The following is a 72,089-nucleotide window of genomic DNA, read 5'->3' as shown; positions in this document are numbered from 1 at the left end:
TGTTATAATATTTACAGTGGTTTCCAAATCAAAAGTGAAGAAAAGAACAAAATGGAATAAAAAATCTCTTCCACCTCCTTTGTCCAGCTACAAAAGGGCAGGCCAAAAATAAAATAATCAAAACAAAATGAATAAACTAAGCACCTACTATATACACGAAAAACAGTAAGTATCTTCACTACTCAATTAAATAAATCAGTAGCACAGGTCTACATTAAAGCTTGAAGACCTGGTCAAAAGATGAACTCTGCCTTTCAGACGCTGGTTTTATATCGCAAGCCCTTTTGACCATCCAATCCGCCTTTATGTTTCCCGCGGACTTCCAATAATCAGACACCTGCTCAGGTACATTCCACCCTATTCAAATGGTCCTGTTCTCTCTCTCGTGCACACGCCAGCATGTGTCTGTCTTGGTGACTTGCGGGCTCCACGTTCAGCCTCAGTTAAGTAAGTACAGTTCTATTTTAATTTCTACATCTTTCACTTCTATACTTTGCCACACGTGTGAATTCCCTTTGTGTCAGCTACTATAAAACCGAGCTTTCTCTCCTTCAGACCTGTTCCTCTGATATTAAATATACTGTACCACTTTCACCCTCTCTTCTCCAGTGGTTACAGAAGCGTGCCTCCAAACTTGGCCATCAGATACTGAGAGTGTGCTCAAAAAACGGCCTCAGATGTTTGTCTCAGCGTCGGCAAGTTTGAGCCCCACGGCTTGCTCTCGGAGCACCTGTAGGCTTCCAGGCAGCCCATCGAATATCCCAGTGCTCAAACTGCCGCCAAAACTTTGTACTGCAGCATGTTAATCTGTATAGGTGCGCTAAAACAGGTAAATGAAAACTGTATTTCTTTTACATTTTTTTCCCAAATGTCCATGATAAGCCAAGCAGCTGTCTCTTTATTTGCATTATTTACGGCCTCCGATCTTATCACAGTCCTGGACTCCCAAACCCCACCACCCTTTTTATGCCTACTGGTCCACAGTCCAACCAATTAATTCCTTTAACTCCTCTATAAATTAGTTATTTCCCAGTGTCTGTGTTTTTCTGTGTTACAGCAGAAGTTATAAAGTGAGTATTCATATGTTTTAGAAAAGGATGAATTCATTTTTTGAAAATAGCTGTTTAATATTTTGATAGTTATTAATGTTCAGATTATTTAACATATTTGCTGATAAGTACATAAGTGTATAATTATGAAGTAGCTGCTACCCTTTAACTTTCACTGTCATTTGCTGTTGACTCCTCTCCACAGATCATTAATTGCCACTATTTGCAAATAATTAAGACCGCAAATCCCACAGATAAAAGTAAATCAAGAAGTAAATGAGAAAACAGTTAAGTATTTAAAAGTGATAGCATAAAAGTCTTAATCTCTTATATTTGTACATTAAACCTCACATAAATACACTTTTCTGTATGCAAAATAAGAAAAGGAAAATTGGTTAACTAATTAAAGGACTCAGTCATTGTGAATGGCTGGGAAAAACCTGCAAGCACATGGATTCCCCAGGACTTGAAAACTCCTGCCTTAGGTGGCATAATTATTTTTGTATTATAATACATGTTTTACTATTATAAATTGTTTTGAGTTCTCCTTGCTGAATCCGTCCAGGGATTTTGTTTATGTCTTGCGCCCGATGCTTGCTGGAATGAGTGCATCCCCGGATTGATGAATGTAATCATAAAACATCCTTTTCACAGATATTGTGGCAAGGTGTCCTCGTTAATGTATGTTTCGGGCACTTGCATTGCGTGAAGTATAAACCCGACCTTAGGTACTTTACTTTTCAGCTGAAGATCTTGACTAGGGCTTATTTTTAGATAGATAGATAGATAGATAGATAGATAGATAGATAGATAGATAGATAGATACTTTATTAATCCCAGGGGGAAATTCACATATTCCAGCAGCAAAAATATTAAATTAAAGAGTAATAAAAAAAAAAAAAAAATTTTTTTTTTTTTTGGGGTAGGGCTTATATTACAGAGCATCCTGAAAATCATGCTAGGGCTTATTTTCAGGGAAATACGGTATCCTACCCAAGCTGCAAAATCTTATACTGTATATATATTCTGTATATATATATATATATATATATATATATATATATATATATATATATATATATATGTATATACAGTTAGGTATAAATATTTGGACAGAGACAACTTTTTTTCTAATTTTGGTTCTGTACATTACCACAATGAATTTTAAATGAAACAACTCAGATGCAGTTGAAGTGCAGACTTTCAGCTTTAATTCAGTGGGGTGAACAAAACGATTGCATAAAAATGTGAGGCAACTAAAGCATTTTTTTACACAATCCCTTCATTTCAGGGGCTCAAAAGTAATTGGACAAATTAAATAACTGGAAATAAAATGTTCATTTCTAATACTTGGTTGAAAACCCTTTGCTGGCAATGACAGCCTGAAGTCTTGAACTCATGGACATCACCAGATGCTGGGTTTCCTCCTTTTTAATGCTCTGCCAGGCCTTTACTGCAGTGGCTTTCAGTTGCTGTTTGTTTGTGGGCCTTTCTGTCTGAAGTTTAGTCTTCAACAAGTGAAATGCATGCTCAATTGGGTTAAGATCAGGTGACTGACTTGGCCATTCAAGAATTTTCCACTTTGCTTTAATAAACTCCTGGGTTGCTTTGGCTGTATGTGTTGGGTCATTGTCCATCTGTATCATGAAACGCCGCCCAATCAATTTGACTGCATTTAGCTGGATTTGAGCAGACAGTATGTCTCTGAACACCTCAGAATTAATTCGGCTGCTTCTATCCTTGTGTCACATCATCAATAAACACTAGTGTCCCAGTGCCACTGGCGGCCATGCACGCCCAATCCATCACACTGCCTCCACCGTGTTTTACAGATGATGTGGTATGCTTTGGATAATGAGCTGTTCCACGCCTTCTCCATACTTTTTTCTTGCCATCATTCTGGTAGAGGTTGATCTTGGTTTCATCTGTCCAAAGAATGTTTTTCCAGAACTGTGCTGGCTTTTTTAGATGTTCTTTAGCAAAGTCCAATCTAGCCTTTCTATTCTTGAGGCTTATGAGTGGCTTGCACCTTGCAGTGCACCCTCTGTATTTACTTTCATGCAGTCTTCTCTTTATGGTAGACTTGGATATCGATACGCCTACCCCCTGGAGAGTGTTGTTCACTTGGTTGGCTGTTGTGAAGGGGTTTCTCTTCACCATGGAAATGATTCTGCAATCATCCACCACTGTTGTCTTCTGTGGACGTCCAGGTCTTTTTGTGTTGCCCAGTTCACCAGTGCTTGCTTTCTTTCTCAGGATGTACCAAACTGTAGATTTTGCCACTCGTAATATTGCAGCAATTTCTTGGATGGGTTTTTTCTGTTTTCGCAGCTTAAGGATGGCTTCTTTCACCTGCATGGAGAGCTCCTTTGACTGCATGTTGTCTGTTCACAGCAAAATCTTCCACATGCAAGCACCACACCTCAGATCAACTCCAGGCCTTTTATCTGCTTAATTGATAATGACATAACGACGGATTTGCCCACACCTGCCCATGAAATAGCCTTTGAGTCAATTGTCCAATTACAGTGGTGTGAAAAACTATTTGCCCCCTTCCTGATTTCTTATTCTTTTGCATGTTTGTCACACAAAATGTTTCTGATCATCAAACACATTTAACCATTAGTCAAATATAACACAAGTAAACACAAAATGCAGTTTTTAAATGATGGTTTTTATTATTTAGGGAGAAAAAAAATCCAAACCTACATGGCCCTGTGTGAAAAAGTAATTGCCCCCTTGTTAAAAAATAACCTGTGGTGTATCACACCTGAGTTCAATTTCCGTAGCCACCCCCAGGCCTGATTACTGCCACACCTGTTTCAATCAAGAAATCACTTAAATAGGAGCTGCCTGACACAGAGAAGTAGACCAAAAGCACCTCAAAAGCTAGACATCATGCCAAGATCCAAAGAAATTCAGGAACAAATGAGAACAGAAGTAATTGAGATCTATCAGTCTGGTAAAGGTTATAAAGCCATTTCTAAAGCTTTGGGACTCCAGCGAACCACAGTGAGAGCCATTATCCACAAATGGCAAATACATGGAACAGTGGTGAACCTTCCCAGGAGTGGCCGGCCGACCAAAATTACCCCAAGAGCGCAGAGACGACTCATCCGAGAGGTCACAAAAGACCCCAGGACAACGTCTAAAGAACTGCAGGCCTCACTTGCCTCAATTAAGGTCAGTGTTCACGACTCCACCATAAGAAAGAGACTGGGCAAAAACGGCCTGCATGGCAGATTTCCAAGACGCAAACCACTGTTAAGCAAAAAGAACATTAGGGCTCGTCTCAATTTTGCTAAGAAACATCTCAATGATTGCCAAGACTTTTGGGAAAATACCTTGTGGACTGATGAGACAAAAGTTGAACTTTTTGGAAGGCAAATGTCCCGTTACATCTGGCGTAAAAGGAACACAGCATTTCAGAAAAAGAACATCATACCAACAGTAAAATATGGTGGTGGTAGTGTGATGGTCTGGGGTTTTTTTGCTGCTTCAGGACCTGGAAGGCTTGCTGTGATAGATGGAACCATGAATTCTACTGTCTACCAAAAAATCCTGAAGGAGAATGTCCGGCCATCTGTTCGTCAACTCAAGCTGAAGCGATCTTGGGTGCTGCAACAGGACAATGACCCAAAATACACCAGCAAATCCACCTCTGAATGGCTGAAGAAAAACAAAATGAAGACTTTGGAGTGGCCTAGTCAAAGTCCTGACCTGAATCCAATTGAGATGCTATGGCATGACCTTAAAAAGGCGGTTCATGCTAGAAAACCCTCAAATAAAGCTGAATTACAACAATTTTGCAAAGATGAGTGGGCCAAAATTCCTCCAGAGCGCTGTAAAAGACTCATTGCAAGTTATCGCAAACGCTTGATTGCAGTTATTGCTGCTAAGGGTGGCCCAACCAGTTATTAGGTTCAGGGGGCAATTACTTTTTCACACAGGGCCATGTAGGTTTGGATTTTTTTTTCTCCCTAAATAATAAAAACCACCATTTACAAACTGCATTTTGTGTTTACTTGTGTTATATTTGACTAATGGTTAAATGTGTTTGATGATCAGAAACATTTTGTGTGACAAACATGCAAAAGAATAAGAAATCAGGAAGGGGGCAAATAGTTTTTCACACCACTGTACTTTTGAGCCCCTGAAATGAAGGGATTGTGTTAAAAAAATGCTTTAGTTGCCTCACATTTTTATGCAATCATTTTGTTCACCCCACTGAATTAAAGCTGAAAGTCTGCATTTCAACTGCATTGGAGTTGTTTCATTTAAAATTCATTGTGGTAATGTACAGAACCAAAATTAGAAAAAAGTTGTCTCTGTCCAAATATTTATGGACCTATATATATATTGTGGCACGCGGCTGGGGGTGGTACCCAGCCAGAACGCCCAAGAGGACCAGAGGAGGGCTTGCGCCTCCTCCAGACCATGAGGGGGCGACTGCCCCAGTGGCTGTGGGGTCCACGGGTACAGAGCTTTGAAGCTCAACCCTGTAGGGCACTGGGGAGTGCTGGCGGAAGATTGTCGGGAGGCACCTGGAGCACATCCGGGTGGTTATAAAAGGGGCCACCTCCCTCCATTCGATGGCTGGAGTCGGGTGGAAGAGTATAGAGCTCGGAGGAGAGGAGTGGAGGCGGACCAGAAGAGAGACGAGGCATTGTATTGAGGGCCTGGACTTTGGGGTGATTGGTGCTGTGGTATTGGGTTGTGCGTGGTCACTGTTGTAAATAGAACTGTAAATAAACATGTGTTGGGTGACAAAACGATGTCTGCCTGTCTGTGTCCAGCCTGTATCCCACAATATATATATATATATATATATACAGTGGAACCTCGGTTTGCGAGTAACTTGGTTTACGAGTGTTTTGCAAGACGAGCAAAAATTTTTAATAAATTTTGACTTGATAAACGAGCGAGGTCTTGCAGTATGAGTAGTATGTATATGCTTTGTCTGCTGAGCGTCATGTGATCACAACTGAGCTGATGGTTCTTCTTTCTCTCTTGCTGCGGGATTGTGGGCAATCGTCTCCTATTCTCTGTCTGAGTCGGCGTGCCTCACTCATATAGTCAACATCCGTACGAGCGTATACTGTTTACTGCAGCATTAGCATTGTGACTGTGTGTGCATGTGTATGTGTATGTGTGTGTGTGCTCGCTCGCTCACTCGCGTGTGTGTGTGCTGTGACGTGCGAGTCCCCATCTTGCACCATAAAACACAACGCTGAGTCTCAGTACTTTAGCAACACCAGCTTTATTCAGCTTGAAACAGCAACAGCGTGGTTATTTATTGTAGCGGGATCTGCCGCTCTCCTATACACAGACACAGCAGTCAGGCAGGGCCCTGAGCATTAATAATGTTCCTTGTTCCTTGTATCACCCATCGATGGCAGGCGCTTATAGCATGTCCGCAATCTTTTCGGATTCGCTTTTATGGCGAACTGCTACAGCGCTGGGAGACTGCGATTGCTTTGGGACACTCTTCCTCGTGTCTTCCCATTGAGTGCAATCCCACAAGAGTTTAGAAACTCACTCACACCAGCCATGATTCGTGTCAAAGGTAAAGTGCAGGTTAATTTGTTTTATGTATTTTTACTTTATATTTTGTATTAATCATTTTTATATGAATAGTTTTGGGTTGTGGAACAAATCATCTGAGTTTCCATTACTTCTTATGGGGAAATTCACTTTGATATACGAGTGCTTTGGACTACGAGCACGTTTCAGGAACGAATTATGCTCACAAACCGAGGTTCCACTGTATACATATTCGGCTCCACTGTTATCTTATTTATATTGAATTAAAAACACATTATTACAGTGACTCTAAAGAGATCTGAAGCTAAAGGCAGCATTACACTACACAACTTTCTATTACTGGGTTATATATATTAGTGCAATTAAACATTGGAAACAGGTTTAAACAGGTCCACCACACCACAACTGCTTGGTTATCGAAGGTCATAAATCTCATTCGCAATCTACTCTGTATGTTTTGCGGGTAGGGCTTTGGATTTCAAACCCTAAGGTTGTGGGTTTAAATTCTGCTACTGACACTGTGTGACCATGAGCAAGTCACTTGACCTGCCTGTGTTCCAACTGGAAAACCAAAAGAAATGTAACCAATTGTATCAGAAATGTTGTAAGTCACGTTGGGTAAAGGCATCAGCCAAATAAATAAATGTAAATGTAAATACTGCTAATTTACCAGCAATCCAGTGGTTCACACTTTATGAAAGATATACAGTAGAATCAATGAACATTAGGACATATTATTAGGCAGAGAAGCTCATGTCAATGCAATATTTCATCTGTGGTACATATTCTAATACAATATGTGCCAGTCATACATTGATTCAAGTACAAATTGTTACTCATCCTCTTTAATAAAATCCCTTTGTGTGTCCAGGTGTCCGTGTGTGGGTGTCTTCTGGTGAAGTGCGCATGAGCGGGGCACGGTGCAATGTGCGATATTACTGTCAGAGAAAGTTAGAGGCGTTTTACGGATGTACAAACAAGTATTACTGCAAGAAGAAATTAAAGGTACACAATACAGTGACGCATATTACAGCCACATACAAGCTAGTATTACTGTCAGAGGAGATTAAAGGCATATTACCGACGCTGGAGAAAATTAAAGGTATATTACGGACGTACAAGCCAGCGGACGTACAAGACGGTATCCTTCAATATGGGCGCGCACAAAAAGGCGAGCCTCAAAAGGGCGACCTCAATTGGGCGCAGCGAATAAAGGCGCTTGTAAATAAAGATCTGCACCTTTGTTGCTCTTCACATATTCCAGAGCCATTTGAACTAAATTATCTACGAACGCCTTTATTCGCCGTGCTCAATTGAGGTCGCCCTTTTGAAGCTCGCCTTTTTGTGCGCGCCCTTATTGAATAGAGCCGTACAAGACAGTGTTACTGTCACAGAAAATTAAAGACACACAATACACAGTGGCAGCCCACGAAGAACAGTCAGCTCAACAAGTAAACATCAACAAAAGAGAGGCTGAAAGAGATAAAAATACGACCAACAAAAAGAATGAGGTCAAAGTCCCTTGCCATTTAATATAGACTGTTCCTACTAATGTTTATGCACTACTGTTCTAGCGCCCGTTATTGTAACGGGCTAAATGATGAGTTCTTATATATTTCACCTAAATTGTCTAAAATGTATCCAGGCCAAGACCCTGTAAATGATATCAAGTGCCTATATGACTACATCACATGTTTTAGGAATGTTCTACACTCTACCCATTTAGTCAAATGTTTTGTACATTGTTTGGATAGCCTGGTATATAAAATCAATACTGACATTTTACATACATATTTGGAGTAATACCAGTGTGATATAAAAATACAGGTCAAATTCAATTACAATGAATATCTGTACAATGAAATTTTCATTACAATGAAGTTTTTTACGGTCCCAACAGTTTCCCCATAAGACGGAGTCTATTTATTACGAAATACATTCAGCAGATACTTTCATTACAACGAAGTGCCCAAAACACCATTATAATTTTTTCTTTCTTCGAACTTTCCTCGTACTGTTTTTTGCTGTGTTTGTTTTCTGTGGTTTTCAGTGATACCTTTTACTTACCATTTGAAAAACATCCATTGGAATCTAACTCATTATCACCCTCCTATAGAAATGACAGACATGAAAAAGCACAAGAGTTCACATTAGAAAAAATACTTGAAATTTTTGCAGCTGTCAATTCTGGCAGAAAGAAAAAAGTCGTTGCCAGTGAATTCGGAATTTTGCCATTGTCATTGTCAACTTTCTTGAAAGACTGAGCAAAAATAGAAGAAAACTCTTAGGTTGCAAACCTTGGGCCTCATTGCAAATGTATGCAAACTACTGCATTTGAAGATGTCGAAAAAGCAGTTATTCCTCTCATCATTGGCAAGTCGACTAGTCCTTGGTGTTTTAAGTGCATTACATTCCTTCCCTGTGAGTATAAAGCAAACCAGCAAGCTTGGATGTCTCAGGACATTTAGGGAAACTGGCTGCAACAACTTGACAAGGATATTGTGACACGAGTCACTGCCTTGAACCCGAAAACATGAGGATGACTCTCAGTACTTTAGCAAAACCAGCTTTATTCAGCTTGAAACGGGAACAGCATGGTTATTTATTGTAGCGGGATTTACCACTCCCCTGTACAAATACAAAGCAGTCAGGCAGGGTTGTGGCTAGGTTATTGGCCAAGTAATACTGTTCCCTGCATTATAACGTTCCCTGCATCACCCATCAATGACAGGTGCTCGACTGCTAACGGCTTGGATTTGCTTCTCCGGTGCTCTGCTGCAGCACTGTGACAAGCAATCTTTCACTTTGGCAAGTCATCACATTGGGTATGGTCCCAAAAGAGTTCAGAAACCTCACAATATGAAGAAAAGGAATTCCGCTTCTGATTGATAACTGTGCTGTTCACAGCATGCTTCTACATTTAGATAATGTTCGAGCTGAATTCCTCCCACCCAATTACACATCAGTGCTTCAGCCATTGGATTTGGGCATAATTCGCACCCTGAAAATGTATTATCACAAAGGAAATGCTGAGAAAAATTCTCATCAGCATAACTTGCAGACAGGAGGAGATGAAAATTAACTTGAAAGAAGCTATTGAAATGATTGCAAACGCCTGGACGCAAGTTAAAGAAAGCAATATAGTGACAAATACAGATTCTCATTACTACGAAATTTTCACTACAACAAAATGTTTTTTAGGTCCTTGGCACTTCGTTTTGATGGAATTTGACCTGTATAGGTTGTAATTTCTTATGCCAGATTATTTGATGTAGACTTATTTTGCTTAGGTGGAAGGATACAACTAAGGAATTCACTAAATCAGTGGAAAAACAGTGCCTAGCTCAAATAAGAAAATAAATCAAGTAAGTATCCAAACATTGAACCTTTGTATTTTATTTGCTCTTTTATTCAACATGAAAAAACACTTTACATGGGACTCTCTTGCTTTATAGCTCCCTAAATCTTGTAGGTGTTAAATGCTGCAGTGCTTGTTTTACAACATACTATTGTACTTGCTTTGCTCTTTCTTTTTTGTGATTGGTTTTACTTTTTGTTAGGATTGAATTATTTTAATGTAATAAAACACAATCCAGTGTGTCTTTTGCTACGTTTATTTTGAACTTCTTAGAGGACTAGTTTCTCTACAAGGTCTATCCTTTAATATGCAATATTAATATGAGCTGGCCATTTTACATATCATAGTAGCCATGATGTCACAGGTCACTTGCATCACATGCCAGGCAACAATGCAGCAACATAGGAATCTTAAATAATATTAATTATAAACAAGTGAAAATGAAAACTAGTAACATGCCTCTGAGAAAATATAAGGATAGATCTTTACATTACTTCTGGAATAAACTTGTCACCTTTCTAAGCTGCTGTTAATTTCTGCATGTCAGTCACTTAAAGTGAGGAATCTGAATTATAGACATATCGCAAAGTGACAAGTAATGCAGATTAAGAGAAACACTAGACATACACTTTGTTAAAGTATCGTCATTTGAGGAGTAATGGGATTTCACCATTCATCTTGTGGATTATCGGCAGGTTAATTTAGTTTTTGCATTAAAGAGTTGAGTTTGTATCTATCTCTTCTTGGACTTGCCGGTGTATGACCTTGTTTAGGAAAAAGTGTGGTTTACAGCAAAGTCTGATGATAGTAAAATAAGAAATTCCAGTACATAAAAACAGAAAACAGATATTTCATCAGCAGATGTTGGGAGGCGGTGTGTTTGTGTGGGGTTCTACTGTCACATGTGGAAGAGTTTGAGTAATTCAGTGTAGGTTTATAACTGAAGGTAGAGAGAAATAAGATTGATCGGTTGATTGGTGTGCCAGTAGCATTAGTGCTTTTGTCATACTGGAGTGCTCTAATGAACTAAGAGTTAAGTCATTATAGAGTTAAGTCCCCCTCTCCAGTTTTGATCTGTTTAGATTGGTGTTTCAAGTGGCTAAAAAGATTAGCAGATTTGTTGGGAATATTGTCTCTAATGGAGTGAAAAGCTCAGCAATCATGGAAAATTTAAGAGTAGAAAGTTGTGGTGGCTTAGATATTTAGTGACTTGCTGGCTAGGGAGTGCCTAGTAATTGTCAAAAGTACTTGGAGGCTGTTAAGGATAAGGTCACACAGTCTGTGTACTTACTGAAACGCACACTTGTTTTTTGTTGGGTCACGTTCAAATCTGTTTCAAGAAGTTAGTGGAGACTAGGTAAAATCCCAGAAAAAGAGATATTTAATTTTTCCAGATGGCAAAAGAAAAGAACATGGATGAGGTGTTTTATCTCAATATATTGAGAGGGTTATATTGTGATTGCATACAGTTTTCCTGACTTTCTAAATAACTAAGCTTACTCCTTCTTATGGTAGCCAGAAGTACTGTAGATAATGAATTAAACACAACATATATAATCATCCAGTACATATTTCTTATCCTATTTTAAAAGATTAATTTTAGTATTTCGCACTTTGACTTTTATTAGTCTAACTTTTAATTAGTAAGCACTTTTTTCAAAGTACTGATTAGCGGTTACCATAAAACATTTTACAGCAGGAAATTAAAATTGCCAGGATTTATGTTTTTGAGGAAATTATTGAGTTCTGAGATAAATGTACAAGTACCTGAATACTTGTTTTTTTAACCACACTCTCTATATATAACTACTCTCTGCTGCTTATGAAAAAAGGTATGTATGATAAAAAATATAACTCTGTAACAAATACATTGGGTGGAACACATATTGCCACACTGCTACAATTTGATGATTGAGGCAGTTTTACTTCAAACAGACCTCCATATGTGCTCCCTATTTTTTTTTTTTTTGCTCATTCTAATAGAATCATATCCCATAATAAGTTATTTTACATGACATATTTTGAAATAAGGATGTTGACTAAATTGAAGTAAATAAAAATGCTCTTAATTAAAGAGACACTATTATCCATGCAGTTTTCATAGTCGAAACTAAAGTATGTTTATGTAATATGGGAAATAAATAAAAAGTGCAGTTTTACTTTGTATTGAAAATTAATATTGTCATATCTTTCACTACAGTTAATAAGTGGGCTATTTGCTCATGAACAATTTAGTGAGCATTTCCTATAGACTTAACATATGGTCTGTTTGTTCAAAATAATGTGCATGATGAAACTACTCAAAATTAATCTGTCTTTAAAAATACATAAAAAATTCTCCATGGATTATAGCCATTTTTCTTTAATTATCATTCTAAATTTATAACTCTTGATTTTGCAAAAATAAGGCAAACTATGCTGACCATTTGTGTTGGAAAATGTGTTCTATATATTATGTTTGAAGAAAACATTAACACCTTCCCACACTTGCACTTTTTTATCTTTGCAGGCTAGTGTTTTCATTTCCATCAGGGTCCTAATTATGAAGGACAATTAGAACAAGAAATGGATCATTAAATACAAATCATTTATATTCTATAGCAAAATACTAATCATATTGCTAAAATAACAAATATTAATGTCTTAGAAAATTATGTCCTATAATAAAACTTAGCATAGCATATATAAACATAAATTATCGAATTTAAAACTAACGATAAAATACTGTGAAAAAATTTTAAAATATAAACCATTGAAATATATTAAAGGGTAGAGTTTTCATCAGCTTATCTGCTCAAATATCTGATATCATGAAATAAGGTAGCACTTATTTAGAACCTGGGACCTGTGCAGCATTAAAGTGAAATTTACCATGAAGCACACAGAATAAGAAGTTTTTTTCATTGACAGAGGTGGCTTTTCTCATATTGTGGACAGTGTCCAGTCAGACGTTAGAAACAGGCTGTGCAACATTCACTCAAAGACCAACACCAGAAATATGTTTCTACTGGTCTCTAAGAACTATCATTGGAAAATATAACATTAATTTTCTCTTGTATGCAGCTGATACCCAGCTCGTTCTTTTAGACTAAATGACATTTTCAGTATGATAAAGGCCACAACAATATTTTGTCACTTTTTTAACCCATTTGGTATTAAACTTTTTTAAACACACATTGCAAAACTATCTAAAAGACTAGGTTAAAATATTGGAAAATGAAGATTGTTTCTAAATATGTAGTATTTTTTGTTTTCTCGGTATACTGAGAAATTAATACATTCATTTCTAGCATGATTTAAAACCATTTTATATGTAGCTTTAAGTAAGTTTAAAATGCTGGTTCAAGAATCACTACAAGTAGAAAATACAACCATACAACCGTACAACTTCAGATCTTAAGTATTTATATTGGTGTCCAATGAGAAGTCAAGCCAAATGACACCTTTTATTGAAAGCTTGCATATTGTAATCTTTTTAGTTAGCCAATAAAAGGTGTCATTTTGCTTGACTTCTCTCTACATCCATAATTGCTAACACGGTACAACACCCTAGTACTACTGGTGTCCAGTTAAGATTAGGGTGATGTCAAAATCCTCCTTCTTACATATAAAGCCTTAAATGTAAAAGGCCCTGCTTACTTATATGAACTTAATATGATCTCAAGATGCCAATCTACTAAACATTCCAAGGTTTAACAAAATAACTGAGAGTTTAAGCTTTTATCTACAGGGACCCAAAGCTATAGAATGTTCTCCCTGCATATACAGTATAAGAATTGCTTCAGTGTCAGCTGTTAAATGCAGGTTGAAAAGCCACATCCCTAGTCTAACATACCATAATTAGTGCTCCTGATTAGCTATGCATATTGAATCTCTTTTGTACATTATTTATGAACTGTTCCTAACCATCCGCTATTCATTTCTTTTTCTTCTCTGTGTCTACTTTTAAGCTCTTTTCCTGCCCATAGAAAGACATCTGAGACACTGGGCACCTTTAAATTAATAGATTCTGTCATCATATTAGATGACCCAGCATAGATTGTACTGTAGAATGCCAAGGAGGAGGTGGGCAGCCAGTTGACCTGTGTCCCTGACACTGTGACTGCACCTGACTTTGCCTGTGGCTTTGTAGTATAACTGAACAGGAACACAGGGATGCTGCTAACTGGAGTTTTTGTTTTCCTTTCCTCTGTTGTCAACTGGCCATAGTTCAACGCTAATATTAATGTATGGATATTGTTAGGTTCCATCAGTTTCGAACATCTTTACTTTACTGTGTGTTTAAACAAATCTATATCCTTATATGCAGAAATTATTTAATTAATACTTTGTGAAGTTTGCAATTGCATTCTACCTATGAACCTGATATAGCACTCTGAGCCTGTACTCAGTGAAAACACTTGAAATGAATGCCATCGGTGAAGGATCACCTTCTACACTTCACAAACCTGTAATTAGAATGGGGTAAATGTCCAGAAAGAAGGCCAGTACCCCCACCATATTTTATTATTAACTTTTTCCACTACTTAACAAGAATCCTCCTGGCTATTCCCAACAAGAAGAAAAAAATCTGATTACAGTCTAAAGAGTTATAACAGTTATAATCTATAATGAATGGAAAATTTACAACTTAATATATAGACAATACACATTCAACAAACTTCTGTACCCTAAGTCACTCCACAAATTTATACCAGCTTAAATGACTATGAATCCTGTTACTTTGACAATTTAAATATAACATATAAGGACAGTCCAGACAAAAAACAAAAAGTCAAGTTCAAATACAATAGCATTAATATTTGAATGTGTACAGTACATCTACAACCAACACATAAAATTAATTCAGTCTCATCAGGTTTATTGTTGGGGAGCTCCTGTTTACCACCACTTGAAGTGGTCCTTCTCCACCTTCTCCACACACTGCTTGAGGTTTCCACTTCCCTTAGTGTGAACCTCCTCCACTGGTGATCTTCCAGTCTTTTGTCCTCCAAAAGTATTTCTATTAGATACACCTGCCACTGCTTTATATAAATATTCCTGAAGTTTGGTTTATAATATTTTTCTATCATTTTACTTTTAAAAGGCTTCCAGTAGAACCAACACCAGTGTCCTAGCAACTTCTAACATCCACCCAGGAACAGTCATCCTGAAGGGCAGTCCATCAGTACAATGAAACTAAACAACAGCATAGGTAATGAATAAAAAATTGAATGCACTATGTGGTAGTGCTACACTCTACAAAAGTAAACTGGATTTAATTGAGTTGAATCATCTGAGAATGACAGAGGTCAAATAATTGAAATTATGCTTTATACTCCACAGTGTAATGGTACACAGTGTCATGCAATGTAATTCTGTAATAAGAAAAAATATTTACATCAGCAGGTTATTTTTGAGTTAACGTATTGTAAGTAAAGAATGTGCAACCAATGCTGTTTGAATACGCCACACATTGTAATAACACATCTGTTTAATGGCAGAAAGGAATTTCCAATACATTAATTACCAGCCATTGTATACAACCAATTCAATGACCTGAAAATGCCTAAAACCCTTGATAGTGTTAATGTTTTGCATGACCTGAAAATACGATAAACCCATTAGGAACACATTAAGAAATCTCTGTTCTCAGTATCCCCTATTGTGTAAAATGTGCAATTAGCAAGACATATAATACAGTCCAATGAAAAGAGTATGTTACTCTGTTAATATGGGAATATGTGTTAAGTTTCTACAGCGCTAGCAGATACTAAAGAATAAAATGTTTACCAGCTGAATTTATACCAGTTACAGAACAAGATGACTGCAAAATTCATAGCATTCTGCGTTAAAATACTTTCTCAATGAAATACTAATTTTATAATTATTTCTCCTCTGAAATAAATTGTAATTTTATTTACAATATAAAGTTATTTTCCCTGATTTGAAATATGAAGCTTTATAAATAAACCCAGATACTACATACATTATACTTGCTAGCTTACCGCTTTTTGGTCTGTAATACTTACGTTACCATACCATACCATACCATATTTATTTGTTGAGCGCTTAAAAACACAGCATTACAACCGACCAAAGCGCTGTACAGTTAAAACAAACAGGACTAAAAACAAAATATTAAAGCAAACATTAAGATAGAATTTGAACTAAAAACTAAAAACAGGTCAGAGGATCCAATAAAATAGAGAAAATAGCGAAAAACAAGTAGAAAATGAAACAAGTTAAGAATTAAAAGCCAATGTGAAGAAGTGCGTTTTTAAGCGTAATTTGAATGTGGCAACTGAAGTGGCTTGCCTAACCACTAAGGGTAGGGAGTTCCAGAGCCTGGGTGCACCGATGGAAAAAGCCCTTTCACCGCGAGCTTTGAAACGTGCCTTGGGAACGGTTAGAAGGAGCTGATCTGCGGATCTAAGAGCGCGAGGGGGATTGTATTGATGGAGCAAAACACTCAAATAGGCGGGGGCTAGACCATTTAATGCCTTATAAGTTAAGAGGAGTATCTTAAAATCGATTCTTGATCTAACCGGCAGCCAATGTAAGGTTTTTAAAATTGGAGTAATATGTTGGCCTCTGCCACTCCCTGTTAGAAGCCTTGCAGCCGCATTTTGAACCAGTTGTAGTCTAGAAAGAGTGGCTTTGCTGATACCATAAAGGCAGGAATTAGAGTAATCAAGCCGGGACGTAATAAATGCATGGATTACTGATTGCAGGAGATGGTTAGACAGAATAGGCTTGAGTTTGGCGATACGCCTGAGCTGGAAAAAACAGGATTTTACTGTGCTGTTGACTTGAGCATCCAATTTCAGGAATGAATCCATTTTGATTCCGAGATTAAAGACAGATGAAGTTACTGGAGTGGGAAGAGAGTTGAGGCCAAAAGATGGAATCTGTTTGTAGTCGGGACTAAAAACAATGACCTCGGTTTTTGAATCATTCAGGTGAAGGAAATTTACACCAGCCAATCCTTAATGTCAGATAGGCAGTCGAGGAGAGGTTTGGTGGAATCAGTTGGCTTAAGGGAAAAATAAATTTGGCAGTTGTCAGCATATAGATGATATGAAATTGCATGTTTTCTAAAAATTGCACCTAAAGGTAGAATGTAGATTGAAAAAAGTAGTGGCCCTAAAATGGAACCCTGGGGGACCCTACATGGGAGTAGGACTGATTCAGATGAAAAATCGTCCAACATGACTCTAAGAGTCCTGTTGCAGAAATATGATCTGAACCAGTCGAGGGCTGAGCCAGATACACCAGCCCAGGATTCGAGTCGGGAGATCATGATGCCATGATCGATTGTGTCAAACGCAGCAGATAGGTCGAGAAGAACCATAATCACATGAAGTCCTGAGTCCAATGCCAAAAGGACGTCATTTAGGACACGTAAATGCACGGTTTCTGTGCTATGTTGGGGCCTAAAGCCTGACTGAAAAAGGTCCATTACCTGATGGTCCTGTAAGTGATGAGTTAATTGCTCATAAACTACTTTTTCTAGTATTTTTGACAAGAAAGGTAGTTTGGAAATTGGACGAAGATTGGAAAGAACGGCAGGGTCTAAATCAGGTTTTTTCAGAATTGGATGTACAACTGCATGTTTGAAAGCACGAGGAACTATAGCCGAAGATAGACTACTAGTTATGATCTTTAGGACGTCATATCGAATCACAGGAAACACATCTTTCAGGAGTCTGGGCGGCACCACATCGTCCGGAGAGCCCGAAGGCTTCAATAAGTGGACGATTTTTTCCAGATGGAAGAGCGAAATGGGTTCAAAGCTGGTGAAAGAGCCGTGTGCAGGAACGGCTAAGTCAACAGAGCCAGAAGAAGAAATGGAGATCTGGGATCTAATGTTCGTGACCTTATCCAGAAAAAACGTAAGGATCTGATCACAAAGAGCAGTGGAAGCAGAAGAAAAAACAGTTGCAACTGGAGAAAGGACAGCATTTAGTGTTTTATATAAGACACGTTGATTGCCAGAGTTTTTTAAAATGATATCCGCAAAAAAACGGTTCCTTGCACCTCTGACTGCTCTCTGGTATTGGGACCACGCGTCTCTCATGCGGTCGAAGGTAACAATAAGACCATCTTTCCTCCATTTGCGTTCTAGACGCCTACAGTTTTGCCTGATGAAACGAGTTTGTTCGTTTAGCCATGGGTCAACCTTGACTTTAGATTGTCTCTGTTTGAGTGGGGCTATGTCATCCATCACAGAACAGCAGGAAGTATGGAAGGTTTGCAATAAAACATCAACATCCGTGGATTCACATGATGTGGAAATTGATGAAAAAGCAGCTGCAAAATCTTTAGCAGCAGAGGGGGGAATGACACGGGAGAGACGGGTGGTGGTGGATTTACTATGCTTAACAGAGACCAAATCCAAATTAAACAAAACGGGCGAGTGATCGGAAAAGCTGGGAGGCAGAAAGTCCAAGTCACTGATTCTGAGACCGCGAGAAAGAACCAGGTCCAATATGTGAACCTGTCCATGTGTTGGCCCATTTACAAGTTGAGAGAGACCAAAGGAGTCAGTAATGTCCAGAAAATCTTTTGCTAGAGGTTTAGCGGGACAGCAAACATACCTCAACATATGTATTTAAGTACAGTGAGCTCTGTAAGAACAAATGTATTATACCAGTGCATGCATTGAAATGAACATCACTGCGCAAAAATTCATTTGAGTTAAGTCATCTTACCTGCTACCAGCAAGGAGTACAGCTCGCAACAGTCAGTCAGTCTGCGTTTCTGTGGGCCTCACCAACACCTCTTTTAGCAATCACACCACAACAATTCATTCTGATCATTCTGATACACTACCTGATACACTAAAAGTGTCAGTCATTAAATCATTACTTAAAAAGTCAGACCTAGACCCACACATACTAAATAATTATAGGCCTATTTCAAATTTACTGTTTCCCTCTAAAATACTAGAAAAAGTAGTCGCCAGTCAGCTTCATAGATAGATAGATAGATAGATAGATAGATAGATAGATAGATAGATAGATAGATAGATACTTTATTAATCCCAATGGGAAATTCACATTCTTCAGCAGAAGCATACTGATACAATAAATAATATTAAATTAAAGAATGATAATAATGCAGGTGAAAAAACAGACAATAATTATGTATAATGTTAAATATTAACGTTTACCCCCCCGGGTAGAATTAAAGAGTCGCATAGTTTGGGGGAGGAACGATCTCCTCAATCTGTCTGTGGAGCAGGACAGTGACAGCAGTCTGTCGCTGAAGCTGCTCTTCTGTCTGGGGATGATACTATTTAGTGGATGCAGTGGATTCTCCATAATTGATAGGAGCCTGCTGAGTGCCCTTCACTCTGCCACAGATGTTAAACTGTCCAGCTCCATGCCAACAATAGAGCCTGCCTTCCTCACCAGTTTGTCCAGGCGTGAGGCGTCTTTCCTCTTAATGCTGCCTCCCCAGCACACCACTGCGTAGAAGAGGTCGCTCGCCACAACTGTTTGATAGAACATCTGCAGCATTTTATTGCAGATGTTGAAGGAAGCCAGCCTTCTAAGGAAGTATAACCGGCTCTGTCCTTTCTTGCACAGCGCATCAGTATTGGCAGTCCAGTCTAATTTATCATCCAGCTGCACTCCCAGATATTTATAGGTCTGCACCATCTGCACACAGTCACCTTTGATGATCACTGGGTCTATGAGGGGTCTGGGCCTCCTAAAATCCACCACCAGCTCCTTGGTTTTGCTGGTGTTCAGGTGTAGGTGGTTTGAGTTGCACCATTTAACAAAGTCATTGATTAGGTCCCTATACTCCTCCTCCAGCCCATTCCTGATACAGCCCATGATAGCAGTGTCATCAGCGAACTTTTGCACATGGCAGGACTCCGAGTTGTATTGGAAGTCCGATGTATATAGGCTGAACAGGACCGGAGAAAGTACAGTCCCTTGTGGCGCTCCTGTGTTGCTGACCACAATGTCAGACGTGCAGTTCCCAAGACGTACATACTGAGGTCTGTCTTTAAGATAGTCCACGATCCATGCCACTAGGTATGAATCTAATCCCATCTCTGTCAGCTTGTCCCTAAGGAGCAGAGGTTGGATTGTGTTGAAGGCGCTAGAGAAGTCTAGAAACATAATTCTTACAGCACCACTGCCTCTGTCCAAGTGAGAAAGGGATCGGTGTAGCATATAGATGATGGCATCCTCTGCTCCCACCTTCTCCTGATATGCAAACTGCAGAGGGTCAAGGGCGTCTTGAACCTGTGGCCTAAGGTGGTGAAGCAGCAGCCTCTCCATGGTCTTCATCACATGTGATGTCAGAGCAACAGGCCGAAAGTCATTCAGCTCACTAGGACGTGATACCTTTGGGACTGGGGTGATACAAGATGTTTTCCAAAGCCTCGGGACTCTCCCCTGTTCCAGGCTCAGGTTGAAGATGTGCTGTAGAGGACCCCCCAGCTCCGATGCACAGACCTTCAGCAGTCGTGGCGATACTCCATCTGGACCTGCTGCTTTGCTGACACGAAGTCTCCTCAGCTGTCTGCTCACTTGCGCTGTTGTAATTATGGGTGGGGATGTCTTTCCTATGCTGGTATCAGCAGAAGGATGGGTGGAGGGTGCAATACTCTGAGGTGAGAGTGAGAGTGGGTTAGGGTGGTCAAACCTGTTAAAAAAGTTGTTCATTTGGTTTGCTCTCTTCACGTCTCTCTCAATGGTGGTACCCCGCTTCGAGCTGCAGCCAGTGATGATCTTCATCCCATCCCACACTTACTTCATGCTGTTATTCTGCAACTTCTGCTCCAGCTTTCTCCTGTACTGCTCCTTCGCCGCCCTGAGCTGGACTCGGAGTTCCTTCTGCACGTGCTTGAGCTCATGCTGATCACCGTTTTTAACAGCCCTTTTCTTCTGATTCAAAAGGCCCTTGATGTCACTTGTAATCCATGGCTTGTTGTTAGCATAGCAGCGTACTGTTCTTACTGGAACTACAATGTCCATACAGAAGTTGATTTAGTCAGTAGTGCAGTCAACAACTTCCTCAATGTTCTCACTATGAGATCCCTGCAGGATATCCCAGTCTGTAGTTCCAAAACATTCTCTCAGAGTATTCTCAGCCTCCGGGGTCCACTTCCTGAATGATCGTGTGGTTACAGGTATGACTCTAACTTTTGGTTTATAGTGAGGCTGAAGCAGAACCAGGTTATGATCTGCTTTCCCAAGCGCAGGCAGCGGGGTGGCGCTGTATGCGTCTTTAACGTTTGCATACAATAAATCAATAGTCTTATTTCCCCGGGTGTTACAGTCCACACACTGGGAGAATGCAGGTAATGTTTTGTCCAGCGTCACATGGTTAAAGTCTCCAGCGATTAGCACATGCGCCTCAGGGTGCTGCGTTTGTAACTTAGCAACAGCGGAATGGATGATGTCACTCGCTGTCTCCACATCGGCCCGAGGAGGGATGTAAACGATAACAGCAATGACGTGTCCAAACTCTCTGGGCAAGTAGTAGGGACGTAAACTTACGGCCAACAGTTCGATATCCCTGCAGCAAGTGGAGATTTTGACGTTAATGTGTCCAGAGTTACACCACCGTGTATTAACATAGAGAGCGAGTCCTCCTCCTTTGTGCTTCCCACAGGTACTTGCATCTCTGTCCGCTCTAACTGTGCTAAACCCGGGTAGCTCCACGTTGGCATCTGGGATGGTGTTATTTAGCCAGGTTTCGCAAAAACACAACAAACTGCATTCTCTGTAGGTCCTGACATTTTTCACCAGCGCAGCCAGTTCGTCGAGAATCACAGAAGGCACCGAAGGCTTGAAACGCCACTTTCTCGCAAGCCGCTTCTTTTTTAGCTTAGTGCCGGCTCTGCTGCCACGATACCGCCTTCTTACCTCGTCGGGTAAATATGGAACCACACCGGCACTGGCATTTGTTCTCAGCGCCCGAAGTTGAGTACTTGAATAGGCGAGTCTCGGCGTGTAAAAATCCATGCCCACGTTGTAAAAGTAAGTGTGTCCAGGGAACGAATCCACATAAAATAAAGTAATAGGAGTGATCAATAAATAAAAATAGAAAAATAAAAGTAGAAAAGTACACATACATATACAGTCATACACGGAGCTGCTGAAAAGGCTGCCACTCACGGCGGCGCTGGATGTTACACACATTACACATTACAATTTATTTGAGAAATTCCAGTCTGGCTTCTGCACTGGTCATAGTACAGAAACGGCACTAACGCGGGTTGTAAATGACATTCTGATATCCTCTGATGAACGAAACTCCACTGTAATTATGTTGTTGGACTTAAGTGCAGCATTTGACACCATAGACCATTCTATTTTACTGCACAGACTAGAAAATGATGTTGGGCTTACAGGCACCATGCTCACTTGGTTTAGTTCTTATTTATCAAATCGATTCCAATATGTACAGAAATGTGCTGACAGTACTCCATCATTATGCACAGAAGTTCAATATGGTGTCCCGCAGGGCTCAGTACTAGGACCTTTACTGTTTTCACTTTACATGCTTCCAGTGGGATCTATCATTAGGAAACATAATGTTAATTTTTACTCGTATGCAGATGGCACCCAGTTAAACCTTTCATTTAAATCAAATGAAGTTTCTCCGATGTTGTCTTTAATTAGTAGTGTTAGCGAATTAAAGGAGTGGATGAATGAGAACTACTTGTCTTTAAATACAGATAAAACAGAGATGTTAATTGTTGGAGGGAATGACACTGATCACAACAATATTTTGTCATCATTTAACTCAGTTGGAATCCCAATTAATTTTACTGAGTCAGCCCGCAATCTAGGAGTTATCTTTGACTCTAGCATGTCATTTAAAGCGCATATTACAAAGTTGTCCAAAACATGTTTCTTCCATCTTAAAAATGTTAGGAAATTAAGGTGCTTTCTAAATAAACAGGATTCTGAAAAATTAATTCATGCATTTATCTCTAGTAGGATTGACTACTGCATTGTGGTGTTCACTGGATGTTCAAACTGTTCTCTATACAGCCTCCAGTTAATCCAAAATGTGGCTGCAAGAATTATTACAAGAACAAGAAAATACGAACACATAACTCCATTTCTTAAATCCTTACACTGACTCCCGGTTAAGTTTAGGGCAGATTTCAAAATCCTCCTTTTAACATATAATGCATTAAATTGACAAGGTCCGGCTTACTTGTCTGAACTTATCATGACTTACAAACCTGAGCGCACATTACGATCTCAAGATGCCGGTCTGCTTATGATTCCAAGGATTAATAAAATAACAGTGGGAGATCGAGCTTTTAGTTACAGGGCCCCTAAACTGTGGAATTGTCTGCCTGCTTCTATAAGAGATGTCCCTTCAGTCTCAGCTTTTAAATCCCGGCTGAAGACTCACTACTTCAGTTTAGCATATCCTGACTAGAGCTGCTGATTAACTGTACATACTGCATCTCTGTTGTTAGTCATTAGCACTAAAACATAAGTAACACGATAGTTATAATTGGATTCTAACCTTCACCTATTCTGTTTCTCTTCTCTGTACTCAAATGTGGCACTTGGTGCCACAGCCCACCTGCCAAGTTGTTTTGCCTGCCTAAGGTAAAGTCATCACTGATGGAGAATTGCAGGAGTCGTGGGAAAGAGGGGTCCTTTCATTGGATTGGCTGGCCCAGCACTGGTTCAGCCGTGTAATGGCCAAATGGGGGAGGCAGCTTGATGGATGAGGTCTCCAGGACTCTAAACATATCCAAATCTTATTATGGGATATCATCTATTGTTAAATTTTGCTCTGTACTTCTAAAATTTTTATTTTTATACTGTATTGAGGATTTGTTCTGTTCTGTGTATTGTATTGTATTGTACTGACCCCCTTCTTTTGACACCCACTGCACACCCAACCTACCTGGAAAGAGGTCTCTCTTTCAACTGCCTTTCCCAAGGTTTCAAGGTTTCTTCCATTTTTTCCCTACAAGGTTTTTTTTTGGGAGTTTTTCCTTGTCTTCATAGAGTGTCAAGGCTGGGGGGCTGTCAAGAGGCAGGGCCTGTTAAAGCCCATTGCGGCACTTCCTGTGTGATTTTGGGCTATACAAAAATAAATTGTATTGTATTGTATTGTATTGTATTCTGGAGAAAGCAATAGTTTTTCCAAAATAACACAATCACTATTTCTCAGCCTGAAATAAGGACTTCATTGTGAATGATTGATTAATCATTTGCAGTTACATTTAATTTTCTACTTTCATTTATTTAAAAATGCATATAGTACAGTATATTCAGTTGCTTGCTTTGTACACAAGTCATTTTTTTATTTCAGTATTTTTAACAAATTCATTTACAGTAGTTAGGTGACAGTGTATAATGTGATTGTTTTTGTTGGCATTTTTGCATAAAAGTATATACAATTTTAATTTAGTCAGACACCATTGCAAGGGAAATTAGCAGAAAACTCAGGTAAAGTTTTTACTCAGAACCTAGATATATCTGGAAGTATATTCTTAATCCTGTAAATGAAAGCCAGCTACAACATACAAGGCCTATTGTGCATGAGGCAGAGGAAGGTCCATGCCTTGTGCACTTGCCAATTCTTTGGAATTAGCTAATGCCTCTACAATAAATAGTAATAATAATAATTTTTTTACATTTATATATCAGTTTTCTCATTACTCAAATCGCTTTACATAGTGAGTGGTGAGGGGCACTTCAACCATCACTAATGTGCAGCATCCGCATGGATAATACAATGGCATCCGTTTTTGCACCAGTACGCTCACCACATGTTAGCTATTAGGTGGTGAAGGGGTGAGAGAGATAGTATTCAGTTAGGGATAGGGGATGTTTAGAGGGCCAGAATTATTAGGCCAAGGTGGACAATTTAGCCTGGACATTGGGATACACCCTACTCTTTATGAAGGATGGTTTTACATCTCATGCAAAGAACGGTGACAATTTTTATAGCACAGTGTCCCCATCACTGTAGTGAGCATTGGGTTTCACACACAGACCTCAGGATAAGCACCCCTGCTGGCCTACCAACACCTCTTTCAGTAATAAACTCAGCTTTTCCTTCCAAGTACTGGTAAGGCCCAAACATAACTAGCTTCACGTTGATTACCTGTTCTGAAATGAATATGGTATGGCTGCCAGATATGCCTGTGTAATCCACACTCATCATGCATCCTATGGATTTAACTAGTATTAATCCTACTAGTCAGCAAGGTAGGAGAAAATTGATGATAACAGATTTCCAACTACCTAAAGTTATTTTACTGCAAACTCTTACCTGAAATAGTTAGATAAAAAAAATCTACTTTTTATTTTCTTATGGTGATTTTGGCTTCATTTGAAAAAATGTTAATGCTGCCGGTCCTTTATAAATATTATTATTATTATTATAGGATGCAGATGTAGCACAAAGGCCTTTCAACTTCTGATCCTTGGGTTCAAATCATGGCCAGGTCATTTACTGTGAGGAGTTTGAGCTTTCCACCCATGTGTGTTAGCTTATTAAGAGAGTTTAAACTGGCTTTATGTGAATGATTGTGGGTGTGTGACTGAATGCGTCCTGTAATTAATTGGCTGGATTCCCCATTTCATTTCTGCCTTTTAATTGGGTCTGCCAAGATAATTTTCATCTCCCTGTGTACAGGAATAACGCAGATGGGAGTTTTAATGTTGTACAAACAGCACCATTCTTTAATTTATTCAGATCATGGGCCTCAATAATAAAACTGTAGAGAAGCATTCTTCTTGATGCACTGAGACCCCATCACCTGCATTTAAGAGTATTTGGTTGTACTCTACAGCTGACATCACAAGATCAAGCATGGCATTCTAGCAGCTCTCCTTTGCGTTATGGGGATCCAAGAAAGGCATAAGTCACCAGCATCTGAGTGGGTAGCCATTCTCACCTGGCACATATAACGACATGATTGCTTTTTCAGTGAATAGTACAGGCCTTATGAATCCCCTGAGTGTTCAGCCAGATAGCTATTCACCACATACAGTACCATTGTGCCTGCCAAAGCTACTTTGCTTCAAAATAAATGAATCCTAGGTTGACCCAGGCCACTGAGACTTGATGTTTGTAAGCCACATTTTGGCATCACAGATGACTTGTGCATTAATGAAATGTAAAATGCTCACAGTTAATAAAAGCATCTTTATTCTTGTTAGGTGTCCTTTTTGCTCTAGTTACATTAGGAGATCCAGACACTGCTGCAAAATGCCTTTTTATATTGGCAGAAACATGTTTTTCATATGTGTACCCACTCCATACAAAAACTGGATGTAGTGCCTTGCTGCTCGGTTAATGGCTTCCAACACAACAGATCTAATGGAGTGAATCTTGGATGAGAAATTCCTGACTTGTCAGCTGCTTCCTTGAGAACTGACAACAAGTAGAATTAACTGACAAAAAAAAGTTCTTCAGCTCAAATACACAGCATTAGTCACCTTAAAAGTGAACTACATAATATTCATCACTTTTTGTGGTGTAATATATTTGTCACGTCAATGCACATTATAATAATGGCTCAATGATATGAATTATGTGTGTGAGTCGTCATTTAGCTGGTTTGCATGTATATCCTGATTTTTTTTCCAAGGGTGTCATCATTTTCCAAAATGTTGCATAAGTATGGTTCAATGTTGCTGTAATATGTGCATGTTTCCCTGTCAAGTCCCAACATCATGTGGGAAGTTATGTACACACATTTTGAGCCTCTTTTTGTGCATATGCAAGCTTTAATTGCAGCTCCAAGTCTGTACTATGCTCCCATAATAGTTTCCTACTAAAGGCAGGCAGTGTCTGTGGAGGACAGTAGGTGTCGATCTTCCCTTTAGAAAACCACAGCACTAATCTCACTGATGGAAGACCATGGCTCCCTTCAGGAACACACTGGAACTTAAAAGGTTGTACCCATGCTTCCTTATTGATCTTAAAAGGCTCTTGCCACAAGCTGGGATCCTTGGTTTGCATTTGGGCCTTCCAGTTCACAAATTGCAGAATTTTAGCCACACTCATTGCATAAGACATTCCTTATCTGTTGTTTTCCAAATATTACTTTGTTTTTCTATGGTAACAACATGCCATAAAGTTTTCATTTTGGTAATATTAAAAAGGCAAGTTTGCCAGGGGGTATTATAGTCATGGGGGACTCGAACTACCCAAATATTAACTGGGATAACCTTGCAAATAGCAGAGCATGAGAGCATGAGTTTTTAGATGTAACCAGTAACCATTTTTTTAACACAGTATGTTTAAGCACCAACGCTGGGTGAATCCTGTCTACATTTAGTATTTTGTAATAATCAGGATACAATTGAGGTTGTAGCGGTGATTGAACGACTACAGTCAAGTGACCATGCAGTTCTTCTTTTGGAAGAGTGTGGCTGCTAAGACTAAAACTGGTAATTTTAACTTTGTTAAACAGATGCAGCAAAGTCTAAGGAGCTTAGACTGGGGTAAGTACTTTTAAGTGTGGAGACAGTTGAGGAGCAATGGAACAGGTTTAGAAACATTTTACATATAATGCAGAACAGGTACATACCTAAATTTGGAATTAGCAGGAAACTTAAAGAAACTTTGCAGCTTCTTTTTTTAACTATTCTTTAACCCAATGCAAAGGACAAAACAGCTGTATAACAGAGGAATAAAACAGATAAGGAAAAATGTGACCCAAAGACATTCTTTCAGTATTTTCATAGTAAAAGAAAGTATATCCAGAATAGTACAGGGGAATTAATAAATGCAGACAAAGAAATAGCAGATGCTCTAAACTTGCATTTCCTCATGTGAGGAAGTGGATAACCTCCCACTGGACTACTAAGCAGGTACTGAGTGATTTGGAAATTGTACAGGGAGAAGTACTGCTCAGATTCAATAGGCTGAAATTAATCCAATCAGGAGGACCAGAAAATATTTACCCTTGAGTTCTCAAGGAGGTTAGCAAGCACATATATAAACCCTTGACGAATATCTTTATAAGTCACTGCGCACTGAGGAATTTCTGAAGGACTGGAAAATGGAACATATTATCTTGTTACATAAAATGGGTGACTGGGCAGGTCCAAACAACTATAGGCCAGTAAGCTTAACAAGCATCATGGGTAAAGTAATGGATGGAATTATTAAGGATGATTTTGAGCAGCACATGGCAAGAACAGAGTGAGGTCATATTTTACCAACATGCTGGAATTCATGAGGAAGCAACTAAAGGTTATCTGGACTTTCAGAAATCATTTGGTAAGGTGCCACATGAGAGGATGGGCATCCAACTAAAAAAAGTAGAAGTTCAGGGTGTGGTGTGTAGATGGGTGCAGAATTTGCTTAGACACAGGAAGAAAAGGGTTATGGTGCAAGGAACCCTATCAGAATTGGCTGATGTTAAGAGTGGTGTCCCTCAGGGTCAGTACTAGGGTCACTGCTATTTTTAATATACTGTATATATATAAATGATTTGGATAGGAATATTAGTAACAACCTGGTTTAAGTTTGCAGATGATACCAAGGTAGATGGATTGGCAGATAATCTAGAATCCGTTGAGAATCATTACAGAGGGCCATGGACAGAATACACACTTGGCCAGATTTGAGGCAGATGAAATTTAATGTGAGTAAACTTAAAGTATTTCATGTAGGAAGTAAATATGTTAGGTTTGAATACACAATGAGAGGTCTGAAAATCGAAAGTACACCTTATTAGAAGGTTTTAGGAGTCATAGTGAACTCAAACCTATCAACTTCCAGACAGTGTTCAGAAGTCATTAAGAAGGCTAACAGAATGTTAGGTTCTATAGCACAGGCTTTATAACGCACTGGTGAGGCTTCATCTGAAGTACGGCATACAGTTTTGGTCTTCAGGTTACAAAATGGACACAACAATGCTTGAAAAAGTCCAGCGAGAGCGACTAGGATGATTCTGGGGCTACAGGAGATGATTTATGAGGAAAGATTAAAAGAGCTGAACATTTTCAGTATAAGCAAAAGAAGATTAAGAAGAGACATGATTGAAGTGTTTAAAATTATTAAAGGAATAAGTGCGGTAGATCAACTAGACTCGATGTTATTTTAGAAGAATTAAGTGGATAGGACTGCAAGTTTTGTTGGGGAATGGCCTGTTCTTGCCTAGATTGTTCTAATGTTCTGTTTTTGTCTAGACTGTTGTAATATTCTAATGTTAAAGTTATTGTATTTTTGTACCATCACTAGCGTTAGAGCAGATAGGTATTTTAATTCAGTTTCTAGATTCAAGATTTCAAGGTTCAAGATTCAAGAGTTTATTCATCACACACACAATTATACAGGTACAACGTGCAGTGAAATGAAGAGCTAGTCTACTCCAAGATTGTGCAAAACAAAAAGAAACACACAACAGAATAAGTAATAAAATTAAGAAAAATAAAAATTAAATAAATTAAATTACTTAAGTTAAACTAGTCTAAAATTAAGTTAAAATCCAGAATCTGAAACAGCAAAAAGTATAAAGTGAAGTTCAGTAAATTACAGTGAGTGTGCAATAAGTTTTAGGTTCAAACATTTGTTGGCATGTCAGAGTTCAGGATCCTGATTCCCTGAGGGTGAAAGCTCCTTTTGAATCTTTTAAGTCTTTGCCATTAAGCTGCACAGCCACTTGCCTGAGTTGAGTTGGCTGAACAGTCTGTTGCTGGGGTGGGTAGAGTCCAAAATTATTTTAATTGCCCTGGTCCTGCAGCACTTGGTGTAGATATTCTGCAGAGATAGCAGTGCTGACCTTAAGATGTGCTCTGCTGAACACACCACTCCCTGCAGGGCTTTGCGAGCTGGGACTGAGCCATTCCCAAACCATAATGTCCAGGTCTGCATTAGAATGCACTCTGTGTTGCAGATATAAAAAGTTTTCAAAATATATGAGGAGACCTTGAAGTTCCTCAGCCATCTCAGATGATGAAGGGGCTGTCTTGCCTTCCTGACCTGCGTTTGTGTGCACTGGGTCAATGTCAGGTCCTTGGTGATGTGCACGCCCAGGTATTTGAAGCCGCTCACCCTCTCAACAGGACCTCCATTTATGCTGAGGGGGCAGTAGATCTGCTGCTGGTTCCACCTGAAATCCACCATTAGCTCCTTGGTCTTGCTGACATTCAGTGAGAGGTTATGAGGCTATGCTGCCAGGTTCTCTGCCTCGTCCAGATAGGCCTTCTTGTCATTGTTGGAAATGAGGCCTAAGACCCACTGTGTCATCAGCAAACTTAACAATGGTGTTGGAGCAGTGCCTGGCCACACAAATGAGTGTGTAAAGGGTGTACAGCAAAGGACTCGGTACACTACCTTATGTAACTCTTTTGCTGACAGTGATAGTGTTGGAGTAGCAGCTCTTTTCTCAGCACCTGAGACTTGCCTGTTAGAAAATCCAGCACCCAGTCACACTGGGGTATATTCAGTCCCATTTCTTTAACACTAGAATTCCTGAAGTCTACGAAAAAAAGTCGTAATCCTGGGCCACTTTAAATTCCTTGTACACCTCTCCATCAGCATCTTTTGTTTGAAATCAGTGCTGTTTGAAATCAGTCGCAAAATTCTCAGAGCGCAAGTGTGTTTATCTGGGTGTGAGGTGCCTGGAGTTGGATAGGGTAAATAATATATTGTTATTTGGAATACATACATTTCATGTGTGTTCCGTGTCTACAACGATCTGTGTAAATGTAGGATCGCAGGAAATGCAAGGCAAGAAATGTTGAACACATAATCAAAACAGTAACATTTTCCATGTTATACTAATAATGACATAAAGTGTATAATGTGTGAAGACTTTCGTCCAAATATCAAATAAACAAGTGCACTTTTATTCAAGAAGATAACAAAAAAAAATCATTCAATTTCTATGTTGCTGTCAACGACTTAAAAACCCAATCTCAAATGTCAATCAACAGAAAGTTACTATTAAGTTACTATTTATTATTATTTTGAGATCAATGGTTTTTACCTTTTGAAGCACTGACACTCGTCCCAATCTTTCTTTGGTCTTCCATGTTTCTCACAACATTTTACTGCTGTATTGTCACCTGCAGGATGTTACCACCTGGTCAAGGGCTTGTCCTGTGGGAAGGCCTGTAATACTGAATGCATAGGAAAGGACTGAAAAGTTATTTGTACTACATCAGCTAGATTTGGTCCTTTCTCAAACTTATGGGGATTCCAAGATACTTCTTTTTTCTTTAATTAGGCACCTTAAAAACCTGCAAGATAATGTGCAAATTTTATACAGATGGTGAGTGGGCCAGCTTTTAAACCTAGAGTAGCAGCACTTTGTTGAAGCAGTGCTAACAATCTGTTTACTTTGCCAATGGTGAAAGTGCTGCTGTAATTAAAGTATGTTCAACAGCTAAACCAGCTTAACTGAATAATAAATCCATTAAAGAAAAAATGGTTGTGAGGTGCCTCCAGCACAACAGCACATTTGCCAATTTATTTAATTTTATATAGTATGATCAGACCAATTTATAATACTGAACTATTTGTTTCCTTGAGCTTATTTTCAATTTAGGTTGCTCACAGTGAAGCTATTAATCCAGTTTCTATGAAGAGCACTTTCATTTTATTTTAAAAAAATTTCTTGTGTGTGTTGTGGGTTATGGTAAATTATGCCTAATTACATCCCAGTCCTAAATACAAATAACCACTGACCTGGAGAAAAACTCTAGTCTGGTCACTGTTTGAAATTTAAAAAGCCTCCCATTGTCCTGTATAAGCATATGCCAGATTGATTGGGAAAATCTTTATCTGGTCAGTATAAATATGGATATACAGCCTGCAATACCCTGTTGTTTTGTCCTAGGTTGTTTTTGACCTGGATTGATTCACTCAAACCCTATTGTGGAATAAATAGGTGCAGAAAAATGTACATTTACATTTACTTGCTTAGCAGATGTTTTATCCAAAGTGACTTACAAAAGAGGTCAACAGAATCAAGTAAACATCAGCTTAGGGGACTGTTTGGGAACGAGTGATACAGGACAAGATTACAGAACTGATCATCACAAATGGACAGGTCAGAACAAAAATAAAGTACAAGTGACTTAAAATTCCTAAATAATAAAAACCTAACAGCTAATATCAGTTAGACATAAATTTACTGATCAAGAGTGCCATCAAACTCTTATTAAACACATTGAGGGAGACAGAATTCCCAGAGGAGGGTGGCAGCTCATTCCACCAGTGAGGAGCTACAAAAAATAAAAGTCTGGACTGAGATTTAATATCATGCAGAGGTGGCATCACCAGACACCATTCATCCACATACCTGAGTGGTCAAGCAGGAGAATAGGACCACACAAGTGTCTCCTGTGACAGATTGAGGGCGCTGTCGCTCCCTTGAACCCTCGGATCAAACGCCAAACACCAGGTAAAAATCCAATAGTTTACTTTATTATTAATTAACAGTGCACAAAGCACCCTCCTCTCCACAATACTCATAAACACAATAATCAATAATCAATCAATCAATCCTCCACTCTCCCAGACACGTTGCCACCCTTCCACCCAGCTCAGCTCAACGTCTAGGATCTCCCACAGTCCTTTTATAGTCCTTGACCCGGAAGTGTTTCTGCTCCACTGACAGACTGAGGAGATCGTTCCTCCCCCACACTATGCGACTCTTCAATTCCACCCGGGGGAGTAAATGTTAACATTTGTGGCACGCAGCTGGGGGTGGTACCTAGCCGGGACGCCCAAGAGGACCGGAGGAGGGCTCATGCCTCCTCCAGACCATGAGGGGGCGACCGCCCTGGTTGCTTTGGGGGCCACGGGTGCAGAGCTTTGAAGCTCAACCCTGTAGGGGCCCGTGATCACCACCAGGGGGAACCCAGATGCCCCGGAGTGCATCTGGGGATACAGCCGGCACTTCCGCTATACTGGGGCGTGTCGGGGGAAGATTGCCGGAGAACACCTGGAGCACATCCGGGGGTTAATAAAAGGGGCCATCTCCTTTCATTCAGGGCTGGAGTCGGGTGGAAGAGGACGAGGTCTGGGAGAGGAAAGAGGTGGCCTGAAGAGAGGAAAGGCAGTGTGGAAAGAGGACTGGACTTTGGGGGTGATTGGTGCTGCGGCACTGGGCACTGACTCCCAATCAAGAGCTTCTGGGTTCAATGCTGGCAGCTTCTCAAGTTTGCTGTTTTGAGAAGAGAGCTGCTATTATTGTTAATATTGTACAATAAAAACATTCATTTGATTTACATCTGTAACAACCGCTGTAAATTTATAGGGCTTGTCAAAGTTAGCGTTCAAGCTCTCCCCGATCTGACACTGCTGTTTTCAAATAAAGACGCGCTATAACAGAGGTGAACTCAGATCGGAGAAAACAGAAGCCCTCCCCGCAAGAAACGTCCACTCACATATAAGAACAATGCAGCTGCACCAGCCGTAAAGGCGAAAGTCCGGCATCATTCTTCCTGCCAATCATCTGTCCTTCAAAGAAACAGCACGGCTTACAGAGCTCGCCAACGCTACACTGTCCAGATCTAAACACTAGTGTGGTGTATGTGCCCAAAAACAGTCTAACTGCATTCTCATACCATTGCTCGCATACTAAAGTGTCAGCAGGTATTTTTCGTGGCATTACATGTGTAATTTATGAGCATGCCCTTGACGATCAAACAGAGGAAGCTCTGCAGTATACTTGTGACTTTATGCTGTAGGAAGATAAGTAAATAAAGTAAAACTAGTAAAACCAAAAAAAAAGACGCTAACTTTGACAAGTACTATACATTTACAGCGGCTGTTACAGTCGCAAATCAAATGTATGCTTTTATTGTATAATAGATAGATAGATAGATAGATAGATAGATAGATAGATAGATAGATAGATAGATAGATAGATAGATATTAACAATAAGAACAGCTTACTACTCAAAACGTTTATTTTGGAAGACGTTAAGACTCAAACCCAGAACCTTATGAGTTGGAGTCGGCATCTCTAACCAGTATACTACCCAAGAAGAGCAGGACAGCAAGCAGCACTAACCTGGTTTCTTATTCTTCAGTTATAGCCTTAGAAAAAAGCACATTTGTTCTGTTATACTTTTATCTTTTGTGAAAGTGTATAAAGATATTTGGAATTCAGGCTTCACACATTATACACTTCATGCCTACATTTTGTCAATTATTACTAAAACATGAAAAAGTTTCTGTTTTAATGATGTGTTTACTGTGCATAGATCGTTGTAGACGCGGAACACACATGAAATGCAAGTGTTCCAAATAACGATATAGTATTTATAAAAGGTGTCATTTTGCATGACTTCTCACTCCATACAGCTCTAAGCAACTGACAAGTAGGTAAGCAGACTTGAGCTGAGAAAACTGTGTGCCGGTGGGGGGATGTGATAGCAGACTGCTTGCTGTTTGCTGCTTATCAACACATTTAAAGGACAAAAGACGCTGACAGAGAAGTGCGAAGCGTTTTAAGGTGGGACGGATCTACGAGTTTTTTCGTAGGCTCTGGTAATTCTAGTGTTAATTTAATATTGTTTTTTTTATCAGTATACTGCTGCTGGAGTATGGGAATTTCCCCTTAGGATTAATAAAGTATGTATCCATCTATCTATGAACTGTATAATGTGTGAAGTCTGATGGCCAAATATCAAATAAACACTTTCACAAAGGTGCAAGTAAAATACGACAGCTTCCGTGGTGCTGTGGTTAGAACTGCCAGCTTATAATCCAGAGGTTGTGAGTTTGAAACCAGCTCCCCAACAAATTTACCGTTTTGAGTAATGTTTTGTTAAAAAAATTAATTGGTGAACTCTGGACAGTGTTGGGTACCCCTGCTAGTCTACTACAAACATAGGTGACAACTCCAATTTACAATAAACAAAAAAAAAAAGAACAATGGATAATAATGCATAAAAAATCCAGTATACAATTATAAGTATCTACCACCAGCACCCATTTGATACAATTTAATTAAGAAATGCTCAATCTAAAATGCATCATATCTGTCATCTATATCTAGAATAAAATGCCACTTCTAGCTACTTTTCTGAAAAAACATTCCCTTATATCATATGCTACACATACTAATGCATTAAACGTTGACCTACCATATCAAAATTTATACTGGCAAGAACTCATTTTTTCCAAAAACATATTGTAGTCAATTTAAAAATATGTAAGTGCAATCTAGCTATAATTACCCAAAAAGAAGGTTCACAATAGGGAGCATTATTGCCTTTCCAGTCTAAAATAAATTCCTTGCCTCCAGATCTCATTATACATTTCTAGTAAAATAAATAAGGTTACATCTTGAAAATGCTTAATCATTTGATAAGAAATCATATCCAGTCCACTGAAGAACTTGTAGCATTATTTATCTGTACTTTAAGATCAAATAGTGTGAATTTGTCTTCTAACACTTTTTAAAATAAACTTTTCTTTTCTTCAGATAATTCTATCTCATACTCATGTATTGATGCCTCCTCGTCACCATCATAATCTACAGTATGTATTTTTGCAAAAGTGTTCCTTAAATAGCCTGCCTTTTCCTTATCAGTAACCACCAAAACATAATTTTATAAAAGCCAGAAGTATTTTAAAATTGTAAATCGATGAATTCACCTTTGCATTCTCCAAACTACTCAATAACTACCTCTCACCCAAGTGAACTGCAAAAATCCCTCCAAACTACTTCTTACTTATTTCTCTTACTCTGAAAAATTGAAAGGCATGTCTCCTTCTAATTGTACCTCTGCATTCCCTTGTCCATCAAGTATCACACTTCCTTCAATTTCTACCTGACTTTAATGAAATAGTTAGATTTTTTTTGCCTCAAGCAATAACCTAATTACCATACAATAAATTGCCTCAATAGTCCCCTAAAGACATACCTGAGTAAACAATTCATAACAAATACTTTAAGACATTACCCAATCCACCTCTTAAAATACCAAATCTCCATTTCATATTTATACAGTACTGGGAAACGATCACTCCATATACAATCATTTATAACATCTACTTTCATGGACTTCAGCTAGGGATGTTGATGGCATAAGTTACACACATTAACATGTGTGATTAATGCATTTAAAAAGGTTTGTGATTAAAATTTTTAACACAATCTGTAAATGTTTTAATTTAATCTGGTTAATTCACAGGTATTTAACACTAGAATTACTGAAGCCTACGAAAAAACTTGTAATCTAGGCCCACCTTAAATTCCTTTACACCTCTCCGTCAGAGTCTTTTGTGTTGTAAATGTGCCGATCAGCACAAGCAACCTGCTATCCCATCCCCCCTTCCACCGCTGCAGCTCAATTCGCAAAGTAGGTTCTCAGTGTTTATCTTGGAGTGAAGTGCTGGAGTTGTAGAGGGTAAATAATATATTGTCATTTTGAATACATACATTTCATGGGTGTTCCATGGGGGGTATTTTTCGTACGTCGCTTAAATCATCCGAGATCAGGTGCCTCATCTTGGATAAGTTAATGCCGGTGACACTCATCCAGGATAGGTCGGTTTTTCAAACGCAGCCGTGTATTAGATTAGTCTAGCTGGATCTAATTATCCGAGATGAATGCGTGCGCCCGCACTGATTGAAAAGCCCATATATATTGAGTCTAGAAAACATGATCAGCAAGTCTTTGATAGGCTGTAACAAAATGACGAAAGAACGGGTGCATTTATTTTTTCACACACGCGGCTCAAGACCTTTTATTCGAAGGACATGAAGAATTTCAAGATTTAATATGCACAAGGGGTAACACTGCAAAAGCAGCCCAGACCAGACCAGAAAAGACGGCTGGCAAAAAATGGCCGACAAATTAAACGCTAAGTAGTGTGCATTATACTTACTGAATGCAGCGTTTCATTTCCTATGTGTCAGATTAATTATTATTTAATATGTCATAATTCCAGATCAAACGTGAGCACAAGGAGAACACGGGAACAGGTTAAAGTGAAGTTCAAGAATATACTTCAAACTGGTAAATATTGGTATATAACTATTTAAAGAGTTGTTGACATAAAGAATCATATATAATGTAAAGAATATTAATTTTAAAGCTAATAAGAAGGCAGATAAGCAAAAAACAGGTGGAGGTCCACGCGGTCCAGACCTAACCCCTGCAGAAGAGTTGGCTCTCCAGAAAAATGCCCATCACCCTGTTTCTGAGGGCATTCCAGGGGGAAGCTCCTCCTCAGAACCAGTGGCAGGATGCAGTGGTCACTTCATTTCAGGTAAAGGATGGTCATTGCATATATTTGTCCTCCATGTGTGCCATAGGTATGTTCCATATAGCCCTCTTTTTTGTTGGGTCAGTTGCAGGGAATGTCATATCCCTTGAACCTGTGTCTGACCAACGAGATATTGACGAAGGTCAAATATTTGATGAAGACACTGTGTCTGATTATTCATCAGGAGGAGAGGTACATTTTCCAAATATTGTTTGATCAAACTCCACTCTGATCAGTCCCATGTGCCCCAATCACATTTGGAAATCCTGGTAATGAGAATGTTAGGCTGATTGAGATTCTTCATGGAACTGTGGGTGTTTTAGCCTGTATATTATTTACCTGCAATGGCATGAAACACCTCTTTTATTGTCTGCACACGCAGGTGTCCAGGAAACACTATGAAAACCCGAAGGAAATATTTCAGAGCCAAACAGACTTTACGAATTGCCTGGCAAACTGCACTTTTAGTTAGATTTTCCGCATCGCCTACAGTATATAAAAAAGTGCTGCTTGTAAAAAACCTCAAAGCAATGCATACTGTCTGTGTGGTTGTGAGAGCCCAACTTCGCCTAGTTTGACTTCGAATATAAGGTGCTAATAAATCTTTGAGGTACAATATTCCCCCTCGGCTAAAGCGGTATCTTTCGAAAAGAATTTCCTCCAGGAGCAATAAAGGATCTTGCCAATCGCGCAAAACCCTCTCTATATGAAATTCTCTTTGTATAATTTGCGCATCAATATCAATTGGTCGCTCATTCATGAACGGCGAAGCCATGACTGGATGACTTCCATGCACCGTCACCGATTACGTGTGTAAACTAATCCTTGTTTACGTAGAACAAACCTGCTCCGAGCAGGTTTGAGGATTAGGATGTGTTGCTATGACAACACTTGCAGCAAGAGTTTCGAAAAACCGACAGATCCAGGATCACGCCAAATCGTCAACAATTACAGTACATCCGGCTAAACGACTAATCCACGTATGAAAAATACCCCCCCATGTCTACAACAATCGATGTAAACACATCATTAAAACAGAAATGTTTTTTATGTTTTGGTAATAATTGACAAAATGTAGACATGAAGTGTATAATGTGTGAAGCCTGAAGTCTAAATATCAAATAAACACTTTCACAAAAGGTACAAGTATAACAAAACAAGTTCGCTTTTTTTCAAGAATATAACTGAAGAAAAAGAAAGCAAGTTAGGGTAGGCTATTAATACAACAGCTTGGATGGTGCAGCAGTAAGAACTGCTGACTCCTAATCAAGAGGTCGCTGGTTTGATATAATAATAATAATAATAATAATAATTCATTACATTTATATAGCGCTTTTCTCAGTACTCAAGCTACTTCCCAAATTTACCATTTTGAGTAGTGAGTTGCTCTTATTGTTAATATTATACAATTAAAACATACATTTGATTTGTGTCTGTAACAGCCGGTGTAAATTTATAGTGCTTGTAAAAGTGTGTTTTATTTCAGTTTTATTCTCTCAGTCACATTCACACTCCCACAAATGTGGTCCCTATTACACTGAAGGAGCACTTGACACTGAACTTTCTTTCCTGGGGGAGGCAGAGGTCTTGGAACAGAAGCTTGTCCATGTTGCATCCTCTTTTCTTTTTCCATCACCTTTTCTTGTAAGAAGCAATGACGGAGTTCCTCTGCAAAGTGAGCCATGAACACTCTTTTTCTCAGTGGACCCCATGCATGCCTTGTACAGCACATGTGTGTTCAAACCCACGTTTGTGTGTCAGCTTTTATCCCACCATCTGTAATTTCCAGATGAGAAAAGAAGAGTGTTAATGGAGCAGCATCAAATGAGTCAAAGACTATCAATAGTAGTAGCAGGTTGCCAGTGCTTGATTGTTTCCTGTGTTGTTTTCTGATAATCTTCATCCATTGACATCAGTAGTGTGGCCAACCGTTAGTTATAATATGGAATCATCCTGTACTGGAACATAAAATACTGAGTACCATATTGAATCAATAAGGAGTGTGATCTGTCCTGTATTTTCATACACATTGTTTTATAAAAACAGTTTACGTCAAATCAGTTATACAAACAGAGTGAATGAGTTTCATTTCTGTGGTGCACTAATGTTACAGACAGACAAACTCTGCATGCTCCATAAGATTGTGCGTCTGTGGTGCTGCTCTCACATATTGACAGTAAAAATAAAGTCACATCTCACAGTATAGTGGAACATCCAGAGCAAGATGATACACGCACTGAAAACATTACCATGGTGATGACTGATAATCCAAGTCTGCCCTTTAAAGGAGACTGTCGAGGTATTGGTCTGAATGGGTAACAGAGTGTCAGTCAGTTAGCCCTGTCCTTGACGACAAATATGCTTTTTGTCCACCATGGAGGGATGTCTCACCTGAAACAGGATGGTGCAGGTGCTACCTATGTCCGAGCAGCTATAGAGCAGTTTGAGAGTGGGAACTGCTTGATTACTTATACTGTACTTCATTCAGACTTACCCCAAAGCTGATATGGTATGTTGTTATTGCTTAATTAATTGTATGTTATCCACTGTGGCCTAAATTATAAGCTACATTATCCTTCATTATCTTTAACCAATAAGACAAGGCAATAATCAGTGGAAATTGATCACACTCATATTTCCATCACTCATCACTGAACGTTAAGATAGTTAGATTTATTTTCTGTTTCATGAATGATACATTCTATGACAATGTGCATTTTAAAACATCTAAGTAAATATCCCTATTAGGCTATACTGTATGATCCATTACTGTGGTACATATTGAAAAGTTTTTAGTTCAATCTGTCCTGCTTTATGTTATCATCTTTCTTGATCTGGAATTGAGTAGTAATGAATGTTGCAATAGTCTATTTCTCTTTGTTCAACGAAATAGATTTATTTTGATTACAGCTATGGGTTTCATATCTCCACTAGAAACAAAAGTAAAGTAGAGTTTGCATTGCATTATATTTTGTATTACATTTTATATATTATTGGTCCTTTGTGAACCTTTGTTTTCTATATTTTGATATCATCACTTGAACAACCAATGCAAATAAACTGCTGTGTTTAACACTAGAATTACCAGAGCCTACAAAAAAACTAGTAGATCCGGCCCACCTTAAATCCATTAGCACCTCTCTGTCAGCATCTTTTGTCCCGTAAATGTGCCGATAAAGACAAGCAGCAAGCAGCCTACTATTCCATCCCCCCACAGCTGCAGAATGTGCACAAAGTTCTCCCAGCTCATGCCTTGATTGATTATCTGGAAGTAAAGTGCTGGAGTTTTAGAGTGGAAATAATAGATCATTATTTGGAACACATGCATTTCATGTGTGTTCTGTTTCTACAATACTCTGTGTAAACACATTGTTAAAACAGAAACATTTTTTATATTTTAGTAGTAAATGACAAAATGTTGGTATAAACTATATAATGTGTGAAGTCTGAAGTCCAAAGATCAAATAAACACTTTCACAAAAGGTTCAAGGATAAAACAACAGCTTCCGTGGTGTAGTGGTAAGATTTGCTGACTTGTAATCAAGAGTCCCTGGGTCGATCCTGACTGCCTCCTATATTTGCCATTTTCAGTAGTGAGCTGCTCTTATTGTTAATATTACACAGTACACACATACATTTGGTTTGTGTACGTAACAGACGGTGTACATTTATAGTACTTGTGAAAGTTACTGTTTTATTTTCACTTTTATTCTCTCAGTCACAATCACGATACATACTAACTCCCCCCCACCCCCCCAAAGGGATCTGACGCTGATAGTTTTTATTTGAAAGTGGGAATAACTTTAGATGTGAGTGGTGTTTTGAGGCAATAGAACTGGACATTTTCTGATCTGGAGGGATAAAAGCTGACACACAAACGCTGGTGAATCTGCCTTCTTCGTATCTCACCATCACTTGATTATTTTTTATTCAAAAAAAAAACAAAAAAAAACAGAGGCATAAGTATATATGATATTTGGAATTATTCATTTTATGACCTGTATAGTACATTTCAGAAACATTGTGGCACGGATGCAACATTATTCATATTATTCATATTCATTCGCATAACATCTTGCGCTTGTAATCAGTGACCACATGTTTTTGTTTTTTTTTCCGATCTTGCCCGTTGCCACATGTTGCTGTATGCTGTTTCTTTTGTAATCCAGGACATGCAGAGGAAAGAATAGTACAGAGCGGTAAGTTCAGTGCTATATGCAATCATCAAATTCAAATGTTAACAGTTCACACACACGCAAGGAGTGTCCTTCCTACATTTATGACATGTGTACCTGTTGCAATGCAAAAGTGTTTATTTGATATTTGGACTTCAGTCTTCACACATTATGCACTTCATGTCTATATTTTGCCAACTATTACTAAAATATGAAAACCGTTTCTTTTTTAGTTGTGTTTAACATTTCTTTCATTTCTCGCATTTCCTGTCATCCTAAATTTACATAGATCGTTGTAGACAAGGAACACATATGAAATGCATGTGTGCCAAATAACAATATATTGTTTACCCTATACAACTCCAGGCACCTCACAACCAGATAAATAAAACTTGAGCTGGGAGAATTTTTGCCCGAGTTGAGCTGCGGCGGTGGAGGAATGAGAGATGTGAACGCTGAAGTCGAAAAAACAATGGGATAAACACCAATTTAAAATAAAAAGCAATTTCTTTAATATTTATTCTTGGTGAGTTAGAAAGACTGCAAGACTGAGGCTCAGATCAACTGATTTTTGTCCAGGCAGTCTGCTCTAAAAGAAAAAATGTTCTCTCCTTTATCACCTAGCTTGTTCATTATCCGAAGAGAGAACAGAAAAAAAACATAACAGTTCATTTTGAGGTCATACATAGATTAGGGTTACATCTTAATTTATGATATACAGAAGTATACCAAAAACAAAGCACTATCAGGCACTTGCATTCCTAAGGAATATGCTCTTCTCATTATACACGCACAAGACCAATTTTTAGCAGTTTTTTATAAGTTCATTGCATTAGTTATAAAGAGATTACATTCTTATAGCTTTAATATCTTCATTGGATTATATTTGTTTGGTTAGATTAATAATCCTTATTTATTAATTCATAAGTGATATGTTTTCTTATAATATTAAACGATCACATTGATTTATAATATCACAGGGTGTTCTGTTAGTATCAAGAGGTCAGCATTTTCTCATAGAAGAATGTAAGTTAATCATATAATTCTGTGCACAAGCTTAATTCTTTTCTACCTATATGAAGAACAAATTCATATAGAGGTTATAAATCATATAGCTCTCTGCTGCATCATTAATACAAAATACGGTCATTGGTATTTGTGAATTAAATACTTATAATCATCTGTGGTGGGCTAGCACCCTGCCCGGGGTCAGCCTCCCGCCCTGTGCCGGCTGGGACTGGCTCCAGCAGACCCCCACAACCCTGTAGTGAGGATATAGCAGGTTGGATAATGGATGGAAGGATGGATACTTATAATCATTACAGTTAATAATGTTTTTTCTGCTTTCTCGAGAGAGCAGGCTGCTTGTTGCTTGTGCTGATCAACACATTTACAAAACAAAAGACGCTGATGGAGAGGTGCAAAGGAATTTAAGCTGGGCTGGAATTTTTTGTAGGCTTCTGGGATTCTAGTGTTAAAGCCAAGTTTGTATATTTATTCAATAATTTTTATTTGAGCATGGCAGTAAGTTCTCACCAAATCTAACAATAGTGACATGTGTTTACACTTTCTGAAATGCTGCAAAGCCAAATTCTGTGGCAAATAAAATGTTCAAATGAAATACTTTTAATAGAAAGTTGAAACTCTAAGCTGACTTTATTAAGTAACAAATTAAAAGATTTTTAATACTTGCTGTACTATATGAAATGCATTCTTATTTGAAAGATTACTGTAAGTGTTAAGTGTTTCATTGTAAACTAGCAAATATGAATTTAAAATTATAATTTATTATTCTATTTTACTCCTTTTCTATCTTTCTACCCAATTATATTTTGAAATTGCGTTTTCCAGTACATGGTAATGACAGAGCATACGCTTGTAGTATATAGCATAAACAGGAAATAATCCTTGACAGGATGCTAGTCCATTACATTGTAAAGGTTTCAGTTACCTAAAATGTGGATACACTATTTGGGATGACACTTATTGTTGCTATGTGGTATTTTATATGCATTCAACTAAAATAGCCTTCACTGTTATTCGATTCTGCAGTTATTTCTGTATAATATTAGTTTCTCAGTCATGCTTGAGTCCCACAGTTTCTGTAAATTACAATGTGTTTGCCTGAAGCTGTACACAACAGTGAATTTTACGAAAAAGGATAAGCAGATGGATCATAGATCTTAAACACTGAGAAAGTCAAAACCAGAACATGAGGAAAATGAGACATCAAAACCAAAATGCTAGGCAAACTCACAGTAGAATAATGCATGCTATTTTTCTTAAACCATAAATGACTGAGAAAACTTAAACACACTTTTATTTATTAACCTACAATTTCAAATAGTACCAATAAGCATGTGGCACAGTCTTTTAAGACTTCTGGAACCACACTCCTTGCAACCACGCACTGTGTGTCATGGCAAAAGGACCATGAAATGGCAGTGCCCACAAACAAACAAAATGGCATTGCGGTAAAATAAAAACATAAGGATAAAATTATTAACATATGTCCAGAGACAATCACTTACAAAAATGACCATACACTGAGAATCCCTGATATCCAAAAATTTCAAAATATCAAATAAATCTGACACAAAAATGTATTCAAACCAGGAAAAATGTATTTTCTTCTAAACTGTAACATAGTGAAGCTTTCTCATATAATCTTTTAGCTACTACTAAAAACCAGAGTACTTTGAGAAAAAAACGAATATTCTTTTCAGCATTCCTTCTGAACTAAATCAATGTCGCAATTTTTGTCTGCTTAAAGAAAAAAAGAGTGGACTGTGTCAAAAAAAAGGAGTTATGATCTATCTATCTATCTATCTATCTATCTATCTATCTATCTATCTATCTATCTATTCCCAGTTGTTTCCAAGCCAGCCAAAAAAAATTATCCCTCCAGTGTGATCTACGTTTGCCTCAGAGTCTCTTCCCAGTGTTTCATGTCCAGGGGGAGCCATCCAGGGTAATCCTTATGACATTACCAAACCACTTCAACTGATACCTCTTGATCTGGAGGAGTGGAAACTTTACTCTGACGCTCTCCCGAATCAAAGAGCTTCTGAACCTGTCACATAGTATCAGTCCAGTGGCCTGCAAAGAAATCTCATTTCTGCCCCTGTACTCTCAAACTCATCCTTTCAGTCATTACTCACAGATCATAACCATAGGTCAGGACAGGAATATAGACCAATAGGTAAACCTGGCATTTTGCCTTTAGACTCATTCACAGTAACAGGTACCAGTAATCCAATCTACAGTACATGTTAATGTCACATTCCCTCCTCCAATCACTTGAGAACAAGATCCTGAACTACTTGAACTCCTCCAATAAGGCAGTTGTTCCCCCCTCACCTGTAGAGGGCAATTCACTCTTTTCCAAGAAAGAATCATGACCTTAAATTTACAGGTGCTAATCCTTATTCCTCCAAAGAAGGGGTTCCCAAGCAGGGAATGTGAGAAGGCATTTCAGGGGCAGCAACAAAGAAGAAGGCTGAGTCGCGATATGTGAAGGAACAAACAATAGTGTAAAAATAAAAATGTATAGTAATGTAATAAGGTTTCTCTTCTAAGTTTGATGGAATCCTTTTTGGGAACAAAAAGAACTGGATGGAGACAGATTTCTGTTTAAAAAAAACTGTATTTCTCTGCAGCTGCTGGCACCAGGTTAGGCCAAAGCAAAACAATAACAATCTACTTCTTCTTACATATCCTCCCAGATCTTGAACGCTTAACTTTATAAACACTAATTTCTAACACATTACAACTAAACAGGAAAATGATCATTGCAAATCTAAATGTAGGTATATTCCTATTCCCATTCTAATATAATGAACATTTACTTCTCTAATTTAATGCTTAAGTGACAACACAACTTTACATTAATGTAAAGTCTAACTCAACATTTAAATGTAAATGTAAAAAAAGTAATGCTAGAAACATCAAAACTTTAACCACCCAAATATTAACTGATATACCCTTGCAAATGTTTGAGCACAAGAGCTGGATATGTTAGAAGTAATCAGTGACTGTTTTTTAACAAAGTACATTAAATAACCAACACTGGGTGAACCTGTCTAGGTTTATGCACTATTTTGTAATAATCAGGATAAAATTAAAGGTGTTTTTAACAAATAGGGTCAAGTGACCATAATATAATACAGTAAAGTTTCGAAATCTGCAGATGCTAAGACTAAAACTGTTAAGTTTAACTTTGGTGAGGCAAATCTTGAGCAAATGCAGCAAAGTCTAAGGAGGATAAACTGGGATAAGCTTTTAAGTGTGGAGACAGTCGAGGAGCAGTGGAACAAGTTTTAAAATATTTAACATATAATGCAGGACAGGTACATACCTACATTTGTAATTAGTAGGAAATTTTAAAAAACTTTGCAGTAGGTTAATATAGATGTATCTTTTCAAGATTACCACAATCAAGCAGCTACTGAGTTTGAAGGTAAGATCAAGCATGAGTCAAAGGCGTAACAAAAGAAATTTCTCAATCCACTTCTGGGTCCAGACCTATACAGCAGGGGTTCCCAACCCCCAGTCTGCGGCCCACTACCGGGCTGCATCTGTCAGACAGCCGGGCCGCGAGAGAACTGCCGGCAATGGAGACTCACTTAGACTTTTCAGAACGCTTGCCGGGCGGGGCTTTGCAGCAGCACAGAGAGAGGAGAGAGATCGAGGTGAGAGAGTATTACAACAAAGTATTTTTATGGTCCTGACAGTTTCCCCATATGACACGAGTCTATAGAAATCTCGTTACTATGAAGTACATTCAGCAGATGCTTTCATTACAACGAAGAGACCTTGAAATGCTTGAATGAATCATCCACAGAGCAGTTAGATCTGTGGTCGCAGATCAGTTGTACACATTTGCACAACGATCCCCAAACAGAAACAATATAAAAAAAAATTCTTTCTTCGAACTTTCCTCGTACTGTTTTTTATGATGTTTTTGTTTTCTGTGGTTTTCAGTGATACCTTTTGCTTATTGCTTGTCAACATTTGAAAAACATCCATTGGAATTTAATTCATTGTCACACTCCTATGGAAACAGCAGACACGAAAAAATGATAACAATGTTAATGTTTGTGATGTGCAATCTTTTGGAATGACAAATGCAATGGACATGTCTTTGTTATATGCAAAAAAAGAAGAAAAATCTCGGGATGCAAACGTATGCGAACTGCTTAATAACTTAATAATAATAGAAATGTAATGCAAATTGTGTATAAAACTGCCTTACAAACCCGCCCCGAATCCTCAACCCCCCCCCCATCCAACCCCCTCCCACCGTCCCTGGAAAAATTTGCTTCCAGTAAAGTGGTCCTTGCTGTCAAAAAGGTTGGGGACCACTGCTATAGAGGATGGCCTTGCCGGCTCCGACCCCCTTGATGTCATGTCCAAGGACTGAGTCTATGGCTGAAGACCCTTCCAATCCTGGCCCCTTTGATGTCACTTCCTGTCCTGACCTTTAAAAGCCTCCACATTTCCACTATTCTCTCAGTTCTGTTTTGGACTCCAGTTTGTGCACATCAGTGCTGTCAGGAAATTAATATACTGGTGGATTCCCCAAACCTTGCTATGGCTCTTTGTGGAGTTATATATTAGATTTGTGGTGGATAAGTTTAATGTAGGTAAATGTAAAGAATTGCACGCAGAAAGTAAAAATGTTAGGTTTGAATACACAATGGGAGGTCTAAAAATTGAAAGCACACATTATGAGAAGGATTTAGGAGTCGTTTTGGACTAGACACTATCAACTTTCAGTGTTCAGAACCCATTATGTCATGCACAAGCGCATAGGGAGCTGCTTAAAGACGGGCACTGCAACATCTCATGCCAGGGGACAACAACAGGGTACTAACCTTTCTTTCTTTGTTCCCTCAGGAAAAACGAAGCAACACGGCCGTGAATTCACCAAGACTCGATAGACACACAAACCACTTCCGGGTTCCTTCCTTCCCTCTGGTCCCCACCTGATGACGTCATTACCACCCATCTACCACCACGGATCCTTCCCAGCATTCCGTCTGTCCACTTCCGTTCCCACCCCATAAATCGTCCGCCTGTCGTTATACCAGTTGTCTTGTGTTCTATGTGTGAACTGACCCATTTTGAAAGAAGTACCTTACAGTATACAGGGACAGATACCCCAAAACTTTATGATTTATTTTTGTCTTTATTACAAGACTAACAGAATGTTAGATCTAAAAAGGATAAGCTGGAGCTTTATAACACACTGGTGAGGCCTCATCTGGAGTACTGTGTACAGTTTTCGTGCCCAGGTTACAAAAAGCTCTTGACAACACTAGAAAAAGTCCAGAGAAGAGAGACTATGCTGATTCCAGGGCTACAGGAGATGAATTATGAAGAAGGTTTGAAAGAGCTGAGCCTTTTCAGATTAAGGAAGATTAAGAGAACACAAGATTAAAGTATTTAAAATTATATAAGACATTAGTACAGTGCATTTAGAATGTTATTTTAAAATGAGTACATCAAGAACATGGGGACACAGTTGGAAGTTGTTAAAGGTAAATTTCACACAGACATTAAGAAGTTTTTTTTTTTTACACAGAGCACTATAGATTTATGGAATAAGTTACCAAGAAGTGTGGTAGACAGTAGGACTTTAGGGACTTTCAAAACTAGATGATGTTATTTTAGTTGAATCAAGTGGATAGGAACCGTGAGCTTTGTTGGGTTGAATGGCCTGTTCTTGTCTGATTGTTCCAGTGTTCTAATATCAAAATTGAGTGAGGTTCGTTGTCTGACTTTATCATGGTGCAATTGTTGTCTTGCTGTGTGCCATCATTTGTAGGTCATTCATTAGTCAGCGGTCCTGTTCTATGATATGAAAAGAATCAAACAAACATTGTGTGTGCAATTGTCACCTGTGAATGAGACACAGAAATGTGCATTCTCACAGGTTCCTTACTGCAGATGGAGAGTTCATAAAGGCAAAAAACTTTTTTTAAGAGAATGGAATTTGGTCCTTGCAATGATCCATAGAGAAGGGCAAGGGGTACTATTAATTTAATTAATTCACTTTTACTTTTATAACATGGACATGGATTTTTACACGCAGAGGCTCGTCTATTCAAGTAGTCAACTTCAAGCGCTGAGAACAAATGCCAGTGTCGGCGTGGTTCCCTACTAACCCGACGAGGTAAGAAGGCGGTATTGTGGAAGCAGAGCTGGCATTAAGCTAAAAATGAAGAGGCTTGCGAGAAAGTGGCGTTTTAAGCCTTCGGTGCCTTCTGTGATCCTGGGAAATGTGAACTCAATATCAAATAAGATTGACGAACTGGCTGCACTGATGAAAAATGTCAGGACCTACAGAGAATGCAGTTTGTTGTGTTTTTGTAAAATGTGGCTAACTACCACCATCCCAGATGCTAACGTGGAGCTACCCGGGTTTAGCACAGATAGAGCGGACAGAGACGCAAGTACCTGTGGGAAGCACAAAGGAGGAGGTTTAGCTCTCTGTGTCAATACAAGATGGTGCAACTCTGGACATGTTAACGTCAAAATCTCCACTTGCTGCAGGGACATCGAACTGTTGGGTGTAAGTTTGCGTCCCTTTTACTTGCCCAGAGAGTTTGGACACGTCATTGTTGTTATTATTTACATCCCTCCTTGGGCGGATGTGGAGATAGCGAGTGACATCATCCATTCTGCTGTTGCTAAGTTACAAACGCAGCACCCTGAGGCACTTGTGCTAATCGCTGGAGATTTTAACCATGTGACGCTGGACAAAACATTACCTGCCTTCTCCCAGTATGTGGACTGTAATACCCGGGGAAATAAGACTATTGATTTACTGTATGCAAACTTTAAAGACGCATACAGCGCCATCCCGCTGCCTGCGCTTGGGACAGCAGATCATAACCTGCTTTTGCTTCAGCCTCACTACAAACCAAGAATGAGGGAGCTGCCTACAACCACACACTCATTCAGGAAGTGATCCCCTCAGGCAGAGCAGGCTCTGAGAGACTGCTTTGAAACTACGGACTGGGATATCCTGCAGGGATCTCATAGTGAGAACATTGAGGAGGTTGTTGACTGCACTACTGACTACATCAACTTCTGTATGGACATTGTAGTTCCAGTAAGAACAGTACGCTGCTATGCTAACAACAAGCCATGGATTACAAGTGACATCAAGGGCCTTTTGAACCAGAAGAAAAGGGCCTTTAAAAGCGGTGATCAGCATGAGCTCAAGCGCGTGCAGAATGAACTCCGAGTCCAGCTCAGGGCAGCGAAGGAGCAGTACAGAAGAAAGCTGGAGCAGTATAACAGCATGAAGGAAGTGTGGGATGGAATGAAGATCATCACTGGCTGCAGCTCGACGCAGGGTGCCACTGTCGAGAGAGACATGAAGAGAGCAAACCAAATGAACAACTTCTTTAACAGGTTTGACCACCCTAACCCACTCTCACTCTCACCTCGGAGTATTGCACCCTCCACCCATCCTTCTGCTGATACCAGCATAGGAAAGACATCCCCACCCATAATTACAACAGCGCAAGTGAGCAGACAGCTGAGGAGACTTCGTGTCAGCAAAGCAGCAGGTCCAGATGGAGTATCGCCACGACTGCTGAAGGTCTGTGCATCGGAGCTGGGGGGTCCTCTACAGCACATCTTCAACCTGAGCCTGGAACAGGGGAGAGTCCAGAGGCTTTAGAAAACATATAGTATCACCCCAGTCCCAAAGGTATCACGTCCTCGTGAGTTGAACAACTTCCGGTCTGTCGCTCTGACGTCACATGTGATGAAGACCATGGAGCGGCTGCTGCTTCACCACCTGAGGCCACAGGCACGCCACACCCTAGACCCTCTGCAGTTCGCATACCAGGAGAAGGTGGGAGCAGAGGATGCCATCATCTATATGCTACACCGATCCCTCTCCCACTTGGACAGAGGCAGTGGTGCTGTAAGAATTATGTTTCTGGACTTCTCTAGCACCTTCAACACCATTCAGCCTCTGCTCCTTAGGGACAAGCTGACAGAGATGGGAATAGATTCATACCTGGTGGCATGGATCGTGGACTATCTTACAAACAGACCTCAGTATGTGCGTCTTGGGAACTGCAGGTCTGATATTGTGGTCAGCAACACAGGAGCGTCGCAGGGGACTGTACTTTCTCCAGTCCTGTTCAGCGTATATACATCGAACTTCCAATACAACTCAGAGTCCTGCCACGTGCAAAGGTTCGCTAATGACACTGCTATCGTGGGCTGTATCAGGAGTGGGCAGGAGGAGGAGTATAGGAACCTCATCAAGGACTTTGTTAAATGGTGCGACTCAAACCACCTACACTTGAACACCAGCAACAACAAGGAGCTGGTGGTGGATTTTAGGAGGCCCAGACCCCTCATGGACCATCCTGATCATCAGAGGTGACTGAGTGCAGAGGGAACAGACCTATAAATACCTGGGAGTGCAGCTGGATGATAAATTGGACTGGACTGCCAATACTGATTCTCTGTGCAAGAGAGGACAGAGCCGGCTATACTTCCTTAGAAGACTGGCGTCCTTCAACATCTGCATTAAGATGCTGCAGATGTTCTATCAGACGGTTGTGGCGAGTGCCCTCTTCTACACCGTGGTGTGCTGGGGAGACAGCATTAAGAAGAAGGACGCCTCACGCCTGGACAAACTGGTGAGGAAAGCAGGCTGTATTGTAAGCATGGAGCTGGACAGTTTGACATCCGTGGCAGAGCGACGGGCGCTCAAAAGGCTCCTATCAATTATGGAGAATTCAATGCATCCAATAAACAGTGTCATCTCCAGACAGAGGAGCAGCTTCAGCAACAGACTGCTGTCACTGTCCTGCTCCACTGACAGACTGAGGAGATCGTTCCTCCCCCAAACTATGCAACTCTTCAATTCCACCCTTTGTAAACGTTAACATTATTCAAAGTTATTGTCTGTTATACCTATCTATCTATCTAATTTATGTGCAAGCTCTGATTGTAAAATATAACTGATTTCAAGGTTTGATTAATATTTTTCTTAAGGGGGTACAAAGGGGACTGAATTGGAGGCAACATTTGCTACTCACATAACCAATCTCTCTTACTGACTGTCCTGACAGTAGTGCAGAAATTTTAACAGTGTGGCACATCTGTTTTTGAACTGCAGTGTAGGTGTTATCAGGGGGCAAAGCTTGGTGACTGTGTTTCATTGCTTAGCAGCACGCTAGCACCAGTTACTACATGGTGGTCTCCGATACTCCAAACCCTATAGTCATTGATCATGTACAATTTCCTTATGGCACTAGATGCTTAGCAGGATACCCCAACACCGTGAATCAAGTGTCTAAGCTTCACAGGTGACATATTTACAAGATTATTGAAATATATGAAGGTAAATTGCTCAATTTATATTTAATTTGTATGCATTGATTTCAAAATTTATTTTTTTAAATTCAGTTTGTTCACCCACAGTACTGTATGTGGTTCAGTTTGTGGTTCAAGAATTAGAAATTTGACTTCTCCATCCTCAAATGTGATATTGCTTTTGTAGGGTTGCGAAGCATAAATCAAACATTTTCTAGGGTTGCTGGACATTGTAAAACAAAGCTCTAAAGCATCACAGCAGCATACGTAGCTTAATGTCCCAAATGTAAGAATCCCCTAATGTATCCCAAGTGATCTCCTGAGGTCTGATCTGATAACTACGGAGATTTAAAGGCTGTTTTGGGATCAATGCAATGTAGGCCTCTCAAGCAGCAAGCTATAAGTGCATGAGTGGCAATGGGCAGATGCAATGTGCTTTGCTATTCCACTGAATACTGTAGAAAGCTGGTACAGCTAACTCCCTTGGAAAATTACACAATTAATTTTATGAGAATTTTCAAAGGCGAATCATTCCTCTTTTCTTTTTTTCAACCGGTCGATACCATGACACACATTTTGACAATGTTATGGTTATGGGTAATTGTATCATTTAAAACATGGATCTACCTTTACTGAGGGATGGGTTGGTCATTTTCAGCACTTTATTTTAGAATATGCATGCTGGCCTTGTGATTGACTCTCTTATACTATTCATTATCTATTATATTTAAAACTCAGCTGGGTTTTTGCTCATATCTCTCTTCTTTCTCTTTCCCTTGGGTGGGGGTTGAATCTTGTTTTATTTCTATTGTATTTCTTTTTTTTGGTTTCACTGGCTTAGTTTTGAAGTAAATTGTTGTATATGTTATGCTATTATTATTTATTTGATTGAGTAGTATGCCATAGCAATCTTCTGAACCTGAAAATAAAAATGTACATACTTTATATAAACAAAACAAATAAAACATGTTCCTGTAATAAGGAACTTTGTCCTTCTAGAAAAATGCCAGTCTACTTTTTAATATCATAGATAGGACTATAAACCCAATTAACAATGCAATTGCTGATTTATTTCCTGATCATTGTGAAATGTTTTTATCTATTTTAGTAAGACTGTCCATATTGGAATTCAGACTGTCGCTACTTCATAATCTGTTTTATGCTGCCTTCTTTGCTACCAAATCCAAGTGTCAATGTCAAAGTGTCAACAGGAACTTGTTGAGATTAATTCACTTTAAACTCTACTTTATCCAATTTAGATATAGTTCCAATGAGACTGTAACAAGATGTCATTCACTGTGTTTCATCTGTTGTGAATACTGTTAATAGTTAACTGGTGTCATGCATACACATCTGGGGATCACCTTCAAAGCTTGACTAATGTATGCAATTACAGCCTGTTCTCATTCATTCACAGCTCAGAGAAACCGCCCAGTGAAGGCACCTAGTCTTTACCATGCATGATAAATCCTGACCCTTCCAGACCAGTGCTATAAAGCTGGCTGGCCGGCAGAAAGGACTTTTTGGGTGAGACCTGACATTGCACCATGACACAGCGCCCACAACTACACAGCTGCGCAGACAGAGCACTCACCTTACAGTACTTTTTATTTGTGCCTTTGAGCACTCTTTATTTTCTGTTCATTGATTTAATTAAAAGGGGTTTTCACCCTGTTGGCGCCTCTGTCACATGTTTACATCATTTCTCTTGTAATGTAAACCTGCAGGCAATGATATATCTAGTATTAAAAACAACAAATTTAGATTGTGATTGTGAGAATTATCTGGTTTCTAAAGTTCCTTTTAATTCCCAAGATATTAGAGAAAGTTGCATATAGATAGATAGATAGATAGATAGATAGATAGATAGATAGATAGATAGATAGATAGATAGATAGATAGATACTTTATTAATCCCAAGGGGAAATTCACATACTCCAGCAGCACCATACTGATAAAGAACAATATTAATTTAAAGAGTGATAACAGTGCAGGTATAACAGACAGACAATAACTTTGTATAATATTAACGTTTACCCCCCCGGATGGAATTGAAGAGTCGTATAGTGTGGGGGAGGAACGATCTTCTCATTCTGTCAGTGGAGCAGGACGGTGACAGCAGTCTGTTGCTGAAGCTGCTCCTCTGTCTGGAGATGATACTGTTCAGTGGATGCAGTGGATTCTCCATGATTGACAGGAGCCTGCTCTGTGCCCGTCGCTCTGCCACAGATGTCAAAATGTCCAGCTCTGTGCCTACAATAGAGCCTGCCTTCCTCACCAGTTTGTCCAGGCGTGAGGCGTCCCTCTTCTTTATGCTGCCTCCCCAGCACACCACCGCGTAGAAGAGGGCGCTCGCCACAACCGTCTGATAGAACATCTGCAGCATCTTATTGCAGATGTTGAAGGATGCCAGCCTTCTAAGGAAGTATAGTCGGCTCTGTCCTTTCTTACACAGAGCATCAGTATTGGCAGTCCAGTCCAATTTATCATCCAGCTGCACTCCCAGGTATTTATAGGTCTGCACCCTCTGCACACAGTCACCTCTGATGGTTCACGGGGTCCATGAGAGGCCTGGTCCTCCTAAAATCTACCACCAGCTCCTTGGTTTTGCTGGTGTTCAGTTGTAGGTGGTTTTGAGTCGCACCACTTAACAAAGTTCTTGATTAGGTTCCACAATAGCAGTGTCGTCAGCAAACTTTTGCATGTGGCAGGACTCCGAGTTGTATTGGAAGTCCGATGTATATAGGCTGAACAGGACCGGAGAAAGTACAGTCCCCTGCGGCGTTCCTGTGTTGCTGACCACTATGTCAGACCTGCAGTTCCCGAAACGCACATACTGAGGTCTGTCTTTAAGATAGTCCACGATCCATGCTACCAGGTATGAGTCTACTCCCATCTCTGTCAGCTTGTCTCTAAGGAGCAGAGGTTGGATGGTGTTGAAGGCGCTAGAGAAGTCCAGAAACATAATTCTTACTGCACCACAGCCTCTGTCCAAATGGGAGAGGGATCGGTGTAGCATATAGATGATGGCATCCTCCGCTCCCACCTTCTCCTGGTATGCGAACTGCAGAGGGTCAAGGGCGTGGCGGACCTGTGGCCTCAGGTGGTGAAGCAGCAGCCGCTCCATGGTCTTCATCACATGTGACGTCAGAGCGACAGGCAGGAGGTCGTTCAACTCACTAGGACGTGATACCTTTGGGACTGGGATGATGCAAGATGTTTTCCAAAGCCTTGGGACTCTCCCCTGTTCCAGGCTCAGGTTGAAGATGCGCTGTAGAGGACTCCCCAGCTCCAATGCACAGGCCTTCAGCAATCGTGGCGATACTCTATCTGGACCCGCTGCTTTGCTGGCATAAAGTCTCCACAACTCTCTGCTTACCTGGGCTGCTGTAATTGTGGGTGGAGGGAAACTCTCTCTTATGCTGGTATCAGCAGAAGGATGGGTGGATGGTGCAGTACTCCGAGGTGAGAGTGGGTTAGGGTGGTCAAACCTGTTAAAGAAGTTGTTCATCTGGTTTGCTCTCTTCACGTCTCTCTCGAAGGTGGCACCCCGCTTCGAGCTGCAGCCAGTGAAGATCTTCATCCCATCCCACACATCCTTCATAACCAGTTGTTTGAAATTACTAATTGGAATAAATTGTTTGAAAGGTTGCAATCTTGGTTTTATAGTCAAAATACTCGAAAAACTGCACTGGTAAAAATAACAGTTGTGTTTGAAAACAAATGTAAATAAATGTATTCTTAGTTCTCTGTAGCTTAATTCGGCTTCTGTCCGTTTAGGTGTTTCCTTCCTGTGAGGCAGTGTTCAGTTTCTGTTGGTACCACTTATTCCATAGTGCCTGTTAAGCCAATGTCATATTACGTGATGGCTAGTCATGGGGTATGACAAATTTGACAACTTCAGTTGCCAGTGTTTATTTAAATGACTCAAAATTGCGGGATATGTCTCATTTAGCGATTGGGTGCCAACTTTGCAGCACAGTCAAGCTTGCCCATTTTTGTCATAGTCAATAACTGCTGTCTGACAGAGCCATCATTGTACAAAAGATTTACATTTAGCCACAGTCTTGGCTCTTGGTATTCATTTTGCATTATGGTACATAAAACACAACACATCAGATAGACAAGTTTCAGTTCTGTTTGTGTTGTCCAAAACACCCCCATTCCTTATTCTTTGTCGCTGCATTATTTATATGAATTGTACTTCCTGATGGGCATTCATTGATTGTCACCTCTAATACACACAGTGTCCAGAGTCACAAGCTAGTGGGAGTGAGTGACTGAACATGTCACATTACACGACTACCCTTCACAGGAACACACCACTAACTGTCAATGACTCACTAAGATTATTTTAATGAAAGGCTACAACTGAAAATCACTGGAAATCACTAATAAATGTGACATAGCATTAAGTTGTTAAATGATTCAAGCTCAGTTTTTGAACCTCTTCTGTTTTCTGTTCTTTGATAACCTCATCATGAGTAAATAAGTAAATAAAATTGGTCTTATCGTTATTTTGTTGATGATAGTCAACTTTATATCTCTATGAAGAGATTAGATTAAGAGCTGTTTCTTTGAACAGACCTGTAGTCAGCCTCTCAAGTCAAAAGCTGAGTTGTGAAATTTAACCTGATTTGAACTTTACAGAATATTTAAGCAACTTTGCTAAAACTACGTAGCTTGAGATAGTAGTGAGTGGGTGAGAGGTCCTGTTACTCTGCTGGTTAATTAGGCAGTTTGTTTGCAAACAGACAGACAGCTGAAATCATTGACCCAAGGTGTGGCTCATGCTGGCCTTTTTTTAAAAAGAGCAGCATTTAGTATGAGACATAGTATACTTCTTTAGGGCAGATTACCTTGCTGTGCTAAACACACTGTGTGTATTGACCAAGACAGGTGTGGCGTCATGCTGATTGGGATTTAAAGCTGGTGTTGTGGGCTTCTGGGCAAATACCGGACTAGAGTGGTTGTTGTGGGCTGCTGTTTCCTTATGTTTTAATTATTTATTTGTTGCTTTAAAACTAAGTTGCACTCCCTTCTGCTTGTCAGTTGGGGGTGTTATTTAGAGTTTTACTTGAATACTAGCCACTATTGTTATTCAAGGTTTTTTTGGGGTCTGCAGGGGGTTTTTAAGTGTGGATTCTTCTTAGGCTTTTCATTGTTAATTCACATCACAGAGAATTTTAATGTTTTCCTTTGTGTTGTTATATTGATTTACTTTTATTCACTGTGTGCAATTTTCACACAAAGATTGAATCATATCTGATGCATTTTTAATGCATTGTAAACCTACCCATGGCAATTCTGTGATCAGGATATGGTTTCATGTTTTATTATATTAAAATTTTATTTGTCTCTGGTTATTAGCAATAAAAAGCCCAAAAAACTGTAATATCATTTATATAACATTAAATAGTTATAGTGAGACCTTTACTATCATTTGTATGTACAGAATGGCTGATACGTGATTATTGCAATGCTCTTTATACTGGTCTGCCCAAAAATTTATTTTATTCTTTTATTGCTGCTTTTATTTGTTGCTTTCTAATTTTATATTGGCTGTATTATTTCTTTGGTGAAGCACCTTGTGATGTAATTATGTAGAATATTAGTTATTATAAATGTTACAATGACACTTATACAGAAAACCATGCTGGACTTTTAGCAATGTAACAGTAAGCTACATCCTTCAGAATCATTTTTTATATAATGCATATTTGCTTAAGTATATATAAATCTATAAGACATAATGTGATCTTTCAATCAATGATTTTTATATACTGCCCTTCAACATACTATGTACAATGTGCACCATGTTAAGGTGCCTTACAGATAAAACAATAATGTCATTCCACAATTGTGAAAATATATGTTTGTACTTAACTTGGCTGACACCTTTATCCAAGGCAACTTACAACATTTGAGATACAATTGGTTACATTTCTTTTGGTTTTACAATTGGAGCACAGACAGGTGAAATGTATTTCTTATGGAATCAATAGTGGGGTTTGAACCCAAAACTTTAGGGATGGAAGGCCAAGCTTAACCACTACACCACACTGCCTGCTAAATTAAGTACACAAGCCTTCAATATGTAACAATGTTACAAGAAACCAACTTGTGCACATATAACAAAAAATTAACACACATTTTAGATGTAGATAAAATGATAGTACGTCTTAAAAGGATCAGTGCAGTCATTACATATGTGTTTGAAAAATGTCTTCTTCTGTGAATAACTGCTTCATAATTCAAAAACCCCCAAAGTTTTTTGTAATATAGGAAATGTTAACTAGTTTTGTATTCAGTTTAGTTTAGAGTATGTCACTTGTGATGATCAATTTAGTAACCTTCTCCTGTAACACTTGTTCTAAAACAGTGTCCCAGAGTAATGTTTACTTGATTATGTTAATCTCTTTTGTGCATTTCTTTTGTATCTTCTAAGTGAACAAATATAAAAATTTAAAGAAAATGTAAGAATTGCATAACTGAATTCAGGCAGTTTAAAATGAGACAAGAACATTTATATCCGTAACACACTTTCACACAAACAGATAGTAAAAGCAGTAAAAGAAAAGTTACAACTACAAAATAAATAAAAGTAAAAACAGATATTTACTATTGGTAGATGGCCAGGCAAGAGAGGAAAACAAAAGTAAACCTCAAAATGTTTAAAGGTTAAAAGACAATTCAACTCCACTCATGCATTCTACAATAATTTATGTCTATCTATAATTAAATGTTCTGCAAGTGAAAAAAGCCTTGGCAGTAAAATCCATCCATCCATCCATTTTCCAACCCGCTGAATCCGAACACAGGGTCACGGGGGTCTGCTGGAGCCAATCCCAGCCAACACAGGGCACAAGGCAGGGAACTAATCCGGGGCAGGGTGCCAACCCACCGCAGGACACACACAAACACACCCACACACCAAGCACACACTAGGGCCAATTTAGAATCGCCAATCCACCTAACCTGCATGTCTTTGGACTGTGGGAGGAAACCGGAGCGCCCGGAGGAAACCCACGCAGACACGGGGAGAACATGCAAACTCCACGCAGGGAGGACCCGGGAAGCGAACCCAGGTCCCCAGATCTCCCAACTGCGAGGCAGCAGCGCTACCCACTACGCCACCATGCCGCCCTGGCAGTAAAATAACTTCCTTTAAAGTAGTCAAAAAATAAATAATTGAGAAATTCTAATCAAAAGCAGATTTCACAAGTACACCTAACGCGAAAACAGCAGCTATTGTAGGTTTAGGTGTTCTGGTATCATGTGGGCCAGAGCAGTGGTTAACACACTCAGTCTTACGGAACCCATGTGGCTGTAGGTTTTTGTTCCAACCAGATGCACAACGAGCTCTAGCCTGATGTCCCAGTGGAAAAAGAAGGGCTATCCTGAACCCAGGATTGGTTTTAATGTTACCTCAGAACACCTATGATAACTCTTGCAAAAGAAAAGGAGCTAGCTAGGCTTGGGAGAGAGGCAGTATGTTTGGAGACAGTGCATTTGATAATAGTTTAGTTGAGGGTAAGATAGTTCACTGGATAGAAAGAAGTGCAAGTCTGAGTAATTTAAGGTTCATGTGGCAACTAGGCTTTGATTTGTTTATTTTGCATTTCCTTTTCAATTCTGCGTTTTCCCTGTGTTGCATCTATCATGTTTTAAAATAAAAAATGCATACATATTTCCCTTGTCTAGGGTCTTTGGACTTATTTTGCAATATGAAGAGCTGTCATTATGGTGAGTCCTGTATTAACATGTATGCACATTGGTATGGGTGATGAATGGGGGAACTTTGAATTTATTAAAGGCAATAAACTTTCAATTCTGGTGCTCTAGCAGCTTGAACCTGAAGACTTACATACCACTTTGTCTGTATACCTTCCCCTGTCCTAAATGCTTTAAGATTTGGATTTCTTTATTCTTTGTTGATTGGCCTTTCATATAAACATTTTCAGAAAGCCTTTGACATTATAATGCATTATAACAAATGAATAATAATATATTTAGTTAACATATTACTGATATTAATTATACTTGCTCCCTCTATTGATTACTTTTTTGCCTGTAAAAAAAGTAACAGTTAGAGGTGGCACAAAGAGACATGCCATGTCCTAGAGTGGACAAAGTTAAACATACCCTGGTTTGCCCGCTTTCATGCAACTGTCTGTTAGATGCTACCATCTTTTTAATACCTGAGGGGGGCTTTCTTGGATGCATAGCCATGTCATTCTACTTCAGCCAAATTTACAACCGTGCTTTCACTGTTTTCATTTCTAAACTTAGCTTCCGTTCATTTTGAGCCATTATGTTTTTTTTATTTGCTTGAGTGTTTTGTGTCACTGTCAGTTTACAAGTATCATTTTAGCTCATCTATAGTCTTTATAGCCTTCCGCTCTGATCAAGGAATTCATTACTGGTAGACTCAAATGGAGCAAGCTACCCAAGCAGTATAGCCCCAAACCATAATGTTCTCATTAGGATGTGTAATGGTTGTTTGTTTAAAGGCAGTTTTTGTTTTTTGTCAAATTGGTTTGTGTTAAATTAAAGCAAACTGACTCCAACTTTGAACAGAATGTCCAGAGCACATTGCTCCAGAAATATCTTTATATAAACTGCAGTGATTTTTTTTTCCCTTTTGATGTCTCCATTAGATCAAGTCTATATAAATGTAAAGAATTATTATTATTATACATTTTTTTTCTGAAAATTTGACTTATGCACCTTGATTCTGACAGTTGTAAAAGATGTCTTTTGATCATTTGCTGTTATTGTGAAGTTCTTGGAGATGCCTTTGGGCAGAGGCTAGTGGAGTGGCCATTGTTTGGTAGATTGCATGTAATCTTAATGTGCAGTGGAAATATTAACATTAAATCTTCTAAATTTGCTTACAATTCATGCTAGGCTATGTTTTTCATTTTTATGTATAGCTGAGCACTTTGTTCTACTCTCTAATGATTTGCTAATGATCAGCGCCTAGTGAAAAGCACCTGATGCAAATTATAATCTATTTATGACAGACTCTTAATATTTCCTGTCAAAGAAAATTAAATATTGTATTGATTTTTAGTGATTAAATAAGAGCAAGTATGATTTTTAGTGCTACTTTTAGATTAGATTATCTTAAGCTATTGAAAGAAATTAAAAGGGTTATATGATTTGTATATGTTGAGTAATGTTAAGATACAGTGCTGTAGCACACTAGTACACTATTTGTTTATATTGTAAGATTAATATTGTAAATGAACAGAGCAAGGACACAACACTCTTAGTCAACACAAACAACAAAGAAGACAGAAGTAATGGGATAAAGGTAGGAATCTGTTTAAAACACATGCATAATGAAGTATGTGCAGTAATTCTCCTAAAGGTATCTCTCTGCAGCCTCAGTGAATGAGAAGTGGGGCTGTAGAGAAATACCCTTTGGGGATGGCAGTATGGCAGCCTAAAAGTGTAATTAATATTTGATACAGTATTGATTACATTTTCATTTCACATACTGTTCCTTACTCTCCTTACTCTAATGGGAATAAAATTGTTTTCCTTATTTACTATACATTGGAAAGTTTTTTGAGTTGAAGCTATACTAATTTACTCAATCATCAACAGATTTCATTTTGATTTTGTTGTAGTTTTTCATCCATAGTTATCATTCAATCTGCACTTCTTGTAGTTTACCTGGAATTTTGTTGTAATTCTTGTTACATATGCATTTTTAATAACTCATACTCTATGTTAAATAAAGAATAATAATGAAGAAAGAAAAGCATTCAAGGAATGTTTTGACCTTTGTAGCAGGAGAATGGGGACCTGGCCAGATTGGAGGATAGTTCATTACCTGGAAAAGGAGGACAGTGCAATTATGCAAGCAGATTGGCCAGCAAAGCAAGGAAATAAATTTCTACCCGGGTAGTATGATTTAATGGACAGAGGGAGAAACGCTGAGGATTGGGAGAGGTTCCATCTTCCATACACTAAGTGGTAGTGGTCCTTGTATGGTAACCCAATCGGTACATCCTCAGGGGTGCTTGGGACTCGGAGTCCGGAAGTGCAGCCCTGTTGGGGTTCTTGGAGATCAACAGAGGGCGCTGTCGGGGTAGGACCTTCCTATTTTTTCTTTGGTCTGGAAGTGCTTCCGTGAGGACACAGCATGACACTAGAAACATTCGTGGGTCTGACTTAAAAGGTGTCTGCTTCTTCACTACATTCAGTCAGAGTCAGGAAGCAGTGGGCAACACTCACCGGAGGTAGTAAGGAGGAATAATTGTTGGATTTATTGAAAAACTGTGGCTGATTTCTGGAGAGGTGTTTGTGAAAATAAATACCTTTTATTTTAACACTACGTGTGCTGCAATGTTGTTGACCTTGTGGTCACAACTTATAGCTCTTGGATTCTGATACGTGTCCTAGCTGATGTACCTTGTGTTTGTACTATTCATGATATCACTTGATGCAGCTTTCTATCAAACATTCTTTCAGGCTGATTTGTGCAAGTGTGAAGCAATAAGTTACATGACTGTAAATGCCATGAACAAAACATTTTTTGAATTCCATGCATTGCATCATGAGCTAGTTCTTGTTTTGCACTTGTTGCTGCTAGATTGGGCTATGATTTGCTGAGAACAAGAAAACTAGGTTAACAAAATAGATAGAGGTTTATGTTGTTTAATTACTCTTATTGTTGAGTAACTGGCAAAGATCCTTATCCATGGGGACTTAAAAGACATTAAAAAATGTAAACTATGCAAAAACCCACCAACTTTGCAGCTTCTTTTTCAGTTTTACTGTTTATGGTTCATGCAAATAAGAAACTGATATGCTCAGACTATGTTACATATCTGCAAATGTACAGTAATACAGTTTTAAGTGAAGCATAAAAATTTATATAGGCAATTTTAATTATTGTTGTATTATAAAACGAATGACATGCTATATAAGTAAATGGCAATGTGTAAAATTTTTATATATAACTAATGTCCTGTAAAAATTAAGTAAAGGAAAACTGAAGTACAGCCTTCCCAGATTCCTCAGAAATAAAGTGATCAATGGAAAAAACAAATCTCTCTATTATAAAAAAAAATCCTGGGAGGGAGACTAGGGAGACGAGACATGATCTTCTTGGAAGACAATTTGATGTTCCGCGAGAGACACTTTAACGTCACGCGAAGACAATTTGACGTTCCGTGAGAGACACTTTAATGTCACGCGAAACAAGGCAGTGTGACAAAATTTAAAACAAGTTCATGGACATCTAACCAAGCAGTTATTGGAATGCTTTTGGCAGACAGACATCATGTGCTCCCAGCTCTTAAAACAAAGACAAGCAACAAATAGAACACGCAGCTTGCCAGCAGCAGCAGCAGGAAGCCAGCAGATGATCTGACCGCTTCTCCTTAGCGTGCGATCAGACACCCCCCCTTTCACAATGCGAGCGGCAGAGACGAGAAGTAACAAAAGGACAGCTGCTGTACAGTGATCCCTCGCTATATCGCGCTTCGCCTTTCGCGGCTTCACTCTATCGCGGATTTTATATGTAAGCATATTTAAATATATATCGCGGATTTTTTGCTGGTTCGCGGATTACTGAGGACAATGGGTCTTTTAATTTCTGGTACATGCTTCCTCAGTTGGTTTGCCCAGTTGATTTCATACAAGGGATGCTATTGGCAGATGGCTGAGAGCTACCTAACTTACTTTTCTCTCTCTCTCTCTTGCGCTGACTTTCTCTGATCCTGATGTAGGGGGTGTGAGCAGGGGGGCTGTTCGCACACCTAGACGATACGGGCGCTCGTCTAAAAATGCTGAAAGATTATCTTCACGTTGCTACCTTCTGTGCAGCTGCTTAGTGAAGCGACATGCTGCACGGTGCTTTGCATACTTAAAAGCTTGAAGGGAACGTATTGATTTTTGACTGTTTTTCTCTGTCTCTCTCTCTCTCTCTCTCTCTCTCTCCCTGCTCCTGACGGAGGGGGTGTGAGCTGCCGCCTTCAACAGCTTTGTACCGGTGGTGCTTCGCATACTTAAAAGCCAAACAGCCCTATTGATTTGTTTGCTTTCCTGTCTGTTTCTGACAGTCTGTGCTCCTGACGCGCACTCCTTTGAAGAGGAAGACATGTTTGCATTCTTTTAATTGTGAGACAGAACTGTCATCTCTGTCTTGTCATGGAGCACAGTTTAAACTTTTGAAAAAGAGACAAATGTTTGTTTGCAGTGTTTGAATAACGTTCCTGTCTCTCTACAACCTCCTGTGTTTCTGCGCAAATCTGTGACCCAAGCATGACAGTATAAAAATAACCATATAAACATATGGTTTCTACTTCGCGGATTTTCTTATTTCGCGGGTGGCTCTGGAACGCAACCCCCGCGATGGAGAAGGGATTACTGTACAGGCTTTGAAATGATCGATGCAAAGCGCGACAAGCAGAAAACGTAGCTCGCCAGCAGCAACAAGCCAGCAGATGATCAGACTGCAACTCCTTAGCATGCATTCAGCCCCCCCTTCACAACGTGAGCGGCAGAGACACAAGGTGGCAAAAGGACAGCTGCTGTACAGACTTTTAAATGATCGGCGTGCAGCGCAACAAAAAGAACACGCAGCTCACCAGCAGCTGGAGCAGAAACACAGCAGATGATCCGACGGCATCTCCTTATTGTGCGTTCAGCCGCCCCCCCCCATTCACAACACGCGCAGCGTTATACGTCCTGTGAGAAAGATTTAACCACACCCGGGCCGAAAATAAAGGACAAGTATTGTTTTTACAAAAGTTTTAAAGTAAAAGTGAAAATAATGCATACGTAACAATTCCCATGAAAATAACAATCTCTTTAAATTGTACTGTATATCTGGTAAATCAACCAAACCCGGGGGTAGGCGAAGCCCCCTAGTATCAGTTAATTTGATCTAGGCAAGCTGGCCATCCTACCATTCCCTGGCTCTTCTACTATTTATTAAAGTACCAGGTAGTGTCCATGGGTTTGATGGTAATACGGCAAGAGATTTACACCAGCTCTGTGTATCATACATTCTACCGTGCTGTTTTATTTCTAGAAGGGATATCATTTTTAAAGTAGTAATACCTCTAACCTTAAGTCTAACATAAGGAGTTGAGTTATAATGGGAAAGATTTGTAAACCATTCATCACAAATACTGTTAATTTAAAAAAAAACACTCTGCATGACTTGACAAGCCACTTTCAGTGATATTGTTGACTAAAATCAAGGTTCTTCAGCTTCTAATTAAATTCTGAGGTTGTATCAGGATCTAGGCAGCTGTTAAATGCAATTTTATGTTCTTTTCGCTTTCTTTCTTTCTGCTTATGTGTTGTTTCATTTATATTTTAGCACTTGCAGTTTCTTTTGACAGTGACATCGCTGGGTTAACTGTAGATAGTGGTGCTACTCTGCCATATCCATTGATTGAGGCCATGTTGCATTTAAGGGGATAGCAGAAATTAATTATAAGATGTCTGTTCAAGGAAAGCAATGCAAGAATCAGCTTGTCTGAAGCAAACATTTAAAAAAGGGAAAAGAAAGAACAAAGAAATGTACATTTTATTGGGAAAAACACCAAAAGGCAAAATGAAATATTTAGGCAAAACATTAGTGTAGAGTTTAGTGGGATGTAAGATGAAATAAAAATCAAGTGTTTCATGAGAAGTAGGAGATTAGTGAGGTTGAATGTTTATGAGGAAACAAAAAAAAATCTAGAGCTTGGTTGAAAAAAAACAAGTGTCAGGGAGGGAAATCTTTTTTTAATATAAGAGGTGGGAAAGGAGGTGTTTCTGAATCAAGTTGATATTATGTTTGTAAATTAAAAGATCTTAGTGATTTGCTTAAAAAAATGGGACTTTTACATTTACAAACGAAAGGGAAATGCATGAAGCAAACAGTAATATGAGTGTCTGGAGTCTTTGATGGTTCAAACAGACGACAGCTTATGTGTTTGGACCATATACTGACCTGAATGAATGAATGAATGAATAAAGCAGTATAGATTGTGCCACTATGTCTTCAGAGTTCAAGGTAGTTTAAAACTTCCAGGAGTACAATTTACGAGGACAGACACCATATCTAGTGTTTCTACTTGCAAACTAGACCAAATTCTGCCAGAACAGGGGGGTATTTTTCGTACGTTGCTTAAATCATCCGAGATCAGGTGTCTCATTTTGGATAAGTTAATGCCGGTGACACTCATCCGGGATAGGTCGGTTTTTCAAACGCAGCCGTGTAGTAGATTAGTCTAGCTGGATCTAATCATACGAGATGAATGCGCGCTCCCGCGCTGAGTGAAAAGCCCATATATATTGAGTCTAGAAAACATGATCAGCAAGTCTGTGATAGGCTGTAACAAAATGACGAAAGAACGGGCGCATTTTTTTTTTCACATACGTGGTGCAAGACCTTTTATTCGAAGGACATGAAGAATTTCAAGATTTAATATGCACAAGGGGTAACACTGCAAAAGCAGCCCAGACCAGACCAGAAAAGACGGCTGGCAAAAAGTGGCCGACAAATTAAACACTAAGTAGTGTGCATTGTACTTACTGAAAGCAGCGTTTCATTTCCTATGTGTCAGATTAATTATTATTTAATATGTCATAATTCCAGATCAAACATGAGCACAAGGAGAACATGGGAACAGGTTAAAGTGAAGTACAAGAATATACTTCAAACTGGTAAATATTGGTATATAACTATTTAAAGAATTGTTGACATAAATAATCATATATAATATAAAAAACATTAATTTTAAAGCTAATAAGAAGGCAGACAAGCAAAAAACAGGTGGAGGTCCACACGGTCCAGACCTAACCCCTGCAGAAGAGTTGGCTCTCCAGCAAAATGCCCATCGCCCTGTTTCTGACGGCATTCCAGGGGGAAGCTCCTCCTCAGAACCAGTGGCAGGATGAAGTGGTCACTTCATTTCAGGTAAAGGATGGTCATTGCACATATCTGTGCTCCATGTGTGCCATAGGTATGTTCCATATAGCCCCCTTTTTTGTTGGGCCAGTTGCAGGGAATATCATATCCCTTGAACCTGTGTCTGACCACCAAGATATTGACGAAGGTCAAATATTTGATGAAGACACTGTGTCTGATTATTCATCAGGAGGAGAGGTACATTTTCCAAATAATGTTTGATCAAACTCCACTCTGATCAGTCCCATGTGCCCCAATCACATTTGGAAATCCTGGTAATGAGAATGTTAGGCTGATTAAGATTCTTCATGGAACTGTGGGTGTTTTTGCCTGTGTATTGCCTACCTGCAATGGCATGAAACGCCTCTTTTATTGTCTGCACACACAGGTGTCCAGGAAACACTATGAAAACCCGAAGGAAATATTTCAGAGCCAAACAGACTTTACGAATTGCCTGGCAAACTGCACTTTTAGTTAGATTTTCCGCATCGCTTACAGTATATAAAAAAGTGCCGCTTGTAAAAAACCTCAAAGCAATCTTATCTTTCGAAAAGTATTTCCTCTGGGAGCAATAAAGGATCTTGCCGATCGCGCAAAACCCTCCCTATATGAAATTCTCTTCTATAATTTGCGCACCAATATCAATTGGTCACTCATTCATGAACGGCGAAGCCATGACTGGATGACTTCCACGCACTGTCACCGATTACGTGTGTAAACTAATCTATTTTTACGTAGAACAAACCTGCTCGGTTTGAGGATTAGGATGTGTTGCTATGACAACACTTCCAGCAAGAGTTTCAAAAAACTGACAGATCCAGGATCAGGCCAAATCATCAACAATTACATCCGGCTAAACTACTAATCCATGTACGAAAAATACCCCCCAGGTCCTGAACTGAAATGGATGTATCAAGAATGTTAGCCTCCCTGAAAAATTATTATAGGAGCATTTAATCAAAACAAATAAAGCCAGCTCAGCAAAAACATGAGAGCTTGTGAAATGTTAAACAGGTGCAGCAGAAGCCTAGACATCTTCCCAGCAATTTTTCTGTGTCTCTAAAGTAATAAAGAAAATATTGTGTGAGCACGTATCAATTGGTCCTGCTTGCTTCTAAGGCATATGCACCCCTTTCCAAATTTCTTTTGATGAGATAGAAACTATCCTATGATAGAGTAGAATCAATATTTGTATATTTATGAATATTTGTATGAAAGGAATTTCAGTCTGTTGTTCCAGCAGGGCCACTTTAAATTCCCTATTAATAGGTTCTTTCACTTAGAAATTATATTTTCAAAGGCACTGAAAATTATTTTTTGGTGCAATTGAAAGAATACATGAAATATTATGTGGAATTACCTTACAGGAATAATTCTGTTTAATGTTTTCATAGAGTAAGAAAACAATGTGCCTTATGTTGATTAAGATTAGATATATTGCACATATTTATGAGTGGAAATTACTCTGAATGAGTAACATTTTTTTATCACACTTAAAGCACAGTGTTAAAGTAAACAGAGAGGAAGACACTGTGTTACTGATTTTAACATAACACATTATTGCATATCTTTAAGGAGTCAGCTAACCAAATAATTCCTATTTAAGGGACATAAGCACACTCTTTTTGAAGACCTTATTAACAGGCACAATATCATAATATTTGCTCCTGATGTTTTGAATGAAACATGGAAACATTTATAAAATGTAAATAAGAAATTCTATTCAATAAAAAAATATATATTTTAAGTCTTTTGTAGCTTTACATTAAAAATGCAATAAACAGAACAGGGGGGTATTTTTTGTACGTGGATTACTCGCTTAGCAGGATGTAATTGTTGACGATTTGGCCTGATCCTGGATCTGTCGGTTTTTTGAAACTCTTGCTGGAAGCGTTGTCATAGCAACACATCCAAATCCGCAAACCTGCTCGGAGCAGGTTTGTTCTGCGTAAACAAGGATTAGTTTACACACGTGATCAGTGACGGTGTGGAAGTCATCCAGTCAGGGCTTCGCCGTTCATGAATGAGCGACCGATTGATATTGGTGCGCAAATTATACGAAGAGAATTTCATATAAAGAGGGTTTTGCGCGATCGTCAAGATCCTTTATTGCCCCCGGAGGAAATTCTGTACGAAAGATACCGCTTTAGCCGAGGGGGAATATTGTACCTCAAAGATTTATTAGCTCAGTATATTCGAAGTCAAACTCAGCGAAGTCGGGCTCTCACAACCACACAGACAGTTAGGCATTGCTTTGAGGTTTCTTGCAAGCGGCACTTTTTTTATATACTGCAGGCGATGCGGAACATCTATTGAAAAGTGCAGTTTGCCAGGCAATTCGTAAAGTCTGTTTGGCTCTGAAACATTTCCTTCAGGTTTTCATTGTGTTTCCTGGACACCTGCGTGTGCAGACAATAAAAGAGGCGTTTCATGCCATTGCAGGTAAGTAATACACAGGCTAAAACACCCACAGCTCCATAAAGAATCCCACAATCAGCCTAACAGTCTCATTACCAGGATTTCCAAATGTGATTGGGGCACATGGTACTGATCAGAGTGGAGTTTGATCAAACATTATTTGGAAAGTGTACCTCTCCTCCTGATGAATAATCAGACACAGTGTCTTCATCAAATATTTGACCTTCGTCAATATCTTGGTGGTCAGACACAGGTTCAAGGGATATGACATTCCCTGCAACTGACCCAACAAAAAAGAGGGCTATATGGAACATACCTATAGCACACATGGAGGACAAATATGCAATGACCATCCTTTACCTGAAATGAAGTGACCACTGCATCCTGCCACTGGTTCTGAGGAGGAGCTTCGCCCTGATGCCCTCAGAAACAGGGCGATGGGCATTTTGCTGGAGAGCCAACTCTTCTGCAGGGGTTAGGTCTGGACCGCGTGGACCTCCACCTGTTTTTTGCTTGTCTGCCTCCTTATTAGCTTTAAAATTAATGTTTTTTATATTATATATGATTCTTTATGTCAACAATTCTTTAAATAGTCATATACCAATATTTACCAGTTTGAAGTATATTCTTGTACTTCACTTTAACCTGTTCTCATGTTCTCCTTGTGCTCACGTTTGATCTGGAATTATGACATATTAAATAATAATTAATCTGACACATAGGAAATGAAACGCTGCATTCACTAAGTACAATGTACACTACTTAGCGTTTAATTTTTTCGGCCACTTTTTGCCAGCCGTCTTTTCTGGTCTGGGCTGCTTTTGCAGTGTTACCGCTTGTGTATATTAAATCTTGAAATTCTTCGTGTCCTTCGAATAAAAGGTCTTGCACCGCGTGTATGAAAAAAAAATGCGCCCGTTCTTTCGTCATTTTGTTACAGCCTATCAAAGACTTGCTGATCATGTTTTCTAGACTCAATATATATGGGCTTTTCACTCAGCGCGGGCGCGCGCATTCATCTCGTATGATTAGATCCAGCTACACTAATCTAATACACAGCTGTGTTTGAAAAACCGACTTATCTGGACGAGTTTCACTGGCATTAACTCATTCAAGATGAGGCACCTGATCTCGGATGGTTTAAGCGACGTACGAAAAATACCCCCCCGGAAGTCAGTTTACATCTTCATCCATACCTGTGGTCACAAACTCCAGGTGGTTACTAAAACAACAAGACTGTGAATACAACTGGCTGAAATTAGGTATCCAAAGAGGGTTGCTCAGTATTATGGAAGGATCTTTGGATTAAGAACAGCTAGCTTAGTTGGTTTGGGCAGGTAGGGAGAGTATGTCTACAGCTGGATGGAAGACATCACTTCTACCCGTACCTAGATACCATGGGGTTTGGGGTCTGGCTGCCTGGTGGTGAGACCTATTTTGGAGCTGACTAGCGAGGTCCTTATCTGGACTTTTACTGTATTTTTTTCTGCAGTGCCTTTTGCCATCTTGTGTGCTGCTAATCACTATAGGTTTGGAGATTGTGCTGATTGTAATCTAATTGGGATAATGTAATCTATTTGGGATAGGCAGAATGAAGAAAGATTTCAAAAGATTACTTTTAAAATCAGTTAAACTAAATGACTGTCTTTTGTCACAAATTTGAACAGTTTTTCACCTAAAAATTTGAAAGCATATGCCAAACAAAATTGAGGTCTATAGGCCATATTGTAGCCTGACTGTTGGACCTGTTGAGTAGAATACATCTATCAACCACATTCACAGAAGATCAGGCTGACGTTTGTAAAGGCTAGAATTTTTATCATAAAGTACAGACAAGCTACCATGAATTACTTTAGGTTATTACACCAGACTACAACAGCTTTCTTTTTAGTAAAATTAGACTAAATTAATTACATTTATAAAGTTAAAAAACAGAAAATTATTTGCTAAATTATTTGCTAAATACAAGGAACCAACTCTGTATAGCAGAAATGTTAAAATTAACTAAATTCTGTTCAAATAATCTAGAATATGTAGTTTTATTTGTAAGAAAAATTTCTATGTTCACTGTTAAAACTATATAAAAAATATTTTATTAATATTTTGTTTTAATTATGGTTTATTATTTTGTGGTGCTTCAATGTTGTTTGGTCTGTTTTCTTACGGCTGAAACCTTGTTGATGATGGTTGTGAAGTGTTTTATCATCACATATTTCGGCACACTTATGATATCACTCATCTTGGACTATAAAGGAATGGTGGTATGCATGTATATCATATGTCATATCATTTGAGCAATAATACTTTAAAAAGCCTTTCTTAAAGAACAAACAATTGTTAGTGTCCTTCTTTTTAGTTTGCTTTTCATCTCTTACCATTGATTTTTGAATTCAGATTTGTTTCAATGATCTGTATTATTTCATACAATTCTCTGTTCATCCCATGCCTTGACAAATTTGTTTTTCCCTTTAAATTTTCAATTCAAAGTGACACATTTTGGGTATCATTACACATGTATTGTATGAAACACATACTTAAATATATATGAATAATTATGTTTTATCAGTTAATTGTATACAAATTTGGACATAATTTGTAACAAATGCATTCTATGCTAGTCTAAAATTTGAAAGAGTGTTACTAAAGTTGGTCCTTTCCATTATACGACTTCTATTTGGAGGGTATGTTTTTGATCTGGTCGCCTGAGGATGTCACTTTACAAAACTAGATATAGTAAATTAGATGACTCTAGTGATTTTCCAGCTCAAATTCATATTTCCAAGGTGTCGCAAATTTGCCCCTTTTTCTGACAGCCAACAACATGCTTCCTGACCACACTGGTGCTGCTCAGGTATGTCAAATTCAGCCAAAATCTCTTTTATTTTTTCATTTTTCAGTGGTACATAAAACAAGAGACATCAAACAAAAATATTAATGTTCCATATTTCTTGTATGTGAATTATATACATTGTACTTCCGGCTGAGCACACATTTGTTCTCGCACTCCCACATGCACACTGAGCCCACCACTAAAATCAAAAATTCCGCAGACTACTTATTTGCGGACTGGTTGGACTGAG

The sequence above is a fragment of the Erpetoichthys calabaricus genome, chromosome 1, assembly GCF_900747795.2.
Source record: "Erpetoichthys calabaricus chromosome 1, fErpCal1.3, whole genome shotgun sequence".
Classification (NCBI taxonomy): domain Eukaryota; kingdom Metazoa; phylum Chordata; class Cladistia; order Polypteriformes; family Polypteridae; genus Erpetoichthys; species Erpetoichthys calabaricus.
The sequence above is the reverse complement of the archived record's forward strand: the minus strand, read 5'-3'. Positions refer to the sequence as shown.